The following is a 52,176-nucleotide window of genomic DNA, read 5'->3' as shown; positions in this document are numbered from 1 at the left end:
GATGGCGACTCGAATGGCGCGACAGCGCGACTCGAACGGCACGACTCGAACGGCACGACAGTTCGACTCGAACGGCACGACTCGAATGGCACGACAGCGCGACTTGATCGGCACGACTCAAACGGCACGACAGCGCGACTCGAGCTGGATGTATACGCTTCCACTGAAACGATGATAACTTTTGAAACACTTCCGATTGGCTTGAAATAAACAGCATTGGAAAGATGATTCAATTCTCTACAACTTTGATGAAGACGTCAAAAGCTGAATCCCCCGACCGGTGGCACGACAGCGCGACTCGAACGGCACGAATCGATCTACGGTCAAGGTGTTGCTCGAGTGGGTGACTCGAACGACGTCGAACAGCGATCCGAACGGCGATGCTGAGCGATGTGTTCCCAACATCTCCTAGATACCTGAAATACTCCAAAATGCACAATGTATGCAAGGATGATGCAAGAACTACCTAGACATGCAAACTGTATAGAAAAGACTAGAAAATGTTGCAAAACAATCAGTTGTCCTAGCTAAATGCATGATAAACATATGCTAAAAGGAGACAAAATATAGACATATCAACTCCCCCAAACTTATTCTTTGCTTGCCCTCAAGCAAACGATCAAGAACAAAGTATGGAGAAGAGGTGTGAAGACGGGGGTCTCAGAACCTAAAACATGCTGAATAGAGTAGTTAGAATCAAGGTCCTTGTTTTTAGTTCTATGATGCATGGTGAAGGAATTTCATTCGTTTGATCTATACATGCAATCCTATCAATCACCCCCTTTAACATTTATTAACAAAGAACCATGAATCAAGCTATGCAGTATCATTGAACTCATTTGGCTAGGGTGAAAGGTTAGAGACAAATGTGGTCTCTTTCTCAAGTGGTTCCATCGATATATAACAAGGTTCTCTCATGAAAAGAGTTGAGCTTAAGAGAAGGCTAAAGGTTGAAACCAACTGATGCATACAAGAGCAGCGCCCTGTCTACCCAAAGAACATTCCAAACCGAAGTTGGACCTATCTCTACCCTTCATCAGAAACTTCATCTCAAACCCATTCTTTCATTCTTTAGATTTGGTCTTAGGAAGAGTTCACTTCTTATCACTCTAGCGGATTGGGAAAACTCTAATATCACTATGGTTCATTCTCTTTTCTTCTGAAGACTCTAGACATCTTAAGCATTTTTAATTTCTTTTCTTTGTCTATTTTTTTTTTATTTCATGCCCAGAACCAGTTATTCTTTTTACTTTGCTCACCCCAAATCCTTTACTAGACTTGTAAACTTTGAAAACACATCCCCTTCCTTAAGACTTTCTACCCTTTACTTTTCTGCACAAATCCATACCCAATACCCAATGTCAAGTTCTCACCTAGTCCTACTAGTCCGGATAACGTGAACTAGAGCTACACAGGATCCTACTCTTGTCGGTTAGAACCTAACACTTTCTAACAAGCTCAACTCGGAAAAGACCTGACACTCAAGAATACAATTGGCTTGAAAGAACGGTTGGTTAAGGGTGCGGGAAACTGTTCCAAAGATGGGAATCAGCTACTTGGATTGACAAGGGTGGTAAAAATGTGAAAGACAATCCAAGTATGTATATGGTATCCATGAGTTCAACTTCAATGCATAACAAGATAATTGCAAGTCAGGATTAGGTTCAGATAAATAGGGAATGACGTCAATTCAGAACATGCTTCAATCTTACATTTTCAAATTCAATCAACATGCATCAAAGAACTAATAACAAGGGCCTTGATCCTATCCTATTGAATTCATCATGCTACCAAGGTTACAATCATCATCAACCCCTATGCTTAATGCAACAACCCTATATGAATGACACTAGACTCAATCCTAATATGCAAGTGCAAGCTACATGAACACTCTGTTTTTGTGGAAATTTTCAAAATTTTTCAATTTTTTTTGGTTTTTCTATGCAAATACATGGATGCTATCTCAAACATGATATGATGCAAAAAATTGAAATAAGAATCACAGAACACAACATCAGATACATCATCTCAAACCCTCCCCCAAACTTAAATTACACAGTCTCCTGTGTAAGAAAAATTTGCAGGAGGATTTAAGAATCACAACAGAAACAATGCAGAAATGAAATGGTATATACAATGGAAGGTAAGAGTACCTCAGTAGTAGAAGAAGGAGTCGGAGCTCACCCAAAGAGTTGGTGCGTGGTACTGGCTCTGTCCTTCACCATGTTTGGGATCCGCAGTAGTGGTCTCACCTGGTTGGTCGACTTGTTGCTCAACCGCTTGCGTGTTCTGATACGTGTTCGGCTGCTCGTCACACTGCATGTCATCAACTTGGGTTAGATGGTCCGGTCGAGTCGCAATGTCGTGATGATACGCGAGTGGATCTTCGTGCAGGTCGTGTGGAGAGCAGGTCGATGAGGGTCAAGTGTACGCACGTTGACTCGAGCGAGGTGGATGATCCGGTAGTCGAGTCGTTCAGCTCGTGTTGTGTAACAACGAGGGTCGAGTCGAAGGGTGAGAAATATGTGTTTGTTCTCCGGGACTACGACTAAAGCTTCGGAAGGATCAAGTCAGAGCTGGTCGTGGGTGACACACAGCAGCGATGACGGGACGTGTGTTGAGCTTGTCGGTCGAGTGGGATATGGTCAACTCGAGCGGGATACTTCGGAACAGAGGATTGAGTTGTGTCGGTTGAGTCGTGTAACGAGCTGGGATCGCCGGATGGGTAGAGTCGCACGGTGCCGACTCGAGTGATGGTGAACGGTAGTGATGGAAGTGATACTTGCGTTGAGCTCGTACTCCCTTCTGTAGTTTCCTGAACATAATAAAACTAAAAACGAAAATTAAAAACACAAGGATCCTAAAAAATATTTACAGTGATACCTTTGGGACTTCCTCCCAAGTGAGCTTGTTTAAAGTCCCTAGCTTGACTTTGCATACTCCTTATGCTTTGGGAGGGTCATAGAGAGGTTGTGAGCTCCCCTCTGGTATGTCTTGTCTAGCCAGATACTCTTTAACATTCTGCCCAGGGTCAACAACAAATGAACTGCTCTTCTTCATTATCCCAAACCTCCACCTTAATTTCCTTGCAGGAGAACTTCTCATTGTATCTTTGGAGCTTCTTGATTTGCCCACTCATCTCCTTCACCATAGTTGTTAACTCTCTCACTGAATCCCCTAGAATATTGGTAGTTTGGAGTTCAGACAAACTGTTAAGCGCGGGAGGACTTGTCTCTTGCGGTTGGTGAAGTTTAGGAAGCAGGTCATGACGCTTAGGGAGAGCAACAACTGCACTCAAGTTGGAACACGGTTGAGTGCCCCTTTGAGTTTTTTCTTTGGTTACCCAAACTCTTGTTTCTGCCTCATTGACACCCTCAAAGATGTCAAACCCAGCTTTCTGATCTTTCTCTTCAATCACGAAGGTCTGCCCATCAATAGTTGGCTTCTTCTTAGCATCCTTGATATCAAATTTCATCTTGAAATTCTTACCCAGATTGAGATCAATCATCCCCTTCTTGACATCAATGACTGCTCCAGCTGTAGCTAAGAAAGGCCTTCCCAGGATTAGTGGATCTTTAGGCTCTTTATCCATTCCCAGCACCACAAAGTCAGTAGGAATCTCAGCTTGTCCAATTTTGATGGACAGGTTCTCTAATAGACCATGAGGCAATCTAGTAGTCCTATCAGCCAATATTAAGCGGAGGTTACATGACTTGTATTCGTTGAATCCTAGCCTCTGAGCAACAGAGAGTGGCATGAGGCTTACTGAAGCACCAAGGTCACATAGACACTTTTTGAAGGCCAATGGACCTAGAGAACAAGGCAAGGTGAAAGAACCAGGGTCCTCTAGCTTTTTTGGGATAATCATCTTCTAAATAACAACCTTGCATTCATGAATAACCCCACCTATGTCATGCACTACCCTCGCATCTTCCAGAGCCTTAGCTTGAGCTCCTTTAGCTATCTCCTCCTTCTCGTTGGTCGTTTCGGTTACCAAGTCAGTTAAAAACTTTTGATATTGAGGCACAAGTGCAAATGCATCAAGCAAAGGCATCCTAAGTTCAATCTCCTTGACTTGTTTTTCGAACAGAGCTTTATATTTCTCAGTAAGCTGCTTCTTAAACCTCACTGGAAATGGTAAAGGTGGCTTGTATGGTGGAGGAATGAATCTCACAGGTTTATCCTTGGGAGCAGCGGGTTCTTTAGTAGCTTGAGGATCAGATTGCTTGGCTGACTCAATTGGATCCTTGAGCACCTTGACGGGATCTTTTATCTGAACTTTATCTTGAAGAAAATCCTCCCCATCTAAACTCTCATTGTCCTCAGTGAGCCGTACATCTACAGCTTGGGTGGTGATAGCATGGATAGTAGCATAGTCCTTGGGGTTTTGAACTGCTTTTCCAGGTAGTTGGCTAGGTGTTGGGGTAGAAGCAGTCTTGCCTTCCATGTACTTCAGCTTCGAGTTAAGAGCTTCAAACTTGACATTAAGATCATTATATGAACACTCCATTCGCTGACTGAGTTCAGCAAACTTCTTAGCAGTATCCAAAGATCCGCTAGCTTGACCCTGAAGAAGTTGTTGCATCATTTGCTTCATTTCTTGATCTGGGGTTGGAGTAGGCTGAACTGGTTGAGGGCAGAATCCTGGTGGTGGTCCTGAGGGAGCTTGGTATCCTTGATGGAACTGTTGTTTAGGGATGAATCCCTGATTGTAAGGCACAAAAGGTTTTTGTTGACCTTGTTGTTGCTGCTGAGGAGGGTACACCTGATCCTGTGGATTTGCAACATTGGTGCTCCGGTAAGACAAATTGGGGTTCGTCTGATAGGGGTTGTAACCCTTGTTGTATCTACCTTGATTCTGGACGTAGCTGATCTCCTCAGACTGCTCACCCTCCCCATCTTGGACGTGAAAATGTTCACCCTCAGATACAAAGTGGATGCTCTTTTGTTGGTTGAGCAAGAGGCGATCAAGCTTCTCATTGACATTCTTGAGGTCTCTCTTGTACTTCTCCTCAGAGCCAGCATCTCCTCTAACTGTGCGATCATAGTCGTCATGGTAGTTGCCATCAGACTGGGCGAGATTTTCGACGAGTTGCCAACCTTCATCTATGTCTTTGTTCAAGAAGTTGCCATTTGAAGCAGTGTCAAGCAGCATGCGTATCTTTGGAAGTACACTACGGTAGAGAGTGCTCAGCAGTGACTCGTTACTGAATCCATGGTGTGGGCATTGGCTATGGTAACTCTTGAAACGCTCCCAGGCTTCGCAGAATGATTCTGAGTTCTTCTGAGAGAAACTGGAGATATCATTCCTGAGACGTGCTATTCTAGAGTTGGAGAAGAACTTGGCCAAGAAAGCTTTTTTGCATTCGTACCAAGTGGTGATGGTACCCTTGGAAACATTTTTCTCCCATTGATGAGCTTTGTCTCCCAGGGAGAATGGAAAGAGGCGCAACTTGTAACCATCCTCACTCACGCCATTGATCTTGGTGAGACTGCACAGACGGTCAAACTCGTCCAAGTGGTCGAGTGGATCCTCCATAGGCAATTTGTGAAACTTGTTTCCTTGGATCATGGAGATCAGACCACTTTTGATTTCGAAGTTGTTGTTCTGCACGGCGGGAGAGACGATTCCAGCACGCTGAGTATGAGTGTTCGGTGCATCTCCAGCACCAATGTTTTGCAGTCTCGGATTTGGTCCGTTAGGTTGTTCCATAGTGATTGGTGCGGGATGATCAGTGAGTTGACGAGCTTGTCGTGGTCTTTGTAACCGATTGATGTTGTCGATAGCAGGGAGGAGATTCTGATGTCCTCTTGATCTGGTGTGCATGCAATGCTGCAATCAACAGGTTCTTGAGATGCAAAACAAACAAGCAAACAACCAAAACAAGTCAGTACTCAGAATGATAAGTGTAACAGAACTTAATCTTGCAAAACTTGAAATCTCAAATGTAGCAAAACGAATCCCAAATGGCAACGGCGCCAAATAGATAATAAGATTCTTGTGTCTCTTAGCAAATAGATGAATGCAACGGCGCCAAATTGATACTAAGATTCTTGTGTCTCTTAGCAAATAGATGAATGCAACGGCGCCAAATTGATACTAAGCTTTTTGTGTCTTATCCTAGTAGGTTCAATTAACCTTATGTGTTGTAGTACTTAAGGTGTCAATCCAAATGGGATGTCGCTAACAATCAAGATACAATCAAGAAGTCACAAGTCAAGCCAATTCAAAAAGAGTATTTTTCTAACAATCCTAGAATGGTCAAAATACAAAACGGAAATGAATTACAGAAACAGAAACGAAAATGTATGACAAGAAGCAAGCAAGAATAAGTGAAATTGAAAATGATTCTAAGCATGAACAAATGAAACAGTCTCGGGAATGTAATATCAATCACAAAGATAAAAGTCCTAAGGATGGGAGTAATTGATGTCGGTGGAGTATCCTAGTCTACAGAGTGTTTAACATACCACAAGCAAACTATCCCTAAACAATGAACGTTACGACTTAGCTAATCCAATCTCTTGACAGAAGCTACTCAGACTCAACCACTTCCAAACCTAGCTCTCGCTAGAGAAACATGATCAAGCATGGCATGACAAACAAGTTCATTCACGTCTACAAACATCCTAGACAGCTAATCTCTTAGGCTAGGAGCGTAAGTCTCTGGCACTAGTTGGTCAGACATTTCATCGAACACCTTTTGGGTGTGGAAATGTCTCAAACTTAGTTCCAATTGATCAGAGAGAAACTAGTATTTCTTACTCTAGTCCAGAAGGGAATCATACAATCAACGCTTAAACACTCTACATCCTAAGAACCTCCACCTAATCTATCCCATCCTCAAGAACTAACGCACTACTCAGATCCGGAAATCATCTTCAACAATACAAACTCATAAAACATTAAAACAAGCATTCTTAGATAGGTAAAAATGAGATGCACAAGTTTGTAGAAGAAATCAAATGCAAATACTCAATGTATTAAAAGATATCTGGATACAAGTCTGAGAACGGTTTTTGGTGGCTAGGGAAACCTTACAAAATAAAAACGAGATAAAAACTAAGATGACGTCGCAAAGACTTAACAAAACGTATTTATAGTAAAGACATAAAATCCCTAAAACTTAAAACGACAAGATGAAGAGTCGGTTTGGGAATCTCCTGAAGCGTGTAAGATGGAACGTCTTCCTGACATGTGCAAACGAGTAATGGCTCGAGTGAGTGATGGCGTTGGCTCAAGTGGAGTGATGGCGTTGGCTCGAGTGGAGTGATGGCGTTGGCTCGAGTGGAGTGATGGCGTTGGCTCGAGTGGAGTGATGGCGTTGGCTCGAGTGGAGTGATGGCGTTGGCTCGAGTGGAGTGATGGCGACTTGAACGGCACGACAGTTCGACTCGAACGGCACGACTCGAATGGCACGACAGCGCGACTTGATCGGCACGACTCGAACGGCACGACAGCGCGACTCGAGCTGGATGTATACGCTTCCACTGAAACGATGATAACTTTTGAACCACTTCCGATTGGCTTGAAATAAACAGCATTGGAAAGATGATTCAATTCTCTACAACTTTGATGAAGACGTCAAAAGCTGAATCCCCCGACCGGTGGCACGACAGCGCGACTCGAACGGCACGACTCAATCTACGGTCAAGGTGTTGCTCGAGTGGGTGACTCGAACGACGTCGAACAGCGATCCAAACGGCGATGCTGAGCGATGTGTTCCCAACGTCTCCTAGATACCTGAAATACTCCAAAATGCACAATGTATGCAAGGATGATGCAAGAAATACCTAGACATGCAAAGTGTATAGAAAAGACTAGAAAATGTTGCAAAACAATCAGTTGTCCTAGCTAAAAGCATGATAAACATATGCTAAAAGGAGACAAAATATAGACATATTATCCATTGGTGCCCGCTTGGACGGTTATCTGATTTACTTGGACCGCGAGGCTTCGTTGCTTTGGGTATCCCTAACTCTACTACTGTTGGTTCGGTGCTCTCCACACCACGTCGTCGCCATCATCATTTCGACCTTACAAACAAGGTAGAACTTGAGCTAACCAAACTCAGAGATAGAGGACTATCCCCTGGGAAGGATGTCTCCCTTTGGAGACAATCTAACCTACATTTTCAGCCACGGTTCTCCTCGTCTGAAACTTGGAAGCAGCTTCGCCACCCAGGGCAGTTAGTGAGTTGGCATAGGGGCATTTGGTTCTCCGGATCTGTCCCCAAGCACTCCTTTATGCTTTAGTTAGCCGCTAAGAATAGACTAATGACGGATAATCATATGGTGACTCGGAATAGAGGTGTTAATACAGCCTGTGTCTTTTGCCAAATGCCAATGGAAACGCTTGAGCATCTCTTTTTTATTTGTCCCTACTCTTCACGGGTTTGGGCAGATTTATCCCGTCGGCTTTTACGAATTTACTACACTGGACGTTTCTCTCAGCTTCTCAACTTGGTGTCAACAACAACATTCTCTGGGACAGCTAGTTTCGTTCTTCGGCTTGTCTTCCAAGCAACTATCCACACTGTTTGGCTGGAGCGAAATTGGTGTCGCCATGGGGACACTCCGACCTCTTCAGATCGTATGGTTCAGTTCCTCAACCGGCTTATTCGTAACAAACTACTGTCTTTTCACCGGGTTTCTCGTACCAAGTATAGTTTTTCATTTATGATTTTAGCTTAATCTTACTTTCTGCACAAAGATGCATAATTGTACCAAGGACTTTTTTGGGTTGAACATAATTTAACATTCATTCAAAAAAAAAAAAAACCCTCATAGTATCCATAGATTACAAATTAGCTCTCAAAATTTCAAAAATACAAAATAACCACATATACACTAAACTTGGTCACTTCTATCTCCATCTCTTTGACGATGCTTAAGAAATTGTAAAGCCTTTTTTTTTTGCGGTATAATATAATTTTTACACGTAATCTCTAGTATGGTTTTGTTTGTTCTTATACTATACACCATACACTCTATACTAGCCTACTAGGACTCAAAATCTTTATTCAAAAAGTTTATGCTAAAATTTAAGATTGTAGTCTGTAGACTAGAATAATAGAATACAACAACAAAAACTTATAACTTACATCAACCATTTTTTGTTACTTAACTGACTACTGAGGAGTGAGGAAGTAGCACAACAAATACAACTGTTTCTGGATAACGACTGATTACATTTCATATTGTAATGTAAGGTTTCAACCTTATCACATTTGGTCTTGTTGTCTATAATTCTTTTTTTTTTTTGTTTACTTCTGATTTAGGGCAAGTTTATCGGTGGGTTTTAATTTTTAGTCTCTTATGTACTGTTGTAATTTTTAATGAATATATTCTGTACTGTTTATAAAATAAGAACCCTTGAGATTATAATAAAAATCATCCTCTCCAATGGTAGGATATAATTTTGAGTCTTTTATTTTTTAAAATCTAGTTTTTTGAATCTAATCTCATTCAACTTCATCAGTTATGAATGAACAAACAACCAAAACAACATTGAGCTTTTGATCCAACAAGGACAATTCATACACTTCATATTAAGGTGAATTACCTCAGCCTCAGCGAAGTGCATATAAACAAAGTACCTCACATTTGGATCACTGTTTTCCAAAGTCATTGTGATGGGTCTTGTTGTGTTTGTTGGAGTCATCACTGTACTCATCACCAAACTCGAAAGATTGTAGACTGCTACTCTGCTCATACACATAGTGAAACCGATTAACCTTCCTTCTTTGCCATTTAATCTTGCCCCCGCTAGTACCCACAGCCCTTCCAATAAATCCAAAACATACCAAGAAGTCTGCAAACCGAAGTATCACATAACAATTATCAGAAATCATTAGCTCTAGGAAACGTACAAAGATTTTGGCAATTAGAGTGTTTCACAACAATGGTTATGAGATGAACCAGAGGAGAATAAGTGGTTGTTGTTTGGTCCATGACCATGACCATCAGTTTGAATGGCTCAGATATGATAAACAATCTCAAACTCAAACGATAAAACTACAAAGCAAACTCCCAATGTAACAAATCCCAAGGTTTACAAACTTGCAACAATCTAATTTCAACCTCCCCAGATTGTTCTCCACTTCATCCACCGAGAACAAGAACACCAAAGTCTATTGAAAATATAAAAATTTATGATGGCAGAGAGAACATTCCAAAATAAAAGTCTACACTTTCAAATCAACGAATAAACGGGCAAAGACTCAAAAATGAAGAAACTTTAATAGGTATAGAATCCACACAACTTGACAGAAACCCATCACGCAAGTTCTAAAAGAAAGACATGCTCTACTACCAAACCCAACAGCCTCTCACAAAATTGAAGAAGCTAAAAGCGAAATCAAATGAGAGAGAGAGAGAGATTGAGAAAGGATACCTTGAGAGAGGATGATCAAAAATCAAAGAACCCTAATTTGGGATAAAAAAATCAAACAACCCCTAATCGCGAAATCTCCTCCGCATCACCTCCGACCCCAACCTCTTCTTGATTCCATATCCTTCGATTCATCTTCTTCCTTTGTCGAATCGGGATTCTATCGCGAGAGAAAGAGAGAGAGACAGAGAGAAAAAGAAAGAAAATTATCTCGGGCATAATTTGTTTTTCTTCTTCTATTAATTTCTTTGGCCAACAGAAACGTGACACGTACGGTCTCTTATTCCAAATTTGAGTCTACTAAATAATAGGTCCTCTTATCTTTTTTTCTTTTATCTGATTTATTTTTAATCTACAAAACACTTAAAACCTCTCTTAAAATCTCTTAAAACCTCCCGATAAACAAGCTCTTAGAATGTCAAAACTCAGATATTTTTTGGTGAAGTTTTTACACCTTTATCATTTATTCATCTTCCTTCATAGAGTACGTAGAAAAAAAGGAAGTAGATATATAAACGTGTTGAGGGTAACCCACACTACCGTGTTGAGGGTAAACATGATTAGTCCATCACTAATCCCCTCCTCCTTTAGAATTAAATTCTAAAATAACTAATCCAACTTTAATTGGGATTTTCCTCTAATTTTAAAGGAAAGAAAAAAAAAAACAATTCCGTAGCAGTGAGGACGCTTTTTTAATTATTTTAAATCAATAAAAAAATCAAACTTTCCCTCTTTTTTGACTAACACGATCACATTCTCATTCTCTCTGCTCTTTAGCTCACTCAATCTCTGTCATTCTCTCAACGCGCCGCGCGTGTTCTCTCTGAGCCATGAAATCTCTTTCGACTCTCCTCCTCCTCACCACCGTCACCTTACTCGCTACATCCGCCGCAGACGACGGGACCGCAATCCTCGCTTTAGCTAAATCATTCACTCCTCCGCCGTCAGATTGGTCAACAACAACATCAACCGGATTCTGCAAATGGTCCGGCGTACGATGCACCTCCGATCTTCGTGTTACTTCAATCAGCCTCGCTGATACATCTCTCTCCGGCGTTATCGCACCTGAGATCTCGACTCTTACAAAGCTCAAATCCGTCGCTCTCCAACGTAACAAACTCACCGGTAAAATCCCTTCGTTTGCTAAACTCTCGTTTCTTCGAGAGATCTGTATGGATGAGAATCTTTTCGTCGGAGTTGAGATCGGAGCTTTCTCCGGGCTCACGAGTCTCCGGATCTTGAGTTTGAGCGGTAACAAGAACATGACTGCTTGGACTTTCCCACGGGAGCTCGTTGATTCCACGGCTTCTCTCACCACCATAAACCTCGAAAACACCAACATCTCCGGCGTTTTACCAGACGTTTTCTAATCTTACAATAACATCATCGGCGTTTTACCACCGTCGCTTGCAAAATCTTCGATTCAGAATCTGTGCATCAACAACCAACTCGTGGGGATGTCGGGAACGATTCAAGTGCTTTCGAGTATGACGTCGTTGTCACAAGCTTGGCTTCAGAAGAATCATTTCTCTGGACCTATCCCGGATCTCTCAAAAAGCAACAATCTCTTTGATCTGCAGCTCCGTGACAATCACTTAACCGGAACCATACCGCCTTCGCTCCTTTCACTCGGAAGCTTGAAGAACATTTCTCTAGACAACAACAGGTTTCAAGGTTCTCTTCCTTCGTTGCCACGGGAGGTCAAGGTAAGCTCCGACAACAACAACTTATGTGCCAAATCAGGACAGAGCTGTAGTCCTCACTTTATGAGACTCTTAAACTCCGGTGTTAGTGTCAGTAATAGCTCTGGTGGTGGTAATAGGGCTCCCGTCATAGTTGGTGTAATCGTGGTGGCGGTTCTTGTTTTTCTTGCTCTTATAGGGTTTGGGGTTTACAAATTTCTTACGAAAGGGAATTACAGGAAATCTAATCGGTCGGATCTTGAGAACCCCCGAGGTGGTGAATGTTCCAATGGAGCCAACAGCATCAGTGCGTTGAATAATCCTAGTAGTGTTCCTAACAACTTCCACGATCGAAACCCCCGAGAGATTATTCGTGATGATGTCTCTCTGAATGGTGGTGGTGAATGTTCCGATGGACAAGGAGCACATAGCGTCAGTGCGTTGAATAATCCTAGTAGTAGTGTTGCTGACAACTCTTGGGAACGAAACGTTCGTGAAGGTAGGATTGATACCATTCCAATGGCGTTTCTTAGCGCGGCTACAAAAGATTTCAGTAAAACGTTGGGAAAAGGTGGTTTTGGGGAAGTGTACTACGGAGAACTACCGGATGCCGATAAAAGAAAAGTGGCCGTCAAGAAGATGAACAGATCAGCAATGGATGATAAAGAAGCAGCAGATTTTGAGGCAGAGATAGCAGTACTCTTAAAGGCCAAGCACAAAAACTTGGTGGCTCTATTGGGTTACTGTGTGAACAAAAACGAGAGGTTTCTCATTTACGAGTATATGCCACAGGGACATATCTTGGAAAACATTTGTTTGAGTGGCGTGAACTCGGAGACTCTCCTCTGACATGGAAACAGAGAGTTAATATAGCTCTAGACGTGGCACATGGTTTGGATTATTTCCATAGCTTGGCTCAGCAATGCTTTATTCACAGGGATTTAAAGCCCGATAACATCCTTCTAGGAGATGACATGAGAGCCAAAATTGCTGATTTCGGATTCGTTAAGAATGTTGCCGATGGGAAATACTCTGTTCTAACAAGAGTAGCAGGGACGTTTGGTTATCTAGCACCTGAATACACCCGTAAGTCCCATTATTCCTATCTCTACTCATGTTGATTTCACAATGTGCCTTTGTCTTATATGCAATGCAAAGGGTTTATACATTCTGTCAATACGCCTTCCTTTTATTCTTGTGCAGTTTATGGGAAAGTAAGCCCAAAAGTTGATGTGTATTCGTTTGGAGTAATTCTTATGGAATTGCTAACAGGAAGAAAAGTATTAGATTATACATTACCAGTAGAGAGGACTCAGTTAGTCATATGGTTTAGAAAAATCATACCCAACAGAGAAAAGATCAGAGAGGCACGCGACAAAACCTTAGAGGTAGACGATGAAACAATGGAGAGCATTTACATAGTTGCTGAGCTTGCAGGACACTGCACGGCCCGCGAACCTCAACATAGACCAGAGATGGGCCACGTCGTAAACGTGCTAATCCCACTTGCAGATAAATGGACACCGTCTTGCCACGAAGAAGAAGATAGTTTCCAGATCGATGGGATCAAGAGTCTACCTCAACTTGTAAATAGATGGGATTGGGAAGACAAAGGATCATACTCAGACAAACAGGAACCAGGGATGGATCACGCAGTTAACATGCTGGACCCACTTGTAGAGAAGTGTAAATCTTCATGCCAAGGAGAAGAAGAGATTCCCAGGACTGTTGCAGACAGAGTGGTAGCTCTGCGGAAACAACTAGAATCAAAAGCATACACAGGTAGTATCGAGATCGATCCCGAGATATATGAAGCACTACGAAGACAAGTAGTCTCAGAATCATACCCAGAGATATCGATTCTCGAGATCGATGCAGACACATTTGAAGCTCTATGGAACCAACTAATCTTAGAAACAAACGCAGACTCGTCCGTAGCAGACACAGTTTCTGAGGCAGAGACACTTTTGGACGCAGACGCGAACACAGTCTCAGACAAACAACGACTAGACATGGACCATGCAGCTTATAAGATGTTGGCCCAATATTTAGCGAGGTATGATGATATGTCCTGCGAAGAAAAAGAAGAGATTCTCGGGAGTGATCCAGAAGTAATTGAAGCTTTATGGAGAGAAATAGTCTTGTGGTCAAGAAAAATTACAAAAAGAAAACAACTAGTCTCAAAAAAGCAGAGACGAGCCAAGGATCGCGCGGCTAACGAACTAGCAACGGAGAAACGTAAGCCGTCGTGCCAAGAAGAAGAAGAAAATGTCGGGATCGATGCGAGCATGAGTGTACCTGAAGCTCAAGGGAGACTTCTTGTCTCAGACACAGATTCTTTCTCAGACATGTACATAGACACACTCGCAGACACACTCTCAGACACAGACACACTATAATGAGAGAATGCATGCCCAGAGAACATGGAAAGCCTTACGCCGAGAAACAGAAGAGAGTTTGGAATGTGAACTACAGACATATCGAAGGAACACCACTGATAATGTTGAATGTTTCATCGAGACAAGATCTACTCAATCATTTCATTTTATTTTGTTTTTTATATGCAATATTTTTGGGTGTAACTGTAAAATAAAGAAAAAAACAATATAGTGAAACGTTTGTGCCTATTTGAAATATGGAGATTTGGATTCTTAAGTTACTATGTGATGTACGATACATTATTAATAGTTTATGTTTTTGGATTTTGGTTTACAATGATGCTATAACTTTTTTTTTTTGGAATATACAATTATGCTATAATACATATTGAGTAAACATAAATTAGATTCAAAGTCAAGGTGTTAAGAAAAGAAAGATAAGAAGGATTCCAAATCTCATGATCTTTGTATACAGAGACATGATCTCCCTCATTGGTATTCTGTATTGGTGTATGATAAGTAGTTTTGTAAAATAATCTCTTTAAAAATTAGTTTTACAAATCAAATCAAAATTTTACAAAATAAACTGATGGAAAATTCTCTATATTATTTCTAATTTATATCCACTATCAAATAAATAATATAGGCCCTGAAGACTTCCAAAAATATTTTAAGACTAACATATAATATAGTTAGTTTTATTCGATAAACTTGCAAAAACACAAACAATTAGACACTAACAAAGTCATCCACTTAAAATTAGCCACGTGTATAACCGACGACTTTTCTTCTCTAGCACCTGTGAGCTGACAAGTGCCACGTCACCTTCATCATCAGTCTCTCACTTTCTTATCCAAAATCCAATTATACCATTTACAAACTTCAACCTTCAATCTCCGCGGCGTTTTTTTGTTCTGCCGCGCAACAATGGCGGTGTTCAGTGGCGCTACCACATTGGGGTCTGTTTCATTCTCCTCTCATCTCTTCGACCAACAATCTTGTTTCCTCTCTTGCCCACTTAGACTCCTCCCTTCATCATCTTCCTCTTCTCCATCACATAGAAGCTCTCTGCTCTGTATCGTCAAATCCTTATCAAGCTCCGCCACCGCTGATACAGATAGAAACTCCGATCATTCACCCTCTTCCTCAGTCCTCTCTGCTTCCAATTCTCTTCTCAGTGACACCTCCGATGATGCTTCTGCTTCAGGACCAAGCGATTGGAAAATAGCAAAGGCTTATAGTAAAAGTGGTGATACATTTGAAGGTCAAGTTGAAGGCTTTAATGGTGGTGGCTTACTTATTCGTTTTCATTCTCTTGTTGGCTTTCTTCCTTATCCACAACTAAGCCCTTCACGTTCTTGTAAAGGTAATCAAAACTCTCACAAGCTTTATTTTTAAAGTTGTTAGAAGTATCGATATTTTACATTGATGGTTTGTGTTTTGTTCTATGAAGAGCCTCAGAAGAGTATTCATGACATAGCTAAGACTTTGGTTGGTTCTAAACTTCCTGTGAAGGTAATAAAGTTTTCTCCTTTTGGCTTGTTTTGTAATCTATCTAATGTGTATATGGTTATTGAGGGTGAATCTTTATATTAGGTTGTTCAAGCTGATGAGGAGAATAGAAAGTTGATTTTGTCTGAGAAGTTAGCGTTATGGCCAAAGTATTCACAAAACGTGAATGTTGGGGATGTGTTTACTGGAAGAGTAGGTTCTGTTGAGGACTATGGTGCCTTTATCCACTTGCGTTTCGATGATGGTATTATTTGCTTTTACTGAAATTTCTTGATTGAAACTTGTTTTAGTTCTGAGCTTGTGACATTGATGATGAAATATGTGGTGGGTTGGTGTGTATAGGTCTTTATCATTTAACGGGATTAGTGCACGTCTCTGAAGTCTCGTGGGATTATGTTCAAGATGTTAGAGATGTACTACGTGATGGTGATGAGGTTCGGGTTATAGTCACAAATATTGACAAGTGAGTTTCTTCTTTTGGTTACAGAAAATTAATTAGTTATGATATAGTTTTTGATCAAGAGTTGTTCCGAATGCAGAGAGAAGTCAAGGATTACACTATCCATCAAACAACTGGAAGATGATCCTCTTTTAGAAACATTGGACAAAGTTATTTTGAAGGTTAGACAATGTCAATGTGATTGTGAATGAATGTGTTTCTGTCTCTCGCGTGATTTGTAATAGAAAATTGAATATTGTTACAGGACAGCTCTACTGGATCTCCTTCACTAAGCTCGAACAATGGGGATAAAATTGAACCTCTTCCGGGGCTAGAAACAATACTTGAAGAGCTATTGAAGGAAGAGGGGTATGTAGGCACACATCTTATAATTTACAAAACAAATTTATTTACCATTGCAGTCCTAATCAGCTCTCTGCATACCATATGGTTATTTACAAGAGAATCATAACAAGGATCACCTCTAGTCTACTAGATTAGTTAACTTATCGATAGCTATTGCTGGTTGGTACTTTTTGTGAACGGATGATAAATTGGATATTGTTAATTGCATTAGTTTTAGCTTCTATGTTTCCATCGAAAGATGGAAGAAAATCTGGTTCCATTGTGTAACTACATCTTGATCAGTCCTCCTTTTCATTTCTACATTGTAGCATAGAAGCTGTGAAAATCAACCGGCAAGGATTTGAGAAAAGAGTAGTTTCACAAGACCTACAACTTTGGCTCTCAAATGTGAGTTATGTTTCTCTTTAATATCCCTATAAGAATAAATTATGCTAGTGAAAAGTCTGATTCTAAGCGCGCCTGTTCACGCAGACACCGCCTTCTGATGGGAAGTTTGTTCTTCTTGCTCGTGCTGGAAGACAGGTAAATCTCAGAAGCTGTCTATTTGTAGCCAACTAGCCATATATAGAGATGTTCTTGGTTTGATTTTAAGAAAAATGTTAAACACTTCAGGTGCAAGAGATACACTTGACGACGTCTCTAGAACAAGGAGGAATCAAGAAAGCACTTCAGCATGTACTAGAACGTGTCCCCTAAGAACCCTACGAAACTTTCCCTTCAGCCCTATGTCTAGCTCTATGCATCTCAACTGTTGCCAATGTTAACTTCAAGTGGGAGCAGACTACTTTAAAATATGCTCAAAAGGCAAAAATGCAAATTCATTTGTATAATCACTTGTATGTCACACATGACACAAACCAATGAAAATATATGTGTATACTCAGAAAATGTTTTGGTTTCACATTATAAACTTCATTAACATATACAACTCAGAATACAAACATCAATTTGCATCACTTGATTAATAAACCAAAACAAATAATTCAAGATCTAAACCCCTTGCAAGTCAATTATTGACTTTTTGACACCATGTTTTGGTGAGTACTATCTGTTCTCTTTTAAAATAGTCTGCTTAACCAAGAATAATTAAACATGATAATTAACAATCAATTTTATCCTTTTGTTTGTTTTCTCTCCCACAACTTTCCTGTCTCTGCCATGCACATGCTCTCTCCTTCTCTCTTCTCTCTCTCTTCTTCTCACTCCAATGATTACAGAGGCCAGCCTAAGCAGCCTACCCACTTTCACCATCTAATGTTCCCACATTAACATAAACACACGTAAGATTCTTCTCCTTTTGAACTGTAAAACTCTCTCTTTTTTAATTTCCTAAATTAATTAGAATTTTTCTTATCATTACTTTTTTTTTTTTGTCATTTTCTCTTAAACCTCCTTCTCCTTCTTCTTCTTCTTCCTCATCTTTTTGATCAGTAAAAAAAGTCACCGCCTCTTCTTTCTCTCTTTCCTCTCTACTTTGATTGATCAATCATGCTTCTTCATTTCTACTTCCTCTGACTCATTTCCTCATAGATCTTTCACAAAACCCATAATTGGGAAAAAAAGCTTACATTTTTCTCAAAGAGTTCAAAGTTACAAAATTGTCACTTTGTTTAAGAAGAAACACACATAAAGTTTCTATTTTTACTTCACAATTTAGTTGTTTCCACTTCAATTTCCCATCTTGCTTCCTGATTCAGATTCTGGGTCTTCTTCAGAATTCCCAGAGAAGCTGTTCTGGTCATCAAAGTTCTGGTTTTTTTTAATAGATGAACATGGATAAGGAAACAGAGCAAACCCTAAATTACTTACCTTTGGGTCAGAGCGATCCCTTTGGCAATGGCAATGACGGAAGCATCGGAGATTTCCTTGGAAGATACTGCAACCCTCAAGAGATTTCACCGTTAACTCTTCAATCTTTCTCTCTGAATTCTCAGATCTCTGAGAATTTCCCAATCTCCGGTGGAATCAGATTCCCTCCGTATCCAGGCCAATTCGGATCCGATCGAGAGTTTGGGGTACTTGGGTCACAACCAACGACGCAGGAGAGTAACAAGAGCTCGTTGTTGGATCCAGATTCAGTTTCTGATCGAGTTCACACCACGAAGTCTAACTCCAGGAAGAGGAAATCAATACCTACTGGTAATGGCAAGGAGTCTCCAGCTTCTTCGTCTCTTACAGCTTCCAACTCCAAGGTTTTTTGATTTCACAATCTCTCTCTTACTCTAATTCAAAGATGTAGACTTTAAGAAACTGTAGCTTTCTTGATTTTATGAAACCATATGTGTGTTTTGTGGAGACTTATCTTATTGACTTTTTATTAGTGTGTTTCTTGATGTTCCGGAAATGTTTTGACTCTGACCAAAAAAAATGGGTTTGGTTTTGGAATTATGATTCAGGTTTCAGGAGAGAATGGTGGATCCAAGGCTGGGAAGAGAAGCAAGCAGGATGAAGCTGGGAGTAGTAAAAACGGAATAGAGAAGTGCGATAGTAAAGGCGACGATGCTAAGCCTCCTGAGGCACCTAAAGATTATATTCATGTTAGAGCTAGAAGGGGTCAGGCAACAGATAGCCACAGTCTTGCTGAAAGAGTACTGAACACACCTTATCTATATGTGTTGATTTCAGGCTATTATGATGTTCACAGTGTTGATGGTTTTGCGGTGTGTTTGGTTTCAGGCAAGAAGAGAAAAGATTAGCGAGAGAATGACGTTGCTACAGGATCTGGTTCCTGGTTGCAACCGGATTACAGGGAAAGCAGTCATGCTTGATGAAATTATAAATTATGTGCAGTCCTTGCAGAGACAAGTTGAGGTAAGAATGTGTATTTCGTAAATGTTCTTGAAATTGGAGTTTGAATGTATATTAGAAATCTGAAACTTGCTGTCTGTTTCTTTAGTTCTTGTCCATGAAGCTAGCTACTGTAAATCCAAGGATGGAGTTCAATGCTAATGCTGCTTTATCCACAGAGGTAAAAATTCTGATTTTGAAGCTGCAATATCATGTTGCTCTGATAGAATGTTCTGTATCTATAATGTATGCGTCTGTATGTGTAGATGATTCAACCGGGGGAGTCATTAACGCAGTCACTTTACGCAATGGCTTGCTCAGAGCAAAGACTTCCATCAGCATACTATTCCCTTGGCAAGAACATGCCGCGATTCTCAGACACGCAGTTCCCCTCAAACGATGGATTTGTTCAAGCTGAGGTAGTTTAGTAGCTAATGTTCGATTCTAAAAACTCGTTTGAGTGTAACGAAAACTCAATCCTTTTTGTGTGTTTTGATTCAATTTCAGACACCAGGATTCTGGGAAAACAATGACCTGCAAAGCATAGTTCAGATGGGTTTTGGAGATATCCAGCAACAGAGCAGCAACAACAACAACAACTGTAAGAAAAATTAGAACCAAAGTGTGTTCCAAAGTGTGTTCCATTGAAACTTTAGAACAACATGTCTTATGACTAAATGAAATCTCTTTATCTTTTATGTTTCAGGTTCTGAGCCAACGCTTCAGATGAAGCTTGAACCATAGCTCTGATGAAAGGTCTCTTTGTTATTATTATCTCTCTGTACATACAGAAAACCAAGTAGTGATGAGTACGGAGTGAAACATATGGGAAAGTTAAATGTTTACTGTCGTTTCTTCTTTGCTTGTGGCATCTGTTGATTTCTTCTGAACCTTAAACCAAAAAAAAAAAACAAGAAAACCTTTCATATTAAGTATGTAAAAATGACAAGAACCTTTCTGAAACATCTCTGTATTATTCACAATTGTTTATGTATTATTGTTCTTGCTCAGATTTGTAAGAAACATTTGTTCACGTCTTATATTATAACATGCAAGTATACAAATCCAAATATGAGTTTCGTGTCATGGACACGTTTTGGTTTAGTGAGAGATGAAACGAGGAACCTTCAAACCTTGCCCTGATCAGGATATATAACAAGCTTTGTAGAGCGTTAAATTACATCTTTTGGTGAACTATTTGACTCATACTTACTTCATAAACGAGAGAAATAACTCTATCATGTTCATGGCAGTAGCCACAAATAGAGAGACGCATTTTGTGATAGACACGTTCCATTTAGTAGCAGGTTGCTTGAATTGCACTAAACTTGGAATATAAGAGTACACATGTGAATCACACAGTTCGTCTCCAGATTCTCCGACAAGATCCAATGTTCTAAAGTATCCAGCCTCTCCAATGATGATAATTGTATGGTGATGCAAGTCATTATCAAAACCAATGGCGACTTTCTTCTCCTCGTCAATGTAGAAATCAGACCTTGTTATATCTGTAAATGGAACGTGACTACCAAATCTCAAGAACTTGATCCACGACACCTCTTCGCTCTCAATCTTAGTCGTAATCCATAAGTCATACTCGTGTAGAACTGTGTTGTTGTGCTGAACTAAAACAGCAAGCTTCTCTTCTCTAAAACAAGATAAATTCTCAGAGTCACTACATCCAGTATTAAACGGCAGACGCAGAAGCGGGCCAAATCTCTCACTTGTAAAATCAAACAAGATTATGTGATCGTTGCGTCCATAGTTTCTGCCCTCTTTTGCGTTCCTTTTGGAAGCACAAAAGTAAGCGTTTCCCTTAAAAGAAAGGCCACAGTTACCATATGCTATACGCCAGTGTGGACTAGTGACATCATGAGTCGTCCATAAATCAGACTCAAAATCGTAAATTATTGCGGCTGAAGCTGAAGGAAGAAGGCACAGAAACCCTAAATGAAACAATGCCCCATCCGCCCATCGTGAGTGCGAAAAGCAGTCTTCTCAATGTCACACTCCCTCATGCGAATCTGATGGTACCCAGCCCGCAAATCCAACTTCGAAAAAACCTTAGCACCATCCAACTCGTCCAATAGCTGGTCAATCATAGGTATAGGGAACTTATCCGGTATAGTAGCTTGATTCAGAGCCCTATAGTCAACACAAAACCGCCAACTTGCATCTTTTTTCTTGACCAACAAAACTGGACTCGAAAAAGGACTACGACTAGGACGTATAGTACCAGCCTGCAACATCTCCTTTACTAATTTCTCCATTATCTCCTTCTGTGCATGCGGATAACGATACGGTCTGACACTGACTGCTACCAAATCAATCGCATGCTCCCTTCCGCGAATAGGAGGCAATCCCGAAGGTTCCACAAACACTGAATCATACTGTTGCAACACCTTCTCAATATCCTGCGGAACTTGCATCAAAGAATCAGAATCTACCTCATGAGGTAATAAACTAGCATCACCCGATCCCTCCAAACATGACGCAGAACCTTGTAATGCACACCCCGCAAGCTGGAACTCATTCTCACCAACCAACTTCACCAACTGGTTCTTATAAGTGAAAGAATATTCATGAGTGTCCCAGTTCACACTACACTGCCCCAAAGTCCGCAACCAGTAAACTCCCAAGATCACATCCACCTGTCCAAGCTCCAATACAATAAAATCAGATGGAAAAGACCATCCTTGTATATGAAAAGACAAATTGCGACACACTCCCACTCCCTTAACCATCACTCCAGTTCCCAGTTTAATATTGAGATTCGCACATGCCTCAACCTGAATCTGCAAACGCTCCACCATTTTCGGGGTAATGAAGTTGTGTGTTTCTCCACTGTCAATCATCATCAACACTTCACCATGATGAATTAACCCACGCATCTTAGTAGTCGCAGGAGAAGACAGTCCCATGAACGAACTATAAGACAACTCCATCAACTGTCCTGCAGCCACAATCTCAGTTTGTTCCTCGGGTGGACACTGATCCTGAAGAACTTCAACCAGATAATCATCCAAGACCGTGAGAATCTACAGTTCCTTGTATGCACATTCATGACCCCTGGACCATTTACCTTGACATTTAAAACAAATTCCTCTCCTCCGCATATCATCCAAGTCAACATTGGAGTGGTGTCTCTGAGGTCGCTGAACTGCATTAGGCACCTGCCTCTGCCTCTCAGTAACCTTGCTAGGCTCAGAGATCACCGGTCTCCCTTTCCAAGTCACCACGGACTTAGAATGCTGCACACGCGTGGACTGATCTGCTACACTCATTACTGCTCCAGGCTGCATCACATTACGCAACTGGCTTGTCTCCATTGATAACGCTATTGCTTTCACCTCAGGTAAGCTTTGTGGCTTCATCATGTATACCAATTCATGCATCTTAGGCAACAAACCATTTAAGAAAATACCTTCAAGCTTATGATCATCAAGTCCCTGCACTTGCGCAGACAGATCTTCAAATTGGCGAACATACTCAGCGATCGAGCCAGTTTGTTTGATACAAAACAAACTCTGGCTAGGACCTTTCACGCGCAAGTTCCCAAATCTGAGTAACAAACGATCCTTGAACTGAAACCAGCTATCAAAAGGCGCACGATTATCCTGCCAATTGAACCAACCCAAAGCATCTCCAGCAAGATGCACCGACACCAAATCTAACTTCTCCGACTCCGAAAAACCTCCAATCCGAAAGTATCGTTCCGCTAAAGCTAACCAGCTATAGATACTTTCACCGGAGAAAACCGGAATCTCTGAGTTCTTAAGCAATTCCTCTCGCGAACTAGGACCTATCTCTCGACGATGTGAACCCAAGGGAGTTGAAAGTACCTTGCGACGGCAATTGACCGACGGATCTGCCGATTTCGGCTCCAATGAATCGCAATCGACATGGCGTGGTGACGGATGCGTCAATAGCAGCTTCATCGAATGTTGCAGCTCCGCAATCGCTTCCTTCACAAATTCCCGATCAGAAACCATCTCCTTCTGAATCGAATGCACACTCCGAAACAACTCCTCCATCTGCTTCTCTTCGAATTCCTGAGAAGTCTCTGAAACGATAGGCGAAAGCTTCGGATCGAACCTCATCTCACTCTGAACTTGCGATTTCTCTCGATCAAACGTCACGACGCACCAATTTGATAGAACGAAGATCCCAAACTCTCTCTCACTCTTTCTCTTTTCTGATTCTGTAACTGAATATGATACGATATATTTCTCAAAGATGAATGAAGTACAAAGTAATGATCAGAGCATCATATTCTCTGAATCACCACCCTTAAATCTCACGCAGGAGAAGTTTCTACAACATTCAACATAACTCTCATAAAAGACTAAACGATATATTTATACTCAATCCACAACAAGTTAGTTGCAGATATTATCCCTCTTCGTTTCCAAAATATCTCCAACGGCCATCACACGTGCTGAGCCCCACGTGATCTCTTCTTTCGCACGTACACCCGATGAAGCTTATCAGAGCGTAAGTAAAACTAAACCCTACGGCTGGGCGGCGAGGAGATATTGGTTTGATCCACCTCGTTTGTCCTTAATACGGATTCCAAACCACAAACATAGAACCATCGTTCAATATGCATAGCAATAAACCCTCGCACGAAAAGATCCGTGATAGCTTGACTTGTTCGTCAAGGCATGTAAGTTTGCCTTTGTGCTCTGCAGATGGATCTCCATTGAGAAAGATGCTCGTTAGGTAAAGATTGTTTCCCATCATCACGATCATCTGACACTCACCTTCCTTTGCTGCGGCTTCTGCTGCTTGATCAATGCGCATCTTCATCAAGCTCTCGCTTTTGGATAAATAGTTCCATCTTTTGTAAGTTAGTCGTACTGCTCTCATAGATGTCAATGGAACTTTAAAGAAAATCGCTTCTACCATATCCCTCGGAAGGTTAGAGATCAGCATCGTCGTCGTCATTATTTCAATTCGCAGGAACAAAGGCAAAAAACCCTATAGTCTTTTGTTTCTTCTGATTTATTTGCGGTTGAAGACACATAAACCGTAAAAGAAGTTGAATAAATTGTGGGCTTCAGAAACTAGTCGAGCTTTTTATGGTTGCACGTATAAAGGAAAGAGTTTGAGAGATTGAGAGTACAAACAAAAAATGTTAGAATTGTAACATAAGTTTGTAGCAAATAATGTATACATTACGACATGATCACATGATACACTTTTTATTTTAAAAAGATTCATTTGGAGTAGTGATTTTTTATATCTTTATTGGCCCTGCTTCATTTAGGGTTTCTGTATCTTACTTTCAAACCGCAATAATTATAAACCAGATGAAAAGTAAAGGGGATTGTAACAATGAAGACAACGATGATGATCTCTAATCTTCTACATGACTTCACATTTTTTTACGAAACAAGATTGAGGGAGTACGATCTACATAACAATAGACAGCATGTACAAAGAATCTGGTGTAATGTGTGTCGCATCCTGTTCCTGTTGCCCTGAGGATATATAACAAAAGCTAGTAGAGCGTTAAATTACATATTTTGTGAACTATTGACACATAATTAATTACTTTGTAAAAATAAATACACGAGGGAAATAACTCTATCATACGCACCTATGCATCGACCAATGCACCCCTAAACCGGGAAATCGGTTCGCAGATGTTACAATTCTTCCCCACCAACATAGATTCGTTCTCGAATCTCGAACAACTATCAGCCAAGGATTTCCGTGCAACTGTCTCTATGGCCCGCACTCCTCCGACCGATCTACGAAAGGTCATCTCTAGGCGATAGACTCACGCCTTTGCTCTCGACTTTTGGACTTTCCTTTACTCATAGGACTAAACCTTGAGTGTTTTTTGGCTCCTCATCAGACCTAAGTCTGCATGCCATAATGTTGGCACCTAATCGGGCCTAAACCCGCATGCCATAATATATAAGGAAAAATCCAATACTCGTCTCTCGGGTAGCCATCCTACAGCGCGCCCCCGGATCGTCATCCGAAGTCGATATACCAACCATACTCCCAAACCAGAATATGGCAGTACTAGGAGAACTAAAGTCCCCTAAGAGCCGCGAGCAAACAATTCTGAACACGTCTGAGTCCTATCCCTATCCAGGTTTCCTTCCTGTGGCTCGCATAAGACAACACAATGTCCTACCAACCACATATCTTCTCACTGGAATACCTCATGACCGCACAAGGACCATATACATGCCACAAGGTCCAAACAAATGTCCTAAACAGAACCGCCACCAAGGCCAAACAATCTGTCCTAAACAGGACCGCCACAAAGGCCAAACAAATATCCTCAACAGAACCACCACCAAGGCCAAACAAATGTCCTAAACAGGACCGCCACCAAGGCCACTCGTCCCGAAGGACCGTCACAAAGACCACTCTAGCTAAACAGCCCGCCGCGAAGGCCACATCTGGCTAAACAGCCCGCCACCAAGGCCACACATCTGGCTAAACAGCCCGCTACAAAGGCCACACATTTGGCTAAACAGCCCGCCACAAAGGCCACACAACTGGCTAAACAGACCGCCACAAAGGCCACACAATGTCTCAAAAGACTGCCCCACAGGGGCACAATGACTCAAAAGTCTGCCACTAAGGCCACACAAGCCCCTCCAAGGCTCTCCACCACTAAAATGGACAAATTCTAACTCACATAAAACTTTTCATTTTTAGCACTTTCCACTTTTGGAAACCTCTATTTCAGGAAACTTCCTCAAAAACCCCGCCTCACAGAAACTTTGTACCCCGAGCACCACCTCATCTTGTTATTGAGTCGCACAACCAACCACCCCAAGCGACCAAGTAAACAAGAGAGATGGGCTGGAATACTCCATTCCCGCTCCAGCCATGAATTACAGATGGGACCAGGCTAGATAAGCTCAAGTCACGGCTTGCTTCTCATACCACTTCTTAAACCTTGCCTTCATCCTCGCCTCTGGCTCCCAAGTCTGCTCCTCAACACCATCACAGTCCCAAAGGACTCTCATCAAAGGAATCTTCTTCTTCCGAAGTTCCTTGATCCTCCTCCTGAGAACCCTCACTGGTCTGGCCTACAAAGTCATGTTAGGCTGAAGATCTTCAGGAATCTTAGCCAACAACCGATCATCCTCACGGAGACACTTCCACAACATAGAAATATAAAACACCTTGTGGAACGCACGCATAACCTCAGGCAACTCTAGCCTATATGCTACCGGTCCCACCCGCTCAATCACTCTGAACGGACCCATAAACCTCGGACTCAACTTAGTCTCTGTCAATGACCTGTTTGGACCTCGCAACATGGCCATCTTGAGGTACACTCTGTTTCCTACACGAAACTCAAGATCTCTCCTCCTCCTATCGGTATAACTCCTCTGCCGATCCTGAGCTTCCTTCATGTTCAACTTGAGCACCCGAATCTTCTCTGAGGTCTCCTGAACAAAATCTGCCCCGAACATGCTCCTCTCCCCCACCTGAGTCCAGCATAACGGTATACGACATGGGCTCCCATACAAAGCCTTATAAGGAGCCATCTTAATACTCGCCTGATAGCTGTTGTTGTAAGCGAACTCTACCAGGTTCAGGTGATCTGCCCAATGGCCACCCCAATCCAACACACACATCTTCAGCAAATCCTCCAGCGTCTGGATCTTCCGCTCTGACTGTCCATCTGTCTAGGGATGATAAGCTGTACTCATATGCACCTTAGTGCCCATCTCTGCCCGAAATGCCTTCCAGAAAACCGAAGTGAACTTAGAATCCCTGTCAGACACAATACTAGCTGGCACCCCATGCAACTTGACTATCTCCTTCACATATTTCTTAGCCAAGACCGCTGCCACATCAGTCTTCTTAATGGCCAGGAAAATGTGCTGACCTAGTCAACCGGTCCACAATGACCCAAATAGCATCAAAAGTCCGAGACACTGGCAATCATACCACGAAATCCATCGTGATCATATCCCAATTCCATTCAGGAATGGGTAGACTCTTCAGTAACCTGCCAGGAACCTGGTGCTCAGCCTTCACTAGCTGACACACATCACACCTCGTGACACAACTATCTATATCCTTCTTCATCCCGACCCAGTAATAGTACCTCTTGAGATCACGGTACATCTTAGTCGCTCCTGGATGAATAGAAAACTTGCTCGCATGAGCCTCTCTTAGGATCTCTTGCCTCAACTCCTCATCCTTGGGCACACAAATCCGACCGTGCACCAAGATAGTACCATTATCTGAGACCTGATACTCTGAATTAACATCCTTAAAGGCATTCACCAGCCCCAAGTCCTTAGCCAACCGCACCCTACTCAGAAGATCTGCTCTATCAACCACCTCCAAACCCAACGGTTCCTGAGACACAGCACACAACCTCAAAGCACTGATCTCTCCTACCAGAGACTCATCTCCTGCTCCTGAGCCGAAGCTACCCTCTTCCAACTCAGAGCATCTGCAACCAAGTTAGCCTTACAAGGGTGATAAGCTATCTCCAAATCATAATCCGCCACAAGCTCCATCCACTGCCTTAGTCTCAAATTCAGCTAAGGCTGAGTGAATATATACTTTAGGCTCTTATGATTTGTAAACACATGTACCCTTACACCATAAAGATAAGATCTCTAAATCTTCAGGGCAAAAACTACAATAACCATCTCCAAATCATGAGTAGGATAGTTGTCCTCATGCTTCCGCAACTGCCGCGAAGCGTAGGCAATCACTTTTCCATGCTGCATCAACACACACCCCAAACCAACTCTGGATGCGTCTGTATAAACTACATAGGGTTCTCCCTGCTCAGGCAAAGCCAATATTGGCGTAGTATTCAACATCTCCTTTAGGCTTGCAAAGCCCTCCTCGCACTCCTGTGACCAAACAAAAGGAACATCCTTCCCTGTCAGCTTAGTCTTTGGGCAAGCCTTGCTCGCAAAGCCCTGCACAAACCTTTTGTAGTAACCTGTCAAACCAAGGAGCTCATAAAATCCATACTTCGTCCTTCTTCTACTCTTACAACACCGACGTTCCCCATGGTGAAGTTATAGGACGAAAGAATCCCATGCTCAACAAATCCTCTGGTTACTTCCTCAGCTCTACTAAACTAATAATCAAATATGTCAACATCACTCGCCGCCACCTGAATATCACCAATCAAAAATCCTTGAGAACTAATCATCTCATCTGTGACCACTCTTCAGGTCATCCATTAAACATTTCGCCTCTCCGACATTTCACATCCCCTTTCCGAAAATAGACAAGTCCTAACTATTCATAGAACTTTTTATTTATGGAAACTTTCCTTTTCTGGAACTTTCTATTCTTCCTTTGCAATGACACTTTCCATATTTAGAATCACATAATCCCTTAACCTATTCCACATTAAGATTTCATAAGAACTAATCATCTTATTAACTCTTCTCCAACAACATTTTCAATAAATTAGCAATACGGTCATATCGGTCTGAGCAAACTGTCACCACACTCACAGCACCCGCTGGACCTCCATCAACACTAGTTCGGCCACACAACTAAAATCCAAGATTAAACCACCATCAACTCTCAAGGTCTACATTCCATCGTTATGTTTATACTCACGTCCTAGGCATTGCTTGCTCCAAACTCCTCCACCCTTAATTTGCAACCTTTGGGCCATACCAATCACACTCTCAGACCAGCGTCTTCGAGTTATACCGTCTCACTCTTGGACCACAATCCTCAAGATCTCGGTAGCAGGAGAACTACTCATCCCCTCTACCACTCCCGGAGCCCCCAGCCCCTCGAGCTATCGGTATTCAGGGAAACCACCATCCCCTCAGGAGCAACTATCCTTAAGGACTATAAACATCTTTCGACCAAAATTAATTCCTGTGGTCAGAGTATAACATTTCAATGTTACACCTGCCCATTCAACTTCTAATATCCAACTGGATTACCCACCAAACAGAGATATATCTGCTCCAACTACATATGTCCATCTATCCGCCTCACTAGGCTCGATACCTCTCGAGAAGAATCTCACACCGGCGTCTACAACTGCTCCATCCTCCTAACATAAGAAGGAAAGTCCTCAACATCCACAGCCCTCGGCTGCACCCCGCCACATGCGGTACAACTGGAGCCTGCACTGGTACCCCTCTCGGTAACCGCTCCAACAGCACGCCAACAGATCCGCCAAGCGATCATCTCGACCTAGGGCTACACCTGCTGCAACCCCACATCTGGGTTCCCAGCAACCCCAGCACGCTCACCGGCTAACCTCTCTGGTCCCTCCTGATACGCTTGCGACCCTCTGACGTACCTCCTCGTGGAACTCTGGACCACACACTCGCTGGCCTCGGGACCCGCCCGACCATGACCATGAACACGTCCCCATCCACGACCAACAACCCAAACACCTTTAACCACTGCACTTCCAAGAACCGAGGCTAACAAGCAATCTTAACATAACAAAAAACATAAACTCACCGTGGAATCACACTGTAGGCTCAAAGAGGATGTTCTAGGACTCCATGCCACACACAATTGACTAACTCACATAATCAATCAAAGCATGCAAATCCCAAACATCTACAGCACAAAGCCTAGTGAACCCAAACCTAGAACTGTAAGGGCTCTGATACCAAACTGAAACGACCAGACCCATTTCAAAAAATAAAAATAAATAATAATAGTAATAATAAACTACAACTAATGGTTCCATACCCACTAGCCACCTAACCACATTCACAATCAACAGCGGAATAACAAATATCAATATCCAATAAATATCCAATAATTATAACATAACAATATCCAAAATTCAACCAACAGGAATCATAGAACCAACAACCTAGCAATGTTTCTAATGACCCAACTCTAGCAACCTAGCAATGCTAGACAACAACCAATTGAGTCCCTAGAACATCCTCCTCTTCATTGCCTTGATTCCACGATTACACTTTGCCTTTACCTGCACCACAAACACATATTGCAATGCATGAGTATTTTATAAACACTCAGTAAGGCAATCTTCCCATCTAATGGGCTATACACACAAGCAATAGAGACATCTTAACCATCAACCAACAATCAACAATCAACAATAACAAACCAGGACTCTGCATCGACCGACACCAGATGGGGATGCATCGACCGACACAAGGTTGCATCGACCGATGCTAGATGCAATTGCATCGATCGACACTCGCACTGCATCGACCGACGCATGCTCGACATAACACGAAAACCCTAGGTTTTACGCGCCATCCTCGCACTTGCATCGACCGGCGCACAAAGTGCATCAACCGATGCAATGCCGAGCATCGTGTTCTCCCGAAGCTTCTCGCCGGATCTTCATTCCTGCAACCACAAAACTCGATCCCAAGCCACAAGAAAGCTTCCTAACATCCCAAATAACAGTCTAACAAGCCTAACAACACATAATAAGCAACTCATAGAGATCTCTAGCTTAGATAAGCCATGGTCATGAACTTACCTTTGCCAAGACGATTTTGAACCTTAAACAAGCAAAAAAAACGCTCCTAGGAAGCTCTTACAGAGATTCCAGCTACAGATCTCTACAGAAACAGCCTCAAATCACCCAAAATCCTCAAGAACACTCAAGAACCTTTTCTCTCTTTTGTTTTCTCTCAAAAACGGCCAAACTTGTCGAAAGAGACAAAACTCAAGTTTAAGGGGGAGGTATTGGTTTAGGATTTAGAAAGAATTTTAATGACTTTAAAAGTTATGTAAAATATGTTGTTATTCAATCAAGACTTTTTAAATCTCTTTAAAAATTTGGTGTTATTGGTTGTGGATTTATAAAAAGTTATCTAAAATCTTGATAAATCTAGTGTTATTGGATTAAGAGTCTTATAAAGTCATGAAAAGTTTTATGTTATTCAATTAAAACAAAAGAATCTTGGATTGTTAATGAATTCAAATTTTGTGTTATTGGTTTAGGATTTTATATCATTTCCTTCATAACAAAAGTCATGAAAACTCTTTCATCAAATAGAAAGATTTTGAAAGATTTTATGAAAGAGTTTACAAGATTAGGAAACACAAATCAGCAAGATTTAAAATAACTTCCTAAACAATCTCTTATAGAATCCTTCATTTTTACTTTCTCATTTTCTATGATTTTAAAAGTCAGCAAGATTTTTAAAAATACAAAGTCATTAAAATTCTTTCTAAATCCTAAACCAATACCTCCCCCTAAGAGTTTTCCTAAACCCAAAACGCAGCGTTTAACTTACAACTCGACCGAGCAAACCGAACCTGCATCGAAAGATGCACCCCTAAACCGGGAAATCGGTTCGCAGATGTTACAACCACACAATGTGCAAAGCTCACTGGCTTTCTTGAGAGACCAAACTTTCTTTTAAGAAAGTCATCTGAAGGTTGCTCTCGTTTTTCATTTTTTTCATCTCTATCTTTTGACGACCTTTGTTACTTCTCACCATTTTCTCAAAAGCTTTGGATTAACAAGAGACGAAATTGATGCTTAAGAGTAACAACGTTCTTTTATATATACAGGCGTGTATTACACATGGAATCATTTATCATTATAAGCCATTCTAAGTACTATTTTTCTTACCAACCCATATTTTTATCAAAATTGAATTTTTTCATTTGAGGAATATTTCATACATATCTATAAAATTTCTCAAAGATAATAAAATTCATGGTAGTTCATTGTATTAGTTTGACAAATGTATGCATCAACTCCCCCTATAGAGACACAATAAATTATTTATGAGCTGTTTTATAAAGATCTATTCTATATATTGGGGGGAAAGTTATTCATTTTATTAATTAGAGCTATTTTGGGTCTCTTGTTACAGCTAATACAAGTAATATATACAGAAAATAATATATTTTCCAGACATTACAAGAATCGCCACATCATAACCTACATAAAATATACAGTTGTAATTTTCATAATAATATAAAAATAGAGATTAAATTAAAAATGTTTAAACTTTACCAAAAGAAAATAAATGAAAAATGCTTAATTAATTAAATTCAAATAAAAATGGACTGTATGAAAATTAAAATTTCATAAGTTTTGAGTTATGGGCCCAAAATTTTCAAGATATATATGTACAATTTACTAGAGTTAATGTTAGTGAATTATGTTTGTTAGAATCAACATTTATAAGATATAAATAAAAATATTATACTCAAGTATTGTAGATTTTTCTCACTATCTTTGTTCTTAAATCAACGAAGAATACAAGAAGCAGACATACTGAATGTAAAGAAAAAATAAAATCAACTCTCACAACACAAAAACAATCATAATAACCATAGCCAAAATAACTCAAAATATTGATTAGGATGATTTCAATATCACAGCTTGTAACACCCGCGAATCAAATTTGGTGATTTGGGGGTGGGTGTCGGTCGACACCATGGGAGTGTCGATCGATACCAGCTTTTCTGGTTTGACCAGATTAATTTTATTCCACGATTTTGGGTTGGTTTGGGTTAATTGGGTTGCCTAAACCGGATATATAAGGGGAGAATTGACGCAAGTCGAGGGTTTCGTGTCTTGATCGCTGTTGAATGAGAAAAAAAGATAAAAAGGAGAGAAAGTGTTTGAGAGTGTTCTTGTGAGATTTTGGCTTGTTCTTGGTGGTTTTTGGTGAGATCTGTTGCTGTGGAAGGGGAGGTTGTTGCTGGGAACGAAGGAGAAGCTTCTTGAGGAGTTGTTTCTACCGTTTTTCAATCAAATCTCCTGCAAAAGAGGTGAGTGCATGACCATGGCTGATCTAAGCCTGAGAATTCTTTGTTTTGCTTGTATTGTTCTTGTTTGTGGTGTTTCCTTGTATGTTTGTGGTTGGGATGTGGTTCCCATGTGTTCCCAGGGCTTTTGGAGGAGTTTCGGACGATTTGGTGGATTTGGGAAGCGGTTCTTTGACTTTCGGCTTCATGCAAATCGTGTTGTAGAGGCTGTGTCGATCGATACCAAGTAGGTGTCGGTCGACACCAAGTGAGGAGTGTCGATCGACACTTAGGTAGTGTCGATCGACACTTAGGTAGTGTCGATCGACACTTAGGTAGTGTCAGTCGACACCAATCTGTTCAGCATCGGTTGATGTTCGTTTTCCCTGGTTTGTTTGTGTTTCGTTGCTAATTGTTAAACACTGGTTCTCAGTTGCTTGTGTGTATAGCCTAGTAGATGAGAGGATTGCCTCACTAAGTATTTATGATAATACTTACGCATCTCAATTGTTGTTTGTGGTGTGCAGGTATGTGACGTGGAATCATGGCGATGAGGAGGAGGATGATCTAGGGTCTCGTTTGTGTGTTGTTGGTTATATTGTTTATGTGGGAACCTTGGATAGAGTTATGCTAGGTTGTTGGATAGGATGGTTAGGAGTGTTATTGTATTGATGATGTATTAGTTTTGTATTATTGGTATGTTTCCGCTATGCTTAATGGTTATTGCTGGTTTAATGATGAGATGTGGTTTGGGTTGGTTAATAAAGTAGTATGGGATGATTAATTATGTATTGTATTTATTATTAAAAAAAAATGGGTCGGGTTGTTTCACAGCTGCTCTTCTAGCTTAAGACTCTAGTAGCCCTTGTTGAAGTTGTAACTTGACATGTAGTTCATGTTGTATCCCGAAACAATAACTCCATCATTGTTGTATCCAAAAAATGGTGTCTAGTTAGGAAAATCCATGACTGGATTATAGCTGAATGTATTCATTCTTTAATCAAACAGATCAAAGCCGCCAACATCAACATTACGACCACCACCAAAGACAGAACTTGAAGAGCATATATCAGATAGTCAGTTTTTATTCATGTCGAGTTCTTTCACATCTTTTTCATACCAGCTTTTTCCTCTTTTTTCTTTGGATTGTCTCACCATGTCTAGTGTCATTCTAATATGTTTTGCCTTCTCTTGTCTGGCCAACACCTGCATTAATGAGATTCAATCATTATATAGTTTATGCATATGAACATTTTAGATAATAAAATATAATTATGTTTTACCTGATTGAGCATCTTGTTCAGATATTGGATATATCTATCCGAACGAGATTCAACAAGTTGTAGATTGTAGTTTGGTTGGTGGAGAATGAGAGAATTGTGGTTAAAGTTTAGAAAACGATAGATTAGTTCTCTAACACCAGGATAACCAAAAGAAAACACTTTCCAACCGGTAGAGAGCACAATCACCAAAATCTCTGCACCACACAATGTGCAAAGCTCACTGGCTTTCTTAGGAGATCAAACTTTCTTTTAAGAAAGTCATTTGAAGGTTGCTCTCGTTTTTCATTTTTTTCATCTCTATCTTTTGACGACCTTTGTTACTTCTCACCATTTTCTCAAAAGCTTTGGATTAACAAGAGAAAAAATTGATGCTTAAGTGTAACAACTTTCTTTTATATATACAGGCGTGTATTACACATGGAATCATTTATCATTATAAACCAATCTAAGTACTATTTTTCCTACCAACCCTTATTTTTATCAAAATTAAAATTTTTTTTATTTGAGGAATATTTCATACTTATCTATAAAATTTCTCAAAGCTAAAAAAAATTCATGGTAGTTCATTATATTAGTTTGACAAATGTATGCATCAACTCCCCCTATAGAGACACAATAAATTATTTATGAGCTGTTTTATAAAGATCTATTCTATATATTGGGGAAAAGTTATTCATTTTATTAATTAGAGCTATTTTAGGTCTTTTGTTACAGCTAATACAAGTAATATATACAGAAAAAATAATATATTTTCCAGACATTACAAGAATCGCCACATCATAATCTAGATAAAATATATAGTTGTAATTTTCATAATAATAGAAAAATAGAGATTAAATTAAAAATGCTTAAACTTTACCAAAAAAATAAACGAAAATGTTTAATTAATTACATTCAAATAAAAATGGACTATATGAAATTTAAAATTTCATAAGTTTTGAGTTATGGGCCCAAAATTTTCAAGATATATATGTACAATTTACTAGAGTTAATGTTCCTAATGATAGTGAATTATGTTTGTGAAAATCAACAATTATAAGATATAAATAGAACTATTTATACTCAAGTATTGTAGATTTTTCTCACTATCTTTGTTCTTAAATCAACGAAGAATACAAGAAGCAAACATACTGAATGTAAAAGAAAAATAAAATCAACTCTCACAAAACAAAAACAATCCTACTAACCATAGCCAAAATAACTCAAAATATTGATTAGGATGATTTCAATATCACAGCTGCTCTTCTAGCTTCAGACTTTAGTAACCCTCGTTGAAGTTGTAACTTGACATGTAGTTCATGTTGTATCCCGGAACGATAACTCCATCATTTTTCTATCCAAAAAATGATGTCTAGTTAGGAAAATCCATGACGGGATTATAGCTGAATGTATTCATTCTTTGATCAAACAGATCAATGCCGCCAACATCAACATTACGACCACCACCAAAGACAGAACTTGAAGAGCACATATCAGATAGTCAGTTTTTATTCAGGTCGAGTTCTTTCACATCTTTTTCATACCAGCATTTTCCTCTTTGTTCTCTGGATTGTCTCACCATTTCCTGTGTCATTCTATTATGTTTTGCCTTCTCCTGTCTGGCCAGCACCTGCATTAATGAGATTCAATCATTATATAGTTTATGCATATGAACATTTTAGATAATAAAATATAATTATGTTTTACCTGATTGAGCATCTTGTTGAGATATTGGATATATCTATCTGAACAAGATTCAGCAAGCTGTAGATTGTAGTTTGGTTGGTGGAGAATGAGAGAATTGTGGTTAAAGTTTAGAAAACGATGGATTAGTTCTCTAACACCAGGATGACCAAAAGAAAACACTTTCCAACCGATAGAGAGCACAATCACCAAAATCTCTGCACCACACAATGTGTAAAGCTCACTAGCTTTCTTTTAAGAAAGTCATTTGAAAGTTGCTCTCGTTTTTCATTTTTTTCGTCTCTATCCTTTGACGACCTTTGTTATTTCTCACCATTTTCTCAAAAGCTTTGGATTAACAAGAGACCAAATTGATGCTTAAGAGTAACAACTTTCTTTTATACAGGCGTGTATTACACATGAAATCATTTATCATTATAAGCCATTCTAAGTACTATTTTCTTGCCAACCCTTAATTTTATCAAAATTGATTTTTTTCATTTGAGGAATATTTCATACTTATCTATAAAATTTCTCAAAGCTCAAAAAAATTCATGGTAGTTCATTGTATTAGTTTATTGTATTAGTTTGACAAATGTATGCATCAACTCCCCCTATAGAGACACAATAAATTATTTATGAGCTGTTTTATAAAGATATATTGTATATATTGGGGGAAAAGTTATTCATTTTATTAATTAGAGCTATTTTTGGTCTTTTGTTACAGCTAATACAAGTAATATATACAGAAAATAATATATTTTCCAGACATTACAAGCATCGCCACATCATAATCTAGATAAAATATACAGTTGTAATTTTCATAATAATATAAAAATAGATATTAAATTAAAAATGCTTAAAAATTACCAAAAAAATAAATGAAAAATGCTTAATTGAACATGCATCGACCGATGCACCAACTGCATCGACCGATGCACCAACTGCATCGATCGATGCAACTCCCAAACCGGGATTCCGGTTCACGGATGTTACATCCTGTCTGGCCAACACTTGCATTAATGAGATTTGATCATTATATAGTTTATGCATATGATTATTTCAGATAATAAAATATAATTATGTTTTACCTGATTGAGCATCTTGTTGAGATATTGGATATATCTATCTGGACGAGATTCAGCATGCTGTACATTGTAGTTTGGTTGGTGGAGAATAAGAGAATTGTGGTTAAAGTTTAGAAAACGATGGACTAGTTCTCTAACACCATGATGACCAAAAGAATACACTTTCCAACCGGTAGAGAACACAATCATCAAAATCTCTGCACCACACAATGTGCAAAGCTCACTGGCTTTCTTGAGAGACCAAACTTTCTTTTAAGAAAGTCATTTGATGGTTGCTCTCGTTTTTCATTTTTGTCATCTCTATCTTTTGACGACTTTGGTTACTTCTCACCATTTTCTCAAAAGTTTTTGATTAACAAGAGACAAAATTGATGCTTAAGAGTAACAACGTTCTTTTATATATACAGGCGTGTATTACACATGGAATCATTTATCATTATAAGCCATTCTAAGTACTATTTTCCTACCAACCCTTATTTTTATCAAAATTGAATTTTTTCATTTGAGGAATATTTCATACTTATCTATAAAATTTCTCAAAGATAAAAAAATTCATTGTAGTTTATTGTATTAGTTTGACAAATGTATGCATCAACTCCCCCTATAGAGACACGATAAATTATTTATGAGCTGTTTTGTAAAGATCTATTCTATATATTGGGGGAAAAGTTATTCATTTTATTAATTAGAGCTATTTTTGGTCTTTTATTATAGCTAATACAAGTAATATATACAAAAAAATAATATATTTTCCAGACATTACAACCATCGCCACATCATAATCTAGATAAAATATACAGTTGTAATTTTCATAATAATATAAAAATAGAGATTAAATTAAAAATGCTTAAACTTTACCAAAAAAATAAATGAAAAATGCTTAATTAATTAAACTCAAATAAAAATGGACTATATGAAATTTAAAATTTCATAAGTTTTGAGTTATGGGCCCAAAATTTTCAAGATATATATGTACAATTTACTAGAGTTAATGTTCCTAATGATAGTGAATTATGTTTTGTGAAAATAAACATTTATAAGATATAAATAGAACTATTTATACTCAAGTTTTGTAGATTTTTCTCACTATCTATGTTCTTAAATCAACAAAGAATACAAGAAGCAAACATACTGAATGTAAAAGAAAAATAAAATCAACTCTCACAAAACAAAAACAATCCTACTAACCATAGCCAAAATAACTCAAAATATTGATTAGGATGATTTCTATATTACAGCTGCTCTTCTAGCTTCAGACTATAGTAACCCTCGTTGAAGTTGTAACTTGACATGTAGTTCATGTTGTACCCCAGAACGATAACTCCATCATTGTTGTATCCAAAAAATGGTGTCTAGTTAGGAAAATCCATGACTAGATTATAGCTGAATGTATTCATTCTTTGATCAAACAGATCAATGCTGCCAACATCAACATTACGACCACCACCAAAGACAGAACTTGAAAAGAACATATCAGATAATCAGTTTTTATTCAGGTCGAGTTCTTTCACATCTTTTTCATACCAGCTTTTTCCTCTTTGTTCTCTGAATTGTCTCACCATGTCTATTGTCATTCTATTATATTTTGCCTTCTCCTATCTGGCCAACACCTGCATTAATGAGATTTGATCAATATACAGTTTATGCATATGAACATTTCAGATAATAAAATATAATTATGTTTTACCTAATTGAGCATCTTGTTGAGATATTGGATATATCTATCCGACGAGATTCAGCAAGCTGTAAATTGTAGTTTGGTTGGTGGAGAATGAGAGAATTGTGGTTAAAGTTTAGAAAACGATGGATTAGTTCTCTAACACCAGGATGACCAAAAGAAAACACTTTCCAACCGGTAGAGAACACAATCATCAAAACCTCTTCACCACACAATGTGCAAAGCTCACTGGCTTTCTTGAGAGACCAAACTTTCTTTTAAGAAAGTCATTTGAAGATTGCTCTCCTTTTTCATTTTTTTCATCTCTATCTTTTGACGACCTTTGTTACTTCTCACCATTTTCTCAAAAGCTTTGGATTAACAAGAGACAAAAATTGATGCTTAAGAGTAACAACGTTCTTTTATATATACAGGCGTGTATTACACATGGAATCATTTATCATTATAAGCTATTCTAAGTACTATTTTCCTACCAACCCTTATTTTTATCAAAATTGAATTTTTTTCATTTGAGGAATATTTCATACTTATCTATAAAATTTCTCAAAGATAAAAAAATTCATTGTAGTTCATTGTATTAGTTTGACAAATGTATGCATCAACTCCCCCTATAGAGACACAATAAATTATTTATGAGCTGTTTTGTAAAGATCTATTCTATATATTGGGGGAAAAGTTATTCATTTTATTAATTAGAGCTATTTTTGGTCTTTTATTACAGCTAATACAAGTAATATATACAGAAAAATAATATATTTTCCAGACATTACAACCATCGCCACATCATAATCTAGATAAAATATACAGTTGTAATTTTCATAATAATATAAAAATAGAGATTAAATTAAAAATGCTTAAACTTTACCAAAAAAATAAATGAAAAATACTTAATTAATTAAACTCAAATAAGAATGGACTATATGAAATTTAAAATTTTATAAGTTTTGAGTTATGGGCCGAAAATTTTCAAGATATAAATGTACAATTTACTAGAGTTAATGTTCCTAATGATAGTGAATTATGTTTGTCAAAATCAACATTTATAAGCTATAAATAAAACTATTTATACTCAAGTATTGTAGATTCTTCTCACTATCTTTGTTTTTAAATCAACGAAGAATATAAGAAGCAAACATACTGAATGTAAATGAAAAATAAAATCAACTCTCACAACACAACAACAATCCTAATAACCATAGCCAAAATAACTCAAAATATTGATTAGGATGATTTCAATATTACAGCTGCTCTTCTAACTTCAGACTATAGTAACCCTCGTTGAAGTTGTAACTTGACATGTAGTTCATGTTGTATCCCAGAACGATAACTCCATCATTGTTGTATCCAAAAAATGGTGTCTAGTTAGGAAAATCCATGACTAGATTATAGCTGAATGTATTCATTCTTTGATCAAACAGATCAATGCTGCCAACATCAACATTACGACCACCACCAAAGACAGAACTTGAAGAGAACATATCAGATAATCAGTTTTTATTCAGGTCGAGTTCTTTCACATCTTTTGCATACCAGCTTTTTCCTCTTTGTTCTCTGGATTGTCTCACCTTGTCCATTGTCATTCTATTATATTTTGCCTTCTCCTGTCTGGCCAACACCTGCATTAATGAGATTTGATCATTATATAGTTTATGCATATGAACATTTCAGATAATAAAATATAATTATGTTTTACCTAATTGAGCATCTTGTTGAGATATTGGATATATCTATCCAGACGAGATTCAACAAGCTGTAAATTGTAGTTTGGTTGGTGGAGAATGAGAGAATTGTGGTTAAAGTTTAGAAAACGATGGATTAGTTCTCTAACACCAGGATGACCAAAAGAAATCACTTTCCAACCGGTAGAGAACACAATCATCAAAATCTCTTCACCACACAATGTGCAAAGCTCACTGGCTTTCTTGAGAGACCAAACTTTCTTTTAAGAAAGTCATTTGAAGGTTGCTCTCCTTTTTTCATTTTTTTCATCTCTATCTTTTGACGACCTTTGTTACTTCTCACCATTTTCTCAAAAGCTTTGGATTAACAAGAGACAAAAATTGATGCTTAAGAGTAACAACGTTCTTTTATATATACAGGCGTGTATTACACATGTAATCATTTATCATTATAAGCCATTCTAAGTACTATTTTCCTACCAACCCTTATTTTTATCAAAATTGAATTTTTTCATTTGAGGAATATTTCATACTTATCTATAAAATTTCTCAAAGATAAAAAAAATTCATTGTAGTTCATTGTATTAGTTTGACAAATGTATGCATCAACTCCCCCTATAGAGACACAATAAATTATTTATGAGCTGTTTTGTAAAGATCTATTCTATATATTGGGGGAAAAGTTATTCATTTTATTAATTAGAGCTATTTTTGGTCTTTTATTACAGCTAATACAAGTAATATATACAGAAAAATAATATATTTTCCAGACATTTCAACCATCGCCACATCATAATCTAGATAAAATATACAGTTGTAATTTTTATAATAATATAAAAATAGAGATTAAATTAAAAATGCTTAAACTTTACCAAAAAAATAAAGGAAAAATGCTTAATTAATTAAACTCAAAGAAAAATGGACTATATAAAATTTAAAATTTTATAAGTTTTGAGTTATGGGCCGAAAATTTTCAAGATATAGATGTACAATTTACTAGAGTTAATGTTCCTAATGATAGTGAATTATGTTTGTCAAAATCAACATTTATAAGATATAAATAAAACTATTTATACTCAAGTATTGTAGATTCTTCTCACTATCTTTGTTCTTAAATCAACGAAGAATACAAGAAGTAAACATACTGAATGTAAATGAAAAATAAAATCAACTCTCACAACACAAAAACAATCCTAATAACCATAGCCAAAATAACTCAAAATATTGATTAGGATGATTTCAATATTACAGCTGCTCTTCTAGCTTCAGACTATAGTAATCTTCGTTGAAGTTGTAACTTGACATGTAGTTCATGTTGTATCCCAGAACGATAACTCCATCATTGTTGTATCCAAAAAATGGTGTCTAGTTAGGAAAATCCATGACTAGATTATAGATGAATGTATTCATTCTTTGATCAAACAGATCAATGCTGCCAACATCAACATTACGACCACCACCAAAGACAGAACTTGAAGAGCACATATCAGATAATCAGTTTTTATTCAGGTCGAGTTCTTTCACATCTTTTTCATACCAGCTTTTTCCTCTTTGTTCTCTGGATTGTCTCACCATGTCCATTGTCATTCTATTATATTTTGCCTTCTCCTGTCTGGCCAACACCTGCATTAATGAGATTTGATCATTATATAGTTTATGCATATGAACATTTCAGATAATAAAATATAATTATGTTTTACCTAATTGAGCATCTTGTTGAGATATTGGATATATCTATCCAGACGAGATTCAGCAAGCTGTAAATTGTAGTTTGGTTGGTGGAGAATGAGAGAATTTTGGTTAAAGTTTAGAAAACGATGGATTAGTTCTCTAATACCAGGATGACCAAAAGAAAACACTTTCCAACCGGTAGAGAACACAATCATCAAAATCTCTTCACCACACAATGTGCAAAGCTCACTGGCTTTCTTGAGAGACCAAACTTTCTTTTAAGAAAGTCATTTGAAGGTTGCTCTCCTTTTTCATTTTTTTCATCTCTATCTTTTGACGACCTTTGTTACTTCTCACCATTTTCTCAAAAGCTTTGGATTAACAAGAGACAAAAATTGATGCTTAAGAGTAACAACGTTCTTTTATATATACAGGCGTGTATTACACATGGAATCATTTATCATTATAAGCTATTCTAAGTACTATTTTCCTACCAACCCTTATTTTTATCAAAATTGAATTTTTTCATTTGAGGAATATTTCATACTTATCTATAAAATTTCTCAAAGATAAAAAAATTCATTGTAGTTCATTGTATTAGTTTGACAAATGTATGCATCAACTCCCCCTATAGAGACACAATAAATTCTTTATGAGCTGTTTTGTAAAGATCTATTCTATATATTGGGGGAAAAGTTATTCATTTTATTAATTAGAGCTATTTTTGGTCTTTTATTTCAGCTAATACAAGTAATATATACAGAAAAATAATATATTTTCCAGACATTACAACCATCGCCACATCATAATCTAGATAAAATATACAGTTGTAATTTTTATAACAATATAAAAATAGAGATTAAATTAAAAATGCTTAAACTTTACCAAAAAAATAAAGGAAAAATGCTTAATTAATTAAACTCAAAGAAAAATGGACTATATGAAATTTAAAATTTTATAAGTTTTGAGTTATGGGCCGAAAATTTTCAAGATATAGATGTACAATTTACTAGAGTTAATGTTCCTAATGATAGTGAATTATGTTTGTCAAAATCAACATTTATAAGCTATAAATAAAACTATTTATACTCAAGTATTGTAGATTCTTCTCACTATCTTTGTTCTTAAATCAACGAAGAATACAAGAAGCAAACATACTGAATGTAAATGAAAAATAAAATCAACTCTCACAACACAAAAACAATCCTAATAACCATAGCCAAAATAACTCAAAATATTGATTAGGATGATTTCAATATTACAGCTGCTCTTCTAGCTTCAGACTATAGTAACCCTCGTTGAAGTTGTAACTTGACATGTAGTTCATGTTGTACCCCAGAACGATAACTCCATCATTGTTGTATCCAAAAAATGGTGTCTAGTTAGGAAAATCCATGACTAGATTATAGCTGAATGTATTCATTCTTTGATCAAACAGATCAATGCTGCCAACATCAACATTACGACCACCACCAAAGACAGAACTTGAAAAGAACATATCAGATAATCAGTTTTTATTCAGGTCGAGTTCTTTCACATCTTTTTCATACCAGCTTTTTCCTCTTTGTTCTCTGAATTGTCTCACCATGTCTATTGTCATTCTATTATATTTTGCCTTCTCCTATCTGGCCAACACCTGCATTAATGAGATTTGATCATTATATAGTTTATGCATATGAACATTTCAGATAATAAAATATAATTATGTTTTACCTAATTGAGCATCTTGTTGAGATATTGGATATATCTATCCAGACGAGATTCAGCAAGCTGTAAATTGTAGTTTGGTTGGTGGAGAATGAGAGAATTGTGGTTAAAGTTTATAAAACGATGGATTAGTTCTCTAACACCAGGATGACCAAAAGAAAACACTTTCCAACCGGTACAGAACACAATCATCAAAATCTCTTCACCACACAATGTGCAAAGCTCACTGGCTTTCTTGAGAGACCAAACTTTCTTTTAAGAAAGTCATTTGAAGGTTGCTCTCCTTTTTTCATTTTTTTCATCTCTATCTTTTGACGACCTTTGTTACTTCTCACCATTTTCTCAAAAGCTTTGGATTAACAAGAGACAAAAATTGATGCTTAAGAGTAACAACGTTCTTTTATATATACAGGCGTGTATTACACATGTAATCATTTATCATTATAAGCCATTCTAAGTACTATTTTCCTACCAACCCTTATTTTTATCATAATTGAATTTTTTCATTTGAGGAATATTTCATACTTATCTATAAAATTTCTCAAAGATAAAAAATTCATTGTAGTTCATTGTATTAGTTTGACAAATGTATGCATCAACTCCCCCTATAGAGACACAATAAATTAATTTTGAGCTGTTTTGTAAAGATCTATTCTATATATTGGGGGAAAAAGTTATTCATTTTATTAATTAGAGCTATTTTTGGTCTTTTATTACAGCTAATACAAGTAATATATACAGAAAAATAATATATTTTCTAGACATTAAAACCATCGCCACATCATAATCTAGATAAAATATACAGTTGTAATTTTTATAATAATATAAAGATAGAGATTAAATTAAAAATGCTTAAACTTTACCAAAAAAATAAAGGAAAAATGCTTAATTAATTAAACTCAAAGAAAAATGGACTATATGAAATTTAAAATTTTATAAGTTTTGAGTTATGGGCCGAAAATTTTCAAGATATAGATGTACAATTTACTAGAGTTAATGTTCCTAATGATAGTGAATTATGTTTGTCAAAATCAACATTTATAAGATATAAATAAAACTATTTATACTTAAGTATTGTAGATTCTTCTCACTATCTTTGTTCTTAAATCAACGAAGAATACAAGAAGCAAACATACTGAATGTAAATGAAAAATAAAATTAACTCTCACAACACAAAAACAATCCTAATAACCATAGCCAAAATAACTCAAAATATTGATTAGGATGATTTCAATATTACAGCTGCTCTTCTAGCTTCAGACTATAGTAATCCTCGTTGAAGTTGTAACTTGACATGTAGTTCATGTTGTATCCCAGAACGATAACTCCATCATTGTTGTATCCAAAAAATGGTGTCTAGTTAGGAAAATCCATGACTAGATTATAGCTGAATGTATTCATTCTTTGATCAAACAGATCAATGCTGCCAACATCAACATTACGACCACCACCAAAGACAGAACTTGAAGAGCACATATCAGATAATCAGTTTTTATTCAGGTCGAGTTCTTTCACATCTTTTTCATACCAGCTTTTTCCTCTTTGTTCTCTGGATTGTCTCACCATGTCCATTGTCATTCTATTATATTTTGCCTTCTCCTGTCTGGCCAACACCTGCATTAATGAGTTTGATCATTATATAGTTTATGGATATGAACATTTCAGATAATAAAATATAGTTATGTTTTACCTAATTGAGCATCTTGTTGAGATATTGGATATATCTATCCAGACGAGATTCAGCAAGCTGTAAATTGTAGTTTGGTTGGTGGAGAATGAGAGAATTTTGGTTAAAGTTTAGAAAACGATGGATTAGTTCTCTAACACCAGGATGACCAAAAGAAAACACTTTCCAACCGGTAGAGAACACAATCATCAAAATCTCTTCACCACACAATGTGCAAAGCTCACTGGCTTTCTTGAGAGACCAAACTTTCTTTTAAGAAAGTCATTTGAAGGTTGCTCTCCTTTTTCATTTTTTTCATCTCTATCTTTTGACGACCTTTGTTACTTCTCACCATTTTCTCAAAAGCTTTGGATTAACAAGAGACAAAAATTGATGCTTAAGAGTAACAACGTTCTTTTATATATACAGGCGTGTATTACACATGGAATCATTTATCATTATAAGCTATTCTAAGTACTATTTTCCTACCAACCCTTATTTTTATCAAAATTGAATTTTTTCATTTGAGGAATATTTCATACTTATCTATAAAATTTCTCAAAGATAAAAAAATTCATTGTAGTTCATTGTATTAGTTTGACAAATGTATGCATCAACTCCCCCTATAGAGACACAATAAATTCTTTATGAGCTGTTTTGTAAAGATCTATTCTATATATTGGGGGAAAAGTTATTCATTTTATTAATTAGAGCTATTTTTGGTCTTTTATTTCAGCTAATACAAGTAATATATACAGAAAAATAATATATTTTCCAGACATTACAACCATCGCCACATCATAATCTAGATAAAATATACAGTTGTAATTTTTATAACAATATAAAAATAGAGATTAAATTAAAAATGCTTAAACTTTACCAAAAAAATAAAGGAAAAATGCTTAATTAATTAAACTCAAAGAAAAATGGACTATATGAAATTTAAAATTTTATAAGTTTTGAGTTATGGGCCGAAAATTTTCAAGATATAGATGTACAATTTACTAGAGTTAATGTTCCTAATGATAGTGAATTATGTTTGTCAAAATCAACATTTATAAGCTATAAATAAAACTATTTATACTCAAGTATTGTAGATTCTTCTCACTATCTTTGTTCTTAAATCAACGAAGAATACAAGAAGCAAACATACTGAATGTAAATGAAAAATAAAATCAACTCTCACAACACAAAAACAATCCTAATAACCATAGCCAAAATAACTCAAAATATTGATTAGGATGATTTCAATATTACAGCTGCTCTTCTAGCTTCAGACTATAGTAACCCTCGTTGAAGTTGTAACTTGACATGTAGTTCATGTTGTACCCCAGAACGATAACTCCATCATTGTTGTATCCAAAAAATGGTGTCTAGTTAGGAAAATCCATGACTAGATTATAGCTGAATGTATTCATTCTTTGATCAAACAGATCAATGCTGCCAACATCAACATTACGACCACCACCAAAGACAGAACTTGAAAAGAACATATCAGATAATCAGTTTTTATTCAGGTCGAGTTCTTTCACATCTTTTTCATACCAGCTTTTTCCTCTTTGTTCTCTGAATTGTCTCACCATGTCTATTGTCATTCTATTATATTTTGCCTTCTCCTATCTGGCCAACACCTGCATTAATGAGATTTGATCATTATATAGTTTATGCATATGAACATTTCAGATAATAAAATATAATTATGTTTTACCTAATTGAGCATCTTGTTGAGATATTGGATATATCTATCCAGACGAGATTCAGCAAGCTGTAAATTGTAGTTTGGTTGGTGGAGAATGAGAGAATTGTGGTTAAAGTTTATAAAACGATGGATTAGTTCTCTAACACCAGGATGACCAAAAGAAAACACTTTCCAACCGGTACAGAACACAATCATCAAAATCTCTTCACCACACAATGTGCAAAGCTCACTGGCTTTCTTGAGAGACCAAACTTTCTTTTAAGAAAGTCATTTGAAGGTTGCTCTCCTTTTTTCATTTTTTTCATCTCTATCTTTTGACGACCTTTGTTACTTCTCACCATTTTCTCAAAAGCTTTGGATTAACAAGAGACAAAAATTGATGCTTAGAGTAACAACGTTCTTTTATATATACAGGCGTGTATTACACATGTAATCATTTATCATTATAAGCCATTCTAAGTACTATTTTCCTACCAACCCTTATTTTTATCATAATTGAATTTTTTCATTTGAGGAATATTTCATACTTATCTATAAAATTTCTCAAAGATAAAAAAATTCATTGTAGTTCATTGTATTAGTTTGACAAATGTATGCATCAACTCCCCTATAGAGACACAATAAATTAATTTTGAGCTGTTTTGTAAAGATCTATTCTATATATTGGGGGAAAAGTTATTCATTTTATTAATTAGAGCTATTTTTGGTCTTTTATTACAGCTAATACAAGTAATATATACAGAAAAATAATATATTTTCTAGACATTAAAACCATCGCCACATCATAATCTAGATAAAATATACAGTTGTAATTTTTATAATAATATAAAGATAGAGATTAAATTAAAAATGCTTAAACTTTACCAAAAAAATAAAGGAAAAATGCTTAATTAATTAAACTCAAAGAAAAATGGACTATATGAAATTTAAAATTTTATAAGTTTTGAGTTATGGGCCGAAAATTTTCAAGATATAGATGTACAATTTACTAGAGTTAATGTTCCTAATGATAGTGAATTATGTTTGTCAAAATCAACATTTATAAGATATAAATAAAACTATTTATACTTAAGTATTGTAGATTCTTCTCACTATCTTTGTTCTTAAATCAACGAAGAATACAAGAAGCAAACATACTGAATGTAAATGAAAAATAAAATTAACTCTCACAACACAAAAACAATCCTAATAACCATAGCCAAAATAACTCAAAATATTGATTAGGATGATTTCAATATTACAGCTGCTCTTCTAGCTTCAGACTATAGTAATCCTCGTTGAAGTTGTAACTTGACATGTAGTTCATGTTGTATCCCAGAACGATAACTCCATCATTGTTGTATCCAAAAAATGGTGTCTAGTTAGGAAAATCCATGACTAGATTATAGCTGAATGTATTCATTCTTTGATCAAACAGATCAATGCTGCCAACATCAACATTACGACCACCACCAAAGACAGAACTTGAAGAGCACATATCAGATAATCAGTTTTTATTCAGGTCGAGTTCTTTCACATCTTTTTCATACCAGCTTTTTCCTCTTTGTTCTCTGGATTGTCTCACCATGTCCATTGTCATTCTATTATATTTTGCCTTCTCCTGTCTGGCCAACACCTGCATTAATGAGTTTGATCATTATATAGTTTATGGATATGAACATTTCAGATAATAAAATATAGTTATGTTTTACCTAATTGAGCATCTTGTTGAGATATTGGATATATCTATCCAGACGAGATTCAGCAAGCTGTAAATTGTAGTTTGGTTGGTGGAGAATGAGAGAATTTTGGTTAAAGTTTAGAAAACGATGGATTAGTTCTCTAACACCAGGATGACCAAAAGAAAACACTTTCCAACCGGTAGAGAACACAATCATCAAAATCTCTTCACCACACAATGTGCAAAGCTCACTGGCTTTCTTGAGAGACCAAACTTTCTTTTAAGAAAGTCATTTGAAGGTTGCTCTCCTTTTTCATTTTTTTCATCTCTATCTTTTGACGACCTTTGTTACTTCTCACCATTTTCTCAAAAGCTTTGGATTAACAAGAGACAAAAATTGATGCTTAAGATTAACAACGTTCTTTTATATATACAGGCGTGTATTACACATGGAATCATTTATCATTATAAGCCATTCTAAGTACTTTTTTCCTACCAACCCTTATTTTTATCAAAATTGAATTTTTTCATTTGAGGAATATTTCATACTTATCTATAAAATTTCTCAAAGATAAAAAAATTCATTGTAGTTCATTGTATTAGTTTGACAAATGTATGCATCAACTCCCCCTATAGAGACACAATAAATTATTTATGAACTGTTTTGTAAAGATCTATTCTATATATTGGGGGAAAAGTTATTCATTTTATTAATTAGAGCTATTTTTGGTCTTTTATTACAGCTAATACAAGTAATATATACAGAAAGTAATATATTTTCCAGACATTACAACCATCGCCACATCATAATCTAGATAAAATATACAGTTTGTAATTTTCATAATAATATAAAAATAGAGATTAAATTAAAAATGCTTAATTAATTAAACTCAAATAAAAATGGGACTATATAAAATTTAAAATTTTATAAGTTTTGAGTTATGGGCCCAAAATTTTCAAGATATAGATGTACAATTTACTAGATTTAATGTTCCTAATGATAGTGAATTATGTTTGTCAAAATCAACATTTATAAGATATCAATAAAACTATTTATACTCAAGTATTGTAGATTCTTCTCACTATCTTTGTTCTTAAATCAACGAGGAATACAAGAAGCAAACATACTAAATGTAAAGGAAAAATAAAATCAACTCTCACAACACAAAAACAATCTAATAACCATAGCCAAAATAACTCAAAATATTGATTAGGATGATTTCAATATTACAGCTGCTCTTCTAGCTTCAGACTATAGTAATCCTCGTTGAAGTTGTACCTTGACATGTAGTTCATGTTGTATCCCAGAACGATAACTCCATCATTGTTGTATCCAAAAAATGGTGTCTAGTTAGGAAAATCCATGACTAGATTATAGCTGAATGTATTCATTCTTTGATCAAACAGATCAATGCTGCCAACATCAACTTTACGACCACCACCAAAGACAGAACTTGAAGAGCACATATCAGATAATCAGTTTTTATTCAGGTCGAGTTCTTTCACATCTTTTTCATACCAGCTTTTTCCTCTTTGTTCTCTGGATTGTCTCACCATGTCCATTGTCATTCTATTATATTTTGCCTTCTCCTGTCTGGCCAACACCTGCATTAATGAGATTTGATCATTATATAGTTTATGCATATGAACATTTCAGATAATAAAATATAATTATGTTTTACCTAATTGAGCATCTTGTTGAGATATTGGATATATCTATCCAGACGAGATTCAGCAAGCTGTAAATTGTAGTTTGGTTGGTGGAGAATGAGAGAATTTTGGTTAAAGTTTAGAAAACGATGGATTAGTTCTCTAACACCAGGATGACCAAAAGAAAACACTTTACCGGTAGAGAACACAATCATCAAAATTTCTTCACCACACAATGTGCAAAGCTCACTGGCTTTCTTGAGAGACCAAACTTTCTTTTAAGAAAGTCATTTGAAGGTTGCTCTCCTTTTTCATTTTTTTCATCTCTATCTTTTGACGACCTTTGTTACTTCTCACCATTTTCTCAAAAGCTTTGGTTTAACAAGAGACAAAAATTGATGCTTAAGAGTAACAACGTTCTTTTATGTATACAGGCGTGTATTACACATGGAATCATTTATCATTATAAGCCATTCTAAGTACTTTTTTCCTACCAACCCTTATTTTTATCAAAATTGAATTTTTTCATTTGAGGAATATTACATACTTATCTATAAAATTTCTCAAAGATAAAAAAATTCATTGTAGTTCATTGTATTAGTTTGACAAATGTATGCATCAACTCCCCCTATAGAGACACAATAAATTATTTATGAACTGTTTTGTAAAGATCTATTCTATATATTGGGGGAAAAGTTATTCATTTTATTAATTAGAGCTATTTTTGGTCTTTTATTACAGCTAATACAAGTAATATATACAGAAAGTAATATATTTTCCAGACATTACAACCATCGCCACATCATAATCTAGATAAAATATACAGTTGTAATTTTCATAATAATATAAAAATAGAGATTAAATTAAAAATGCTTAATTAATTAAACTCAAATAAAAATGGACTATATAAAATTTAAAATTTTATAAGTTTTGAGTTATGGGCCCAAAATTTTCAAGATATAGATGTACAATTTACTAGATTTAATGTTCCTAATGATAGTGAATTATGTTTGTCAAAATCAACATTTATAAGATATAAATAAAACTATTTATACTCAAGTATTGTAGATTCTTCTCACTATCTTTGTTCTTAAATCAACGAGGAATACAAGAAGCAAACATACTGAATGTAAAGGAAAAATAAAATCAACTCTCACAACACAAAAACAATCCTAATAACCATAGCCAAAATAACTCAAAATATTGATTAGGGTGATTTCAATATCACAGCTGCTCTTCTAGCTTCAGACTCTAGTAACCCTCGTTGAAGTTGTAACTTGACATGTAGTTCATGTTGTATCCCAGAACGATAACTCCATCATTGTTGTATCCAAAAAATGGTGTCTAGTTAGGAAAATCAATGACTAGATTATAGTTGAATGTATTTATTCTTTGATCAAACAGATCAATGCCGCCAACATCAACATTACAACCACCACCAAAGACAAAACTTGAAGAGCACATATCAGATAGTCAGT

At 37.2% G+C, this 52,176-nt stretch overlaps 3 protein-coding genes, 2 long non-coding RNA genes, 1 other non-coding gene and 1 pseudogene across 7 annotated transcripts; 4 read left to right on the top strand and 3 right to left on the bottom strand.

Annotated features, from left to right (window-relative positions):
* Positions 1 to 5,210: 5,210 nt before the first annotated feature.
* LOC147927675 (small nucleolar RNA R71) lies at positions 5,211 to 5,317 on the top strand. The gene has a single exon (XR_015583110.1). It is a non-coding gene; the product is annotated as a small nucleolar RNA R71 (small nucleolar RNA).
* A 4,058-nt stretch (positions 5,318 to 9,375) lies between these two features.
* Positions 9,376 to 10,595, bottom strand: LOC147927674 (uncharacterized). Its single transcript, XR_015581381.1, has 2 exons — positions 10,397 to 10,595; positions 9,376 to 9,814 (listed from the first exon to the last, which is right to left on the bottom strand). It is a non-coding gene; the product is annotated as an uncharacterized LOC147927674 (long non-coding RNA).
* A 560-nt stretch (positions 10,596 to 11,155) lies between these two features.
* LOC104746882 (receptor-like kinase TMK4) lies at positions 11,156 to 14,734 on the top strand (annotated as a pseudogene). Its single transcript, XR_015581581.1, has 2 exons — positions 11,156 to 13,161; positions 13,279 to 14,734. The product of XR_015581581.1 is annotated as a receptor-like kinase TMK4 (transcript).
* A 543-nt stretch (positions 14,735 to 15,277) lies between these two features.
* On the top strand, positions 15,278 to 17,658 carry LOC147927673 (uncharacterized). Its single transcript, XM_087487690.1, has 9 exons — positions 15,278 to 15,819; positions 15,907 to 15,968; positions 16,050 to 16,209; positions 16,308 to 16,428; positions 16,505 to 16,586; positions 16,670 to 16,773; positions 17,079 to 17,157; positions 17,242 to 17,292; positions 17,383 to 17,658. The coding sequence occupies exons 1-9, from the start codon at positions 15,381 to 15,383 to the stop codon at positions 17,464 to 17,466; spliced, it is 1,182 nt and encodes a 393-aa protein (XP_087343816.1). The 5' UTR covers positions 15,278 to 15,380; the 3' UTR covers positions 17,467 to 17,658.
* Positions 17,659 to 17,858: 200 nt separating this feature from the next.
* Positions 17,859 to 20,567, top strand: LOC147927672 (transcription factor bHLH77). Its single transcript, XM_087487691.1, has 7 exons — positions 17,859 to 18,962; positions 19,167 to 19,358; positions 19,447 to 19,581; positions 19,667 to 19,738; positions 19,824 to 19,976; positions 20,065 to 20,158; positions 20,264 to 20,567. The coding sequence occupies exons 1-7, from the start codon at positions 18,537 to 18,539 to the stop codon at positions 20,299 to 20,301; spliced, it is 1,110 nt and encodes a 369-aa protein (XP_087343817.1). The 5' UTR covers positions 17,859 to 18,536; the 3' UTR covers positions 20,302 to 20,567.
* A 3,550-nt stretch (positions 20,568 to 24,117) lies between these two features.
* Positions 24,118 to 24,504, bottom strand: LOC147927671 (putative F-box protein At3g22421). Its single transcript, XM_087487490.1, has one exon. It carries the CDS (start codon positions 24,502 to 24,504, stop codon positions 24,118 to 24,120), a length of 387 nt encoding a protein of 128 aa, XP_087343616.1.
* Positions 24,505 to 24,779: 275 nt separating this feature from the next.
* Positions 24,780 to 28,775, bottom strand: LOC147927670 (uncharacterized). The gene is made up of 2 exons (XR_015581900.1): positions 25,160 to 28,775; positions 24,780 to 25,040 (listed from the first exon to the last, which is right to left on the bottom strand). It is a non-coding gene; the product is annotated as an uncharacterized LOC147927670 (long non-coding RNA).
* Positions 28,776 to 52,176: the final 23,401 nt, after the last annotated feature.

The sequence above is a fragment of the Camelina sativa genome, chromosome 15, assembly GCF_030686135.1.
Source record: "Camelina sativa cultivar CO46 ecotype springtype chromosome 15, ASM3068613v1".
NCBI lineage: Eukaryota > Viridiplantae > Streptophyta > Magnoliopsida > Brassicales > Brassicaceae > Camelina > Camelina sativa.
This window is presented reverse-complemented; position numbering and strand designations above follow the sequence as displayed.

What these genes read in the sequence shown, in the direction of transcription:
- LOC147927673 (XM_087487690.1), top strand. Translation starts at nt 15,381, where the DNA reads ATGGCGGTGTTCAGTGGCGCTACCACATTGGGGTCTGTTTCATTCTCC. An exon ending in TACAACTTTGGCTCTCAAAT is followed by an intron (nt 17,158 to 17,241) that starts GTGAGTTATGTT and finishes CTGTTCACGCAG; the next exon opens with ACACCGCCTTCTGATGGGAA. An exon ending in TTGCTCGTGCTGGAAGACAG is followed by an intron (nt 17,293 to 17,382) that starts GTAAATCTCAGA and finishes TAAACACTTCAG; the next exon opens with GTGCAAGAGATACACTTGAC.
- LOC147927672 (XM_087487691.1), top strand. Translation starts at nt 18,537, where the DNA reads ATGAACATGGATAAGGAAACAGAGCAAACCCTAAATTACTTACCTTTG. An exon ending in TTACAGCTTCCAACTCCAAG is followed by an intron (nt 18,963 to 19,166) that starts GTTTTTTGATTT and finishes ATTATGATTCAG; the next exon opens with GTTTCAGGAGAGAATGGTGG. An exon ending in GCCACAGTCTTGCTGAAAGA is followed by an intron (nt 19,359 to 19,446) that starts GTACTGAACACA and finishes GTTTGGTTTCAG; the next exon opens with GCAAGAAGAGAAAAGATTAG.
- LOC147927671 (XM_087487490.1), bottom strand. Translation starts at nt 24,504, where the DNA reads ATGACGACGACGATGCTGATCTCTAACCTTCCGAGGGATATGGTAGAA.